We start from the raw sequence: 72,089 nt of genomic DNA on the forward strand, positions 1-72,089 counted from the left end.
GAGAAGAAAAGTGAAACCCAGTCTGACAGAGTTATATAATGTTACTGGTATGAGTGAGTCACCATCAGAGCTTCAGTGTGTTTGACTCTGTCTGGACGAGCTTCTGTAATATCAGCAGATACATGTGAGGAATGAGAGCAGAACAAGGGGAAGTCAAGGACGCTCTTTATGGTTTTTGTGTGACCAAATGAACTGGTAATATATATTATTAGTGCTGCAGCCTCTCTGCTCATTTGTTGGACCTGTGGATATATATATGGGAGACGTGGATACAGTGTCGGACATTAGGGCCCGCTTCATTCCTATGAAAGTTGCTCAGTTGCACGTGATGCCAAAAAACGATCGACTTCCTGGTCGGCTGTCAAAATATCAGATTTTTACATGATTATCGTGGCCAAACGAACTCACGATAACCGGATTATCGCTATATCTGTAGAAATAATAATAAAATAATAAAAAAATGTGTTTGCTGTGTGTTTTCTCTCTTCTTTGTGCTGTTAAATCACCCTCAACATATGAGTGTAAGGAGGTGAAGAGAGTCTGTAACCATCAAATACAAAGAGATGCACAAGGCCGAACATCTGCACTGAATTATTGCACAATATTATCATATATGTGTTATTAACACAATGACAATAGTTACATTTTTGATATCATGATTATGGTGACTTTTGCGATACGGTGACACCTTGACTTCCTGGGTAAGAAATTACCCGGATCCTCTACAGATTCAGCCTCTGCTCACTTGAATGTGAATAAAATGATGTGATCGTGCGGCTCTTTGCAGATGTTATCAGATCAAATGGATCAGAATCTCAGAATATAACAATCTTTGTAGTTTAACACACCGTGCTGAGAGCAGAAAACAACACATTAAAACACATTTGTAAAAACAAAGCTTTTGGAGTTTGAGGCAAATGAATTGTTTCTTTATGTGAGCGAAGCCACCAGATCGACACAGAGGTGCAATAAAAAAAGTGAGAGTGACTGACTCCTCCTGTGCAGGCAGGCACACGCTGTACTTCACCTGCAGGGCTGACTCAGGACTTCTTACAATGACAGAGGGATAAGTCTGAATATTTCATGTCCACTCAGATCACAAAATACAGTCATCAGAGGCACAATTACTTTAATCACCAGGTGTGATTAATGTGCAGGAATTTGTATCGGTGGGATCGGCGCAGACAGAGCTGAGCTTGTAAAGCAGAGCAGGAAGATGCAGTATAAATCAATAGGCGGTAAATATATAGTACACAGCTATATATAGACAGAGCGTACTACAGGTTAATGATTTAAAAACTGAACCTGTGGGAGCTCTGTATGGACGCACATTTTTAAATCAGGGATATACCTGTAATATTTTGCATTTCACATCCTTGGACAGAAGTCTTGTGGACGTCAGCTGGAGTAAACAGCAGCATCGTATCTGCCCTGCAGGACGTATCAGATCAGTGTGTAGACTTCAGCACGCCTCTTGTTTAGTCTTTGTTCTGCATTAGAGGCCCCGGCGATGTGAGATGGGACTTTATCTCCTGCTGCATTTTCTTAATCCTTCAAACATTCAGCTGCAGAAGATGAAAACAGGTTTTTTTTTTTTTTAGGTGGTACTCTTGCATGTCCACATCAGAAGTCAACATGTACAGGAGGCCTACACACACACTGTACTTCACACAGTACACAACTTTTTCCACTTCATCTACCTCATTGAGAGTTTGTCTTGATGTTGTGTGAGACTGACATTGTGTCCTCTTATGATTAAACAGGTACTTTAAAGTAAAGCCACACTGCAGGGATCAGAGGATAGAGATGTCCGTCAGTCTGTCAGACAGTTGGTCTACCACCTTGATCCAGGCAGATGTCTCAACAACTCTTTTACTTTATTCTGAACAAACATTTAGATGAATCCTAGTTAGTCAAGTTGAGCTGCAACAATTAGTCGACAAAGATGTAATAGAGTCCTACAATATATGTTTTTTTACAAGCATTCATGCTACACAGACAATAAATCCTAATGACTTTCCATCTAATCCCACCAAGGCAAAATGTCCAGTTATAAAACAGTGTAATGACAGGATACCTCAGAAAGTATTGTCAGAATTACTTTTACCCTCAGCTGTACAATGTAATACTAACATTACCATTTATCTACTTAGTTACACTGACATAGTAAAGCATACACCATCAGCTATACGTGAAGATGGACGACAGCTCCCCAAATTGATTACACAATACAGGTGTTGTCAGAGATGTATCGAATCTCGTAAGAAATAAGGAACAAACAAACGAAGAGAAAGGAAAGAAAGAAAGAGTGTTGGTATCGTTTTATGAGCTTTATCTTATGTTGAATGTAAAACATTAAGTCTGCAAAGTTGTGCAGGATGGTCTAACTGGACTTTTTAAATTGTACTGGGACCGTTGATCATCTGCTACAAGCAGTCCAGTAAGTTTTATGCAGCTAATTAACCTCATTACTTCCCTCAGTTTATCTGTCTGAAAGGTGTTTCCCATACTTCCTTATCGCCGCTGATAAGAGCCGTCATAAAGAGATGAACACAAGACGTTTGTGTCTGTGTGCAGGCATGTGAATGAGTCATGTGCACACAAGTATGTGCAATGACAAAATGTGTGTGTGTGTGTGTGTCAGCACCTGCTTCCCTGGGAGGAAACATCTGCTGCAGGGTGTCAGAGGCCACCTGTCTGACTCCGTCCTGCAGCCGCTGACCGACCGGCCGGCCTGCAGAACTGATCCACTGTCTGCTCGAGCAGCAGCAGGAAGATCAGTGTGGGGAGAAACAGCTGTCTTATTAGACCGTCCCATGGCCCGCCATCTGAGACAGTGTGGATGAAAGCCTGGTGTGTCGAATATGGAGGCAACAGGAAATCTTCTCTGCATGCTGGAAGTAACACATTGACAGCGTTTTCATGCGTGATGGAGGCTTGAAATTGACACTGAAACGGTCTGAAGCAGAAATATGGTCTCAATCACTTGTTTCAAGTCTTCTTCAATGCAGCATGAGGTTCATTTGTAAATGATGGTCCTGTTCAGAATAAAACAGACAATAAAGCAGGGTATACTTGGCATGGGGCGCCAGTCGAAGTTGGAATTACAACTTGCAAACTCGAGGCACATTTATGTAACCAGCAGTTGTGATTTCACACAACTGTGGCATCACCCACGGGAAGGAGGTAGGGTTGTAAAAGGCTAGTGAATGAAATGTATACCCATGTTTCTAAATATTAAAGTGCCGTAAAAATGAAATGTATAGTACGTCGTCATCGGCATATAATTTTGTTGTGGTTAGCCAAGATTTTTGTTCTCTTTTGGCTTTGTGCCTGGAACGCTTTGCAGTTGGGAGTTGTCAAACTGACCATTTAATGTTAATAACAGTCCAAAAGTCACAATAAATCTTTCTTTTGAAGGTCTCACCAGACGTTGTATATTAGGTATTATTTCAAAGACGTCGGTAGAGCCTCATACTTGAAGCTAAAGGCCGCTGACGGAGCTGTCGTACATGACGACTTGGGAGGGAGAACATGTTTTTTTGGCTCCATACATAAACGTTCTGCAGATACGTGTTAGATAAACATTGTTTGGGGATTGTGACATTGTTTCTCAGATGTAGCCGTTTCTTACCACATCGCCCCCAAACAGTGTAAATAAATGAGCAGCTCCAGGCCGTGGGCGGATAGAGCACCATTGTGCTGAGCAGCTCGCAGGTGTCTTCTCAAATCAATTTCCAAATGTCAGTTTTTTCAGAGAAGCTGCAATAATTCATAGTTCCCACTGTGGTGCCAACTCCAACAATATGTCTTTTATATAAAAGACAAAGGGCTGAGGCGGTTATCCTTGTGTAAACAGTGATTTAAAATTTTGGAGAAGGATATTAAAAACTTCAGCTCACCTGTCAAACCCACGGCCTCTGCAGTCTTTAACAGACACGTTCTGTTTCTAATAACTTTAATTAAAAAGATTGATTTGAGAGTATCTCATCAGTTTGAATCAGAGATACCTGCAGGGATCCTCCTCCACTGTTTCATGACCTGTACTGTTCATTACGTGCACGAGCAGCTGCAGAGACATTAAAACAAGCACGTACCTCGTTTATCCACTCAGATCGTTGATTTTGCATCATAGAAAAGTGATTATTGTGTACAAACACTTGTGTTTTAATAAGTTATGTTGGGATGTAAACACAGAGATGGTTAGATCTTCCTCACAAACGTTATTCATTTTAAGTTGTTTCAATATTTCACGTTGTTGAGCAAAGATGATAGACTGTCACTGCTGCATCGTTAGCTGCTTGCACCCGTTACAAACCTCTCTTATGACAAACGCTTCGAGATCAAACACACGTGTGATTATTAGTGTTAAAGGAACAGTTCACCCTGTCATAGTCGACAAAACATTTCTGGAGCTTCACAGCTAACCGGCGTTGCAGCGTTCTCCTAAACAACAAAAACAAAACACAGCATATATCTCCGTCCAGCCTAATCCAAGTCTCCTGAAGCCCTGAGATCCCACATTAGTTTGAAAAGACCACCAAATAACATCATCGTCACAATTAAATGAATTAAAATGTACTCAAGTATCAAAGTAAACAGTGAGAGATAGAGAGATTCTTTGGACAACGATACCATATTTGACGATATCACAAAGTCTGCCACAACACGATTTCGATTTGATTTGATACAGGGGCCTGCGATCGATATGAGACGCAACTAAAATATGATTTGACCATTTTATTACTGAACTCTTCAGTGGAAACATTATTTTATCAGCAGTTCCAGATATTTAAAACAACAATCTGTCCTTTTTAATAAAAACAAAGCACTGTTAGGAAAGGAGTTGGACAGACACGGTGACTCAGACGTGCTGTGAGAAGTTTAAATTGAATCGATGTTCTTACTTTGCATCGATGCTATTGGAAAGTTGATCATTGAATCATATATCAATCTGGATCGAGATGAGTGAGGAAGAAAGAAACACTACAAATGTATTGTGATAAAAAGTACAGAAAACACAAAATACCCTCTGTGAAATGCAGCAGAGTAAAAACATTCAAGTTTACCTTAAAAACTAGTTTCTGATTGGATGCAGTGTCTCTCCAGCTCTGATCACATCCTGTCTGCCTCCTCAGTGCATGCAGCGGTCAGTAGAGGGCGCTGACAGCCATGTTTCCTCTGCCTGCAGGTCAGTGAGGAGCAGCTCAGGTGTCCTTCACCAGACACATCATGTCCTCCACACTGCGTGCTTTGAGTCATTATTTATGGCTCAGATTTACAGCATCAACTGTTTGCTTTTGTTTTATTGCGTTAAAATGAATCTCCTGAATCACAGTTCTGCATGAAGCTTCAGATAGAAACATCCTGACGTCTGGAAAACTTTTATTTTAATGTAGAGAGAGACAGATATTTTCATTATAATGTCATTTTACAGTGTATGTAAAGTAAAAACACAAATACAAGCTCCTGTGTGAGAAAACTTCAGTAATAAATCCATCAGCCGTCCTCCTCTTACTCCTTCTCCCGCCCCTCTCCCTGATTGGCTCCCAGCTGACAAATGTTCCACCCAGGCGAGCTGTGGTTGGCCCAGGCAGCTGCCCATCATCAGGGGAGCGCCCGGCTCCAGCTTTGGGCAGCAGAGACGCACCGCTGCTCCCCTTCTCTGCTGTTTAGTGCGTCGAGCGGCGGAGGGAAGTGGAGTTCGCGCGTCTTGTTGTGCGTCCGTGGACCAAAGAGCAGCAGCAGCAGCAGCAGCAGCAGCAGCAGCAGCAGCGGAGCGCTTTTTCCTCCTCCAGAGCCGCGGGCATCCCGGGGAGCGAGCAGCCACGCCGTGCACGCCTCGGACACCAGGAGGAGGAGGATACCGCTTTCTTCTTCTTCATAATTATTTTGACTGATTGAGACATCCATATATTTCAGTTCCCTCATGGTAACCAACACTGAGCAGCCGGAGACATGTGGAATAATCCGGGGAAACTGCACCGCTTCTCTCTAGTGTGTCTTCTCCTGACGCTGCGGGCTGAGGTGAGAACTTTATTCTACTGATCTCAACGGAAAGTGAGATTTTTACTGATGGGTTCTCTCATCAATGGACTGGAAGTTTGTTCTTAGAGGGGGTTAAATTCCAGCCTTAATTGAATTGCCTGCTCGACTGTTGAATCATGTGATGTCGGAATTTCTAAATTTGCGCTTCCCTTCAGGGAGATAAATGAAGTTTACTGTCATTTTCTCAAACATCTGCTGTTATGAGCTGTGTGCTGGTGAGATAAAACATTAATGAGCTGCTTCCCAGAGATAAAACCCTCAAAGTTATGACAGAGCGTGGCTCAAGTTTTGTATTTATCCATAAAGTTTCCTCACCAAAGCTGCGGTGCTAAAATTGAGTGCGTAATTGGTCTTTTACGCAAAATAGCTTCACATGTTTGCAGCGCAGCTTCACCTGCATGGAGCATTCATATCCTGGGAGAAGTCACAGAGGTCAGATCGCTAACATACCCTCAATATCTCAGCTCTTTGGTCGATTTGTTTCGTATTTTCTGGCTTTGGAGAGAAAAATCTGACTGTGACTCGAGCTCAGGTCTTGTTGGGGTACTCGGCTGCAGCCTGATCTGCAGAGTGAGCTGAATTGGAGTACTAGGTCGCGTTATGTGCCAAAATGTACAGTAGTGTGGGCTGCAGAGCGACTGCACGCTGCAAATAACACGTTCAAGTGGTGATTTTTCCTGGAATCTGCTCACATTCTGAGATAATTTCACTTCTTCCCAGCAGAAATGTAGAGATTAGAGGCTTTTGATTAATGAAGTTGCTTTTCTGGAGCAGGCTGATATTGCCATCTGACACCTAACCCCTTAAAACTCTTCTGGTAGAAATAAATAACCTGTATTTGGCATAAAATTAGATTTGAATTGATTTTAAAGATAGAAAACTTGACTTTATTCGCCTGCAGACCTTTTCACCCTCTCATGTCCCCCTCAGGTGTCTCAGTCCACGGGTTACTTCGAGCTGCAGTTGATTTCGGTGGAAAACCCCAAAGGTCAGCTCCTGAACGGCGACTGCTGCGACGCGGAGAAGAGCGCGGCGGAGGGCCACTGCGGCGCGGACGAGTGCGACACCTACTTCAGAGTGTGTTTAAAGGAATACCAAACGGAGGTCACGACCAATGGACCGTGCACGTACGGCTGGGAAACTACTAAGGTTATCGGTGGGAATACTTTTCAGTTCAAGGGCGGCCAGAAGAGCGGACAGAGCCGGAACAACGACGCCGGGAAGATCATCATTCCCTTCCAGTTCGCGTGGCCGGTGAGTGGATCTTGGGGCCACTTTGGTGGGGGTGGAGATTCTGCAAATTTGATGGTGGATTACAGGGGAGAGTTTGCGTAAAAGTTTCAAAAATGTTCATTAGAACTCAATCTGTGGCCAAAGCTCAGCGTTTCATCACATAATAAACATCATTCCGTGTTGACAATCTCTGACGTTGTGCCCAAAAATGTAGAATTACAAAATGGACTGTTCAGTTCGTACAAAGTGAATTTTGGCACATGTTGGCGCAGTTTTCTGTTAAAAGTCTCTTTGCTGTCTCATTCTTCCCTCCGCGTGTCCATTTGGCAACTTTTGGCGTGTCTACATCATCAAACATCTCTCGAGGGACCTCACATTCCTCTCTTAGAGCTTCTGAGTGAATGTCTGTGTGTTTCTGATCGAGCTCAAGCCCCGTGCGCGCATGACGCATGACTTTTACGCACAGCGGCGGTACAGTTGTGTCTCGGTTTGATGAGTTACCAAACAGGCTGCTGTTTGTGGGGCTTCAGTTACAGTGTGTGTGTGTGTGTGTGTGTGTGTGTGTGTGTGTGTGTGTGGAGGGGATGTGGTGCCAGTGTTTGAAGGGTAGGAAAATAAGGATTTCCAAGCCAGTGATGATTAAGAAGTGGCAGGTAACTTATTATCTAATCTAAACAGAGCGGCTGAGCCAATCAAAACGCGCCGCCGCTCCTTATTTGGAGAGGCAGCGTGGGAAACAGGAACAGTGTTGGCAATTATGAAAGCTTCTGTTTGGCTTCAGGAGCTGCTGTTGCACTCAGATGTGTATCAGGGAAGTTTGATGGTGAGAGTGACGTCCTGTGGAGGAAACGTCACATGTTTGATTCCCACAACAGCTGATGAGCTGTCAAAATAAGAGCACTCAGCCACTGTGAGGCCTCAGGAGGTTAAAGTTGATCATGTGTACATAAAAAACAACATGAGTGGCTAATCGACTAATACTAAAATACAAAAAACATCCTGGTTGCAGCTTCTCCAGTTTGAGGATTTGTTCTTTCTTTGCTTCATAATATTACAAACTGAATATTCAGGGCTCTTTGTTGTTTTGCTCGATCAAATCAGCAGTTTTAAGGCTCGATTTGGCCTCTGGGAACGTGCGCTGAACATTCGTCTTCAAGTTTTGATATTTTACTGACTAAAAATGTGATCGATTAATAAAACAATCAGTCTTTTCGACCCTTCTTTTGCATGTTTACAGCAGCAAAACATTTACTCACTTTAGAAAAGCCAGCGTTTGAAATCAGTGAACATCAGGACACGAGATGCTTTCTGAAATAATTGAAAATCCTTCGATCCTTCGACTCATTCCAGACATTCTTACTGTGACAAAAGCAGAACCCTGTGTGTGTGTGTGTGTGTGTGTGTGTGTGTGTGTGTTCATGTCACATACATACATCTCGTACAGATCGGGTGCTTTGTGGCTACGTGACCTCTCCATTCATCACTCCCCATGGTCAGCTGTCAGCAGAGGGGAAGATGGAAGTAGTAAGTTGGGGCCCTGCGGGCGGATTCGGTTACCACTAAGTTGTGTGTGACACAGGCGGCTGGATATCAGTGTCACCAACTACTCAAACAAGTGAAGATCCCCGGTCAATCTGGGCCGGGGGATGCCTTTACCTCGCCGCCTCTCAGGTTCACGCTCTATCCGTTATTGGGTCATTGTCTCACTCGGCGTGTGTGGGGTCAGTATTTTCCACTATCCGCCTGGGAGGGGGTGGAGTGTGTGTGTGTGTGTGAGAGAGAGAGAGGGCACAAAGGAAGGAGGGTATCAGTGTTCAGCAGCTTCTTCTGATGAGGCTGTCAAGGTCGGAGCAGTTAAAGGCGTTTTAAAAATGTCCTCACACTTCAGGTTTTTTAATCAGCTCTGCAGACGTCTCAGGAAGTCTCACTGGTTGTTTCACATCTGTGATGTGAGCCCAACACAACCACACCTGCTGCGGGCTGTAACTGTAGATCCACTGATTGTTTTTCTGTTATGGGAATTGTTTGTTTTGTTTTGCTCGACCAACATCTTCAGATTAAAAGATGATCAGTTTATGATCATATAAAACAGAGAGAAGATGCAAATTCCCTCATTTGAGAAGCTGGAATCAGAGAAGATTTGGCATTTCTGCTCAAATAATCATCTCATCATATTGCAGCTATACTCTTGTTGTGTCTTCTGTGTAAATATGACGTCTAATTCATGAGGTTTTCCCTCCATAAATCAAAGGATGATGTGCAAACTTCATTTTTACCTCAGTGCAGCGATGTGGCACCACATGAACACAACATGACAGACTCATCCTCCACATTTCTGCGTATATCGATTAAAAATCTCAGCTTGAGAGCTTTTTAACCACGACTCATGTTTTTGTCCACCGAGGACACAGTCGGCTCTGTGAATGAGAAGTTGGACTTTGGATCGAGATTTTTATGTCAAACGTCTGTTTTCCAAGATCGAGAGTGAACCTTCACGTAGCGCTGCAACAACTAATCAATTAGTTGGAAACTTGTCAACTATTTTCATAATCGATTTGAGTCATATTTTAAGAAAAAAAGTCAAAATTCTCTGATTCCAGCTTCTTAAATGTGAATATTTTCTGGTTTCTTTCCTCCTCTAGCTGAAATTAATCATCTCAACATTGAATCATCCTTCAGTTGTTTTTGTTATAATTCATAATGAATCATCTTTGAGACGATCAGCTTCAGTTTTCCAGGACATCAAACGACAGACGTCTCGCTCTGCTCGCGCTGACAGACCGTGGTTTGCAGCGTGGCGTGCTGCCGGGCCGACAGACAGCGCCGGCGCTCGCTAACTGAGTGTGTTTGTGCGAGGCCGTGGCCTGTAGCCTCTGGTGCTGCTATAGTGGACTCCTTCGGTCGGCCCTGATATCTGGGCCACTGGTCCTGACATGAATGAGCCGCTGACAAAAATAAAAAAAAGAGGGACATTGTTCTGCTCGCTCCTCTGCCGATCGTTCCCCCTTCATGTTCACCCCTCCGGCTGTTTGGGTCTTTAGTGACATCTTTAATGAAAGGGACGGGGGGGAGGAGGGGGGAGGGATTGACCGATGGAGCGAGGGAAGGAGGGATGATGGGGGAGAGAGGAAGCAGGCCCCCCCTTCAGAATAAAAATCCCTCCACAGCTTCCTTGTGAGGTTTCTGTCACGAGGGAGGTGTATTTTTAGGATGCAGAAACTTAAGATTACAGTCGTGAGAGGAGCAAAAACAAGCATTTACTTCTTCTCATCTTCCTCCTCGACCGCCCCCCCGTCTCTCCATCTCCTCTCCCTCTCTCCTTATGGGGTATTTTTAGAGCCGCTGTCCTCCCCTCACCCCTCTTGGAGTAAATCAAGGATCAAGGGTGCGTACTCCTTCAGTTTCATAGCCCGTTTTCTTTTCCCCTCTGCCCCTGACTCCTGCCAGATTTCCCCCCTCAGCCTGGCAGATCTGAGAGGACAGAGGTGGAACAGCTGTTGTGGAGAGGCCTCCTCCTCCTCCTCCTCTTCATCCTCCTCCTCCTCGTCCTGGAATGAATGTTTTAGTGAAATAGCATTAGGAAAACAGGCTATGATTACAGCGCGCCAAGCGTAAGATCACCTCACTCGGAGGAGTATCAGTGAGCAATCACAAAGTGCAATGTTGGATGACGGCGAGTCGTCTTCTTCGCTCGTTTCCTCGCTGCCGTCACTGCCGGCGGCTGGCTCGGCTCGGCTGGCTCATTTGCCGAGTGCGTCTCTGGCACGCTCGCCCGCTCTTCCATCAGGAGCTCCTTCTCAGTTTGGTGATGCTTTCATGGTTGATTAGTTTTGGGAAAAGAGGAGATGGTGTGACCCTGAAGGCAGCGTAGGGTCGGTGTGGTCGGAGGTGCGTTCAGGAAGCTGAGTGACAGAGATGATCAGTGTCGGTGGAAGCTTCACAAGCTGCCAGTTACTTTACTGGAAGAAACATATATATATATTTATACATATATGTTTGCAGTGCATGTAGGGCTGTCAGTTATAGAACAACCGATTTGTTTCTTTGCCTCGGCAGCATCATGTTTACGTCACTTTGTGTGCAGCGTCTCTAGTTTGAACAAGCTTTATTGGCACTGAGTTGGCGTCGTGTTGTTGTGTCATGGCTGTATTTTGCTTTGCATTCTTCCACAGAGCACAAACAAACATGGAGGACAGTTAGCGTGACTCAGAACTGAGTTTTATAGAAACTCTTCAGTCCTTGATTGTACAGAAAACGTGCTCTGAGGTGATTTGTGTTGTTGTGAAGTTGTGCAGTTTCCTTCTCCTCAGGTCATGTCTGGTGGTTAACCTGAAACAAGTTTCTCTTTGTAAAATAACACATTTGGACCACAGAGCGTCCTCCTGCTCCCTCTCAGCTCCTCTCTGCTCTGCGTGTCTTTAATAAGTCTAAAAGCCTGCAGGACGGCCTCAGCAGGGCTCTGTTACGTGGTGTGTTCTGGCCTCGGCGCGGCTGGTTGAAAGCTCTCCGCTCGGTTAACTGCGGTCAGGACGGACCTGCTCATCTTTCCCACGCTGCCGCTGCTTCCATGTCAGCTGACCTGCGGAGGAGGAGGAGGAGGAGGAGGAGGCGTATAAATGTGTGATTAGCTGCTCAGTCTGTCCGGCTGATCGATTGTCGATGCTGCTGCTGGATGTGGTGTTGTGTGTGACGGATGTGTGTGTACAGGGGCAGCTTTGTGTACTTGTATCATCATAAATCTGTTCTCACAGTTGCGTCATGACGTAGCACAAACTGTGGAGTGAAAACTTTCAGACGTAGTTTGAAACTGAAGTGAGAAACTGGAGGTGACGGTGAGGTTTCACTCGTGAAAAGATGCAAAGATCGACACGGTGTGATGTGAGTTTCCGTCAGGACACCACGGACTCGACGACCTCCTCGCTCGTAATGTGCCGTCACTGTTGTTGCTATGGTTACCTGTAGTTTATTCTATACTGTGCACTGATTTAGATCTGCGGTTAAACCTCGTGTGAAGATGTTCTCATATACAGTTTCAATGGACCCGCGCCAGCCAATCAGAAACAAGGATGGTATAGTGTTGAACGGCCGCTGAGTTAAATGTCTGTGTGTGTGCGTGTGTGTGTGTGTACAGTATGTACAGTACAGTTTCATCCACACCTGTTTGTTTGCACATGAAAGTGTGTGACGCACGAGTGTGTGTGCATCAGTTCAGTTTGTTTAAGAAGGGACGATGCAAATCAATCAAACAGACGACAAAGCAACAAAAACAGAAGAAAACAGGACACAGAATAATATAAATAAAAAAATAATAGATTAATTACAGACTCTTTTTTTATAATCAATGAATCGTTTCAGTCATTTTTCAAGCAGAATCGTCAATTATCGTCTTAAATGTGAGGATTCGCTGCTTTTCTTTGTCACTTCTGACAGTAAATGACGAGTCTTTGGGTTTTGGACTGTTTTGCTGGACGGAAGAAGCAATTTGAAGACAGGAAGCGGTGGAGTCATGTGACAGAGATCTGATCAAAGTGTGAGACGGATCCAGCTCCAGATACGTCTTTCTTCTTTGTCAGATAGCTTTCCTATCAGGGCTGTCGATCAAAGCCCAACATGACGCCTTCAAATGTCTCGTTAGATATTCAGTTTAAGAAGCTGATTTTTTTTTTCCCGTAACAAATTCAATTTATCAATTAATCGTAGCAGCTTCACACCTCGTGTTGACGCACTCTTTTTCCTCATCCAGATAAGATATCCTCTCACAGATGACGTGCTTACTGGGTGCACATGTCTGTATAGTCATGGAGTTGTTGTGTGTGTGCCAGCGGTAATGAAATACATGCGTTGTGAGCACTGAGGTGATTAAAGCATCACACACACACAAACACACACACACACACACAGAGCTTAATTTCCCACTTGACTCACAGAAGTCGTTCACAGAGCTGATAGAGCTCAGCTGGACAGAGAGAGAGAAGAAGAAGAAGAAGAAGAAGAAGGAGGAGGAGGAGAAGAAGAAGAAGAAGAAGGGCAGGATGGGAAATAAAAGAGGGAGTTGGAGGTTCTGGATGACCGAACCCTTCATTGTTGCTGTTTGTTTATCTCCTGAATCCCGTGTTGATCTGGTCCGTCTCTCTCAGAGGATCCACCAGGAGAAAACTACATACTTCATGTGTTAGAAATCATTTTGGCTCCCGTGCTCCATTTTTGTTAGCTTGTTTTTGCTAGCTTTGAGGGTGTGATCACACCTACAGTTTGCTTTCTTTGGTCTGAGGCAGAGTGGGAAAAGATCATCGTGCTGTACTTTTTTGTGTTTGGCTCGTTGGGCGCTCACATCGTGAACCAAAGGGGAACATGAAGTCAGATCACGCTCCAGTTTAAAGGATTTGTAAATCCTCAATCTTCGTCTTTGAGGGGGATTTTTTGCAGCTAAGCGTGGCAGATTTCCTGGTAATTCTTCTTCTCTGGTGTTTATCCCAGTAGAGAGCACATGAAGTAGTAGCTGGAAATGAACGACTTCCTGACATGACCTCCATTCTTTTATTGGACTAATAAACCGAGTTAAAGGAGCTCCAGAGTTCAAGCAAACCGCTGCTGCAAACACGCTCGGTATGAACACGCCCTGACTCCTCATTCGACTTTCCACAAGTATGCTGCAGACACGGAGCTGAACAGACCTGATGGACTGTAGTGTTTCCTCTTCTGCGTCTGCTTCTGCTGTAACGTGGACGTGGTGCAGCCTGTTGTAAGCGTCCCTTCCAGAGGGAGGGTGTGAAGGTTCAGCAGGGTTTCTCAACACATCTGGGGCCAAAATCTCCGTCGGTAACCTCAGTTACCCAACGTCCCACTACATGGAGAAACCCCTGTGACACTCTCACACACTTCTACATCTACAGTGTGTCTACATGCACTGCAGAGAGGTTTCTGGGTTGATACGTGGAAGATTAGATTCAGGTTTATTATAATTTGGGTCAGTTGTGAGAACACTGTACTCACCAACACCGGTCCAGGAAAGTCTGACACGAGTGGTCGAAGTAAAATTATTACCATAACCATGAAAGCATCGACGTGTCATTTATGTTTCTAGACATAAAACTTGATATAAACTTGATTTTTATATATATTTTTAACTATGCCTAATGTCAGGTATTTCTGATTCTGGGTTGGAAGAAAGAAAGAAACTAAATGTTTTATGCTTTTTATCCAAAGTCGATGACTTCCTTGATAATCGATTCGTTGTTTGGTCTGTAAAAATGTCGATCATTGTTTCCCAAAGCTCACTGTGACGCCAACTGAATGTCTTTGGGTTGCAGACAAAAACAAGACATTTGAGGACATCAAATGTCTTGTTTTTGTCCGCAACTCAAAGATATTCAGTTTACTGTCATCGAGGAGGAGAAACCAGAAAATATTCACACTTAAGAAGCTGGAATCAAAAGAAAACACTACACAACACTGTGTAAACTTTTCCTGACTCTCCTTCTGCCCGTCTCGTTAAACACACTCTGAGCTGTAGCGTCCTGCAGTCGTTGACCTGATGAGTGTGTATCGTTGTGTTTACACTCACATGAAGCTCGACTACATGACAACCGTCCTCTCTCTCTCACACAACACTTGAAGTTTCTCCTCCTGCTGAAGAGTTTCAGGTAAAAACAGTTTGATTCGCCGTTCGTCACATCCGCGCTCAGGCGGATCGATGACGAAGGAGCCGCTCGGGGTTTTCCCACGGCGTGAATATCACCTTCCCGCCGGCGCTGCTGGAAAACGAGGGCCTGCCTTAACCTCTTTGTCACCGCAGCTTTCAGCGGGAACAATGAGTTTATACCTCGGCCTTTGTGACCAGATATTGAGTTATCGAGATGAGTGGAGGGGAGGAGGGGGGGAGAACAGAGAGGCAGGAGAGGGAGATGGAAACAGAGAGAAACGGAGATAGAGGAGGGCAGCTGTGCCGGGCAGAGTGTCAGCGGTGGATTGGAGAGCGTTTACATAAGGCCTCTCTTGTGCTGCTCTCCGGAGTGCAACATGCTGAATCTGGTATTCACGCCTGCTTCAGGTGTCGGCTGCTCGCTTCACACTGAGCTCTGAATTTAGAGCCGCAGTCGCTCGTTAGTTCGTAGACGAGGATGAATAATCAGATTCAGGATCGGCTCGTGTCCTCTGTCTTCATCTTTCATAAGTTTTCAGGGACGAGAGCAGTTTAAGTGAGTGAAACTTTGAGCATCGGGGATCGAATGTGACATTTCACTTCTTCTTCCCTGAACCCAATATGTCATCTTCCAATCATTTTGTGACCTTCAGTTAAAAATCCTGAAGGGATTTAAGTTAATTTGATATTTTATTAAATGAAGAAAAAAGCTCCGTGTCGTCACACTGGAGAGGCTTTTTTCCTCTAAGCTGATACTTCCTCAGTCTGTAGGACATCTGAACACAGACCGACTGACTGATCCTCAGAGCTGAACAACACACGGAGTCGTTTCTATCAGCGGAGTCCAGAAGGAACGACTCAACTGAGAGCTTTGCAGAGATTTCTGCTGTTTATGAATGGAGCTTAGTTGAGTTTTAGTCCCACTAACGATTATTTCCCTGATAAAAAATGTCAGAAAAGCCCGAGACGACGTCCTCAAATGTCTCGTTTTGAAGATATTCAGTTTACTGTCGTATTTAAGAAGCTGGAACCAGAAACACTCGACCTAAACTTTGCTTCATGTCAGCTGCGAGCTAATCACGTATTTCAGATGTTAAATAAAAGGTGACACCTCTGATGAATATTCAGAAGGCAGCTGTTGACTCGCGCTGTTGTTTTCTGGCGAGGACGCTCTCTGTTACACCTGTGATGCTTTCTGTTCAGAAGACCTGACATCCTGCTGCTGCTTTGTGTCTCTTTGTGTCTCTTGGTTGCTGCGTGTCTGAACACAGCCCCAGTGAAACCCTGCCGACACACGCCCAAATCATTTGGAGTTGTTAAGTTTTGAAATCCGTCTTTAACCAGGTTGTGAAAAACCTCCTCTGTGGAGTTTCTGTGGACTTTTACGGTCATGGTCGGTCCGGATCGCTCTCTGCTCTTTCCTTCCACTTCACTCTGTTTACAGCCTGTTATCGAATGAGCGTCTCCAGCCAAACATCTGAACGGGTCACAGACACGTCTCCAGTGCTACTCGAGCAGAAATCTGTCAGACGCTCACACACACACACACACATTTTGACAACTGTTGTATAAAAGCCTGCAGACATTTTTCACGGGGGATTACGTGGATCTCGGCGATGTTGACATGAATTAGCGCCCTAATAAGATGATGTTTTTGTTAGATTTTCCCTTTTTAATGATTTTGATGGCTCAGATTTAGCTCGGGCTCCATTTTCTGTTTGTGTTTTTCCCTCTCTGTAAACCTCGCAGCCTATGAAGGCACGTCCCCTCCTGCGATGACAATGCCTCGTTCACGAGTTGGCAGACGAGCGATAAGCGATTGTGGCTGTCGTACGAGGCAGAGCAGTAAAGATGACACAGTCCCTCTGCTCCTGCCTCGTGGTTGCAGTTTGCAGTATGCTCGTCGTACACTGCGGTTGGACGGGTGTAACAGTGGGAGTGCAGGTTGAGTCGGAGCAGCCAGATTCCCGGCGGCAGCATCTGATTACAGAGGATTTGACGAGGGGGTAATAAAGAGTCGGCAGAATGTTTTACTCTGATTTTTATCTGCGTACGTGCTGCGACTTACTGAGATCATTTGGTTTTGATGTCTTTGGCACCTTCGTTTGATAAAGAACAGATACAGATTTGTTAGAACAAGTCCGGTGTGCTGTGTAAATACTCCCTTCACCAGATAAAAAAACCTAGAAACATCATGTTCTGGAGAAGAAAAGTCAGATTTCTTTTCATGTGCGTGTAACGGATCCGCACCTTCTACATCGATTCACCACAGAAGAAGAATTCCTTCTCCGTCGCCGTAACCTGCAGCGACAGAAATAGCTTTTCACGCGTTTGGTGTGGGAAAAGTGAATTGGGTCATTTTTCCCATTCTGCCGCTCGGTATAAAGACCTGATTAGATTAGCTTTGATTAGATTTGCCGTCTGAACGAGGCCTCATGGGGGAGGGTTGGTGCGGTGAGGCCCTCCTTAGAGAGACGAGGTGGCGGTGGTGGCGAGGCGGAGGGGCGGAGGGGCGGTGGGCTCGTTCTGTTAATAATGTGCTAAATTAACCATCCCGGCTCGTCTCTGCCGGGAGCGACATGTTTTATTCATGTCAATAGACTAACAGGTGTGACGTGACAGGTGTTGCCGCTGCTTTTCTTTTTTTTTTATTTCTTCCTCTGATCACAACTCGAGAAAAGTTGTTAATTGGGTCTCAGGCTTTTTCTTTCTTGGTGAATTTTCAATTAAAGGAACATTCCTCGTGATTTTAGTCCACCTTAAAATGTAAAACTTTACAGTGCAACATGCTTTGTCTCGTGTCTGAACACTGGAGCGTCTTCTCGCAGCTGAAGTTTGAGTTGCTCATTTCTTTTTGTTCTCTTGTTGCTCGTGTTAGCAGCCAAATTCTTCCTCTGTTTATCACAAGCAAACCAAAACTATATTTTCCCATGAACGAGCCTCCAAAACTCTTGTGACTGAAAGCTTTAAGATCTTAATGTTGGCAGAACCTCTGTGTTTGATTTATCAGTGATAATTAGATTCCCATCACGGGTAAATAATACTAACATTGAACTGATAAAATAAATGATCCGATCTCTCTAAAGCGCCTCCAAGCTGAGACTTTGAAAGCAGGATTATCTTAGAAAGTTTAATTGTGTTTTTATTTATCAGATTGCTACATTCTCAGTGCTTTGCAGCTTTAATCTGTGTTTTTACTGTAAGTAACGTATCAAATGACAGAGTGAAGACAGCGTGACAGTGATTCAGCTGAAACATCAGCTCTCCTCGGCTTTATGCAGCTTTAAAGTGAGATTCAGTGGCCAATTTTGTATATATTTTGAGGCTATATGGCGATACACGATATATATCTTGATATTTTCAAATCACGTCGTGCTCACGTCGCTTACGTGCTGTGAGCGATGAACTTACGTAACAGTTATTTTAACCCAAAGTGTGATGTTTTCCTGAACCTAACCAAACCACGACCGTTTGGCAACGTTAATAACAGAAAGTCCAAAAGTCATTATCTTTTATAATGATTGATTCTGAAAGACTAACCAGACTTTGCATGTTACATATTGTTGCTAACTCGACCACAGCGCCCCTCAGGTAGACAGGCCTCGGACCAGGCCGTCGTATTCGACGAGCTGGGAGCGAAAACTTGAAAAGCAGCTTTACTCCACCAAACACCAGACAGACACAGTAGAGACGCTAGCTGGTGAACATAATGGAGAATTGAGCAGCTAAAGGGACAGATATTACCCTCGGTGTGCGAGTCAACCAAAAGTTAATTCATTTCGGACGGACGATATTCAGGGAGCTAACTTTGCTAGCATGGAAGATGTTCGTAATCTTTTAAGAAAATATTTCACAAGACTAGTTACACAGCTGGCAGCCGACCTCCTCTCTCATCTGTCGCCATGCATTGTTCTCGATAACGCTCCACGCACATATGAAAACAGAGAGGTGGTCTCATTCCTTGGAGATCGCGGCGTTACTGTCAGTCTCTTGCTCGCAGGACGTGTGTGCTGTTGTTCTTGCTCGGTGTGTGGTTTTATATCACAGTGACAGTTTGATACGTGTAGGATCACTTCCTCCTGACTTTCATTGTGGTCTGATTTGCCACATCAGTCTCAGTACTTCTCCAAATTGTGGGAAACAGATTTTATTCAAGATTCTGAGAATATTAATAACACACACACACCCACACACACCCGGTGGTGATATTACAGTCTGCAGCACGTTGTTGAGGAGAAACTCGTCTCCAAAGTCAAACATGGAGTCTGGAGCTGAGCTGAAGAATGAATCATCTTCATTATAAATAAATCTTATTAGCATGTATAAAAGACATAATGCTGTGTGTGTGTGTGTGTGTGTGTGTGTGTGTGTGTGTGTGTGCAGCAGCTCCAGACTGTACAGTGTATTCTCAGTAGGGTTGTGTGTGTGGCTGGCGGCTGTTTCCTGCCGTGCTGAGGCAGTAATTTATTCATTGAACAGGTGAAGGCGGCGAGGAGTGGGCTGCTTTCTCCTCGCCTAATGAAAACTCAAATCCCTCTGACTCCTGTAAATTGGTTAGGAGGTGTCAAGTGTCTCCCAACACGCCCCCACAGACCCCTCCCTCACACCATACCCTCACACACACACACACACACACACACACACACACACACACACACACACACACACACACACACACACTCAGAGTCGACTCATAAGGTCGTCTTGCTGCAGACTGCAGAGACGTGACACTTTGATCCTCCAGCTCCTGTCCTTCAAGGACACAAACACACACATCAGCTCAGTCACACACACACTTAGATATGTATACACACACACACACACACACACACACACACACTCATGATATGAACACACACACTCATGCCAGGCTCCACTGAGGCCGTGGGACAGCCCCATCTGTCTGGAGCCGGTGGCTGTGACATTTAAAATTGATTACAAAGGGAAAGATTAATTATGATAATGTCCACTTATTTTCACTCATTACAGAGTTACGGCGGCTCGCCGGGCTCATAAATCACCGCTGTGTCGTCTCCGACTGATGGAGACGAGTCTCGGTGTGATCAGGAGGCTGCTGGTGTCGACCTGCAGGCTCAGCTCAGGATTTGGGGCTTATTAGCGATGTGAGTGGTTGTCGGGAGGATACGCACATGTAACATCACCTTTAACCTTCTCAGCTGAGTCTGATCCAGTTCTCATGTAACGATGTCATTTTTCAAGCAAATATTTCAAATATTTGCTGCATTTCTGACAGCGAATTACGAGTCTTTGGGTTTTTTGGCCTGTTGGTTGGACGACAACGTCACTTTGGGAAATTGTGATGAACTTTTTTCAAAATTCTGTGACATTAATTGATTAATGGAGGCAGATCAATGGGCACTGACATCACTGATTATCTAAGTCTGGCTCGTACTCCATGATGCTGTCGACCGGAGATGTGGAAATTGTTTTTTCCCACCGAGCTTTTAACCAGAAGACTCTCAGTATGTGCAGAGTGCTGTGTTCATTCACTGCTGCAGCTTCACATTAAAATCATTAACTGGTGAAATGTGAGCTGAGTTTTATTTTGAAGTAGTCACAGGAAATGCAATGTGCTCAGTGGGTTTATGCACCTACAGAGCAAAACAATGGTCATTTTCAGCGTGTCAAGACTTGGGGACTTTCTTGAGCCTCGGACCAGATGACCTGAGTCACATGTCTGGTTGTGGATGGTAAAAACTAAGATTGTGAAAATGCTGCTGTGACTTATTCTGGAAGTTTCCTGACAAAAACACCTCCAGGCTCACAAAACTTTGACATATTTCACATTTGATTTCACTGTTAACTCTCCATGTGTGCCTGAGATATCACTTCAACCTCTTGCATTTGTGGGGTTGACGAGGAACTACAGGAAGACTTTCAAGTTTGCAAATGTCCGTATACTTCAGATCCACGTGGTTTCAGCGGCAGGGGGTCCTGATTGGCTCCATGTCCGGGTCTTTGTCGTGTCCTCAGCCTGCCTCTCTTCTGTAAATGATCTGCAGCTTTATCTCCTTTAGTTCCTCAGTTCTGCTTTTATAACGGTTGCATAAATATAATTCATCATTTTTTTATTCAACGGTTTATTACTTCTCTCATCTTCTCTTTCGTTTCTTGTAGCCAAACATTCAGTCAACTGTCAGCAGCTCTTTATCACTTTCAACGGAGATTTTAAGAGCGTGTTTGTCTGCTGCTCACTGAGGACCATCAACGCCAGTAAAGAATAGGATGGGTACACCGTCTGTTGTTGACTCAAGATCCACTTACTGTCTTTGTTTCAGCTCTTTCACTCACTTTTACGTCATTTTCAGATACAATTTCCTAGAATAATGAAATTTGGACACAGACTTTTGTAATGTGATTACACAACAGGATTACAATGCAAGTCATTGTCCCCCTTTTAATAAAAACGTTATTAGATTCTCACGGCACAGCGACTGAACATGAGCAGCTTCTAATACAAATGAACTGATTGATTAATGAAGTGATCGACAGAAACTTTGGAGGTTGTTCATCGTTCTCTCTCTTGATATAATTGTTACTTGTGTATCTTTGTTTTTTGGACTGTTGGACTGGGAAGTGATATTTTATAGATCAGTAATTAACAGTGAAAATAATCATTAGCTGCCCTCAGGACCCATCGTGTGGTTGTTTCTTGCTTTCCTGCAGATCAAATACTTCTTTTTCACGTGTCTGTTTCCAGATTAAAGAGGTGAATGTTGCCTCAGCAGAAACAGCTTCCAACCTGCTCGTTGTGAACTCAGCCTACAGCAACGGCCAAATACTTGTAACAACACGGCCTCATATCTGACTCACGATTTCGCCTCTCCTCCATCTTTTTCTGTGAACTCCCCCCCCCCAAAAAAAATCTGAGCGCCATAAAATGACCTTTAAAAGTGCCATAAAGCACTTGAGCTCTCTCTGCCTTCTTGTTTCTGTCTTCCCTCTGTCTCTAATCTCTCCCCAGCACCACTTTGTAACCTCCCCTATAATCTTCCCTGCAGCCCTCAGTCGCTCTGAGTCAGACTTGGGTCATGGGAACTCACAGCTGCTCGTCCGGCCCCATGCAGTTGACAGACAGCGAGCTCCATTTCGGTTTGTTTGCTGATGCCCGTGAAAAAAAAAGGAAAAAAATTAGCCCTGCACCTGAAACAATCCAGAGTTTGAGTTTGTTGCTGTGGGAAGAGACGAGTCGGTCTCATCTGGGAAAGTAGGGCATAGTGTGCAGGCGTGCTGGGCTTTTACACACAATATCCACAGAGTGCTGCATCGCGGCACTCAACAGTGGATCGTTTTAATATAATGTCGGTATTTTTTAACACAATACTCTGTGGTCAACTTTAAACTAACAATGCTTTATGTCAGGGCTGCAGCTGACTAACTGTAATTCATTCAGTCGAAGCCATTTATGTGCGAAAAAGTTAAATATGCTCTCATTCCTTAAAGTAATGCAAACTCAAATTTAGCAGAATTATCATTTAATTATTAAACGATACAACAAGGAAGCTGATAAGTAGCAAGGTTTAGAGAAAAAGCACTGCTGTGGCATCGATACTGGAAGTTGTTCATCGTATTGGGACCGATATCGTTTCAAACGTGACTCAGCTCCGCCCGTGTTCACACACTTCCACCAGACGGTGACTGATTTGGCAATTTGCTTTTCCAAACATGTAAACACAAGATTCTTATCTCTTGTCCAGACACTGCCGCACTGATCGATCAAACCCGCGTACTGTATGTTTGTGTTTTTAATTTCGTGCTGTGACAACGCTGGTTAGGTTTAGGCACAAAAACCACTCGGTTAGGTTTTGGAAAAGATCGTGTTTTGGCTCAGAATACCTGGTTCTGTTGCCACAAACAGCTGGAAAAGTCCCGACGTTGCTTCAAAAATACCTGATCTAACACGACTGGATAATTTCCAGACATCTTGTTAAAAACATCCAACAGTTTAATGCTCGCAAATGTCGTCTCTAACGGGGGTCTCTGGCCTGGCAGCTGTCTCACCCCCCTGACTCCTCAGTTAAAGTGCACAGAGAGTCTTTAGCAGCTCCCTGTGGAAAAGGCAGGAAAAAAATGAATTTCCCTATTGGAAATCAATACATTACCCCCACAAAGTGCCCTTGAGCAAGTCATCAAATCCCAGCTAGTTCCAGGGGTGCTGACCTCCCCGTGGAGCCGAGGAACAGACGAGAACCCTCTGGGATCAATAACACCGTGCCGCAGAAAAAAAGGCGATGGAGAGAATGAATTCCTGACGCCTGATCCAGAAACGGACTGGATTTAGTTTTTTTCTAGTTTTTTTGGCTCTGAGAACAGATGAACCAGCAAACCGGTCCGGTGAAATATGAAAAATGGGTTCTGTTGGTTCCCAGGTGAATGTTTTTCTTACAGAACAGTGGCTGCACTCGTTAACCAGCCCGGGGCACATGGAAGCTAATCAGTGACAGCAGTGTGGGAACGGGACTGATTTTCCCATCGTTACTCACCTTTTGTGCAAAAATGTGTGCGTGTTTGAACTCAGTCATGTGTGTCTGTTTATGAGTGACGGCAGCTCATATCTGAGTTTCCACATCGTGTGCACGTCCACGTTTTCAAGTGGGCATATCTGAGTTTCTGTGTGTGTGTGTGTGTGTGTGTGTGTGTGTGTGTGTGTGTGTGTGTGTGTGTTTCTGTATTAGCGTGCACTGTGATAACCTCTGCCCTCTTTCTCTTCTCTCTCTGTGTGTTTCAGCGAGCGTACACTGTGATAGTGGAGGCGTGGGACAGAGACAACGGCACACACAGCAATGGTGAGGATCAACCCGTGCGCTGTTTTACACACACACTGCTGCAGTTTAATCTTAAAGGTGCATTACGTAGTTTTGGGGAAGAAACTTTAATCAGAAGGCAAAAACCTTCACTGACTGATTTTTTTTATGCCCAAACAAACTAAACCGAATAAACAAACTGAGCTTAAAGGACGACACAGCTTCCTACGGCTATGCTGTGTTTATATGTGGCGGACCCTGCCACCTTTTCTAGCTTCAAACAGTGTTCTGGGGACCTTATTTTCCTTCTGAGAGCAGCTTGTTTATCCAGTTATGGAAAGAAATAAACATGTCTGAGTCTCATTAATATTGTAAATATTAAAATTCTGAGTTTGAATCTCTTCTCCAAAAACTACACAGTGTCTCTTTAACGCAGTAATAAGCTCCAGCTAACATTTCATTAAACAAAAAGCTGACAGGAAGAGTTGCAGACCTGCAAACACTCCCACTTCACCCGGGTTTGTTTTCAGGACTTAATACGTTTGTCTGCTGCTGCTTTTATTTGGATCAGACATTCATGACGTGCAAATACATATAACTTGATGTTTGTGGTTATAGCAAAGGCGTGTGTTTGTGAATCTTTAGTGTTGTTTCTGATGTTTATATGTGTTTGGTCTGTCTGATATCCTTGTTTAGGCCTGTTTTTGGATATGAGATCCTTTAGAATGGGTTATTTACATAATATCCTTAATCCAGGGTTTAAATATCTTAAAAGTTGGACAGTTTGTGGACCTAAAATATCAAATTATCAGCCACGCCCTGTTGATAAAGGCTTCAGTATTTGGAAACCTGTTATTTGTTGGCAGGTTTGTGTTTCGGGGGAAAAAAGGTGTGTTACATGTTTAGTGTTTGTTTCTCTGTGTGAGCACGTTCATCTGAAATGACATCACCTCTGAGATCAGACTTTCCCGTGCTAAGATCTGACTTTTGATTGACAGGTAGCTTATTTGTCCTCCTCCTCCTCCTCCTCCATCTCCCCTTTTCTCACCCTCATCAGGGTCACTCTGGCTGTTTTAGACTCTCATCTATATTAAGCCTGCGAGTGCATTGCATCGTTAAGCCATTAATTACGGACCGCGGCTCTCGTTCCTCTGATGTCTGTCTCCTAATTAGCATCCCGACAGCTGTCCGGCTACCGCACGCCACTTCATTATCCTGCAGCGCTGTGGCATCCACACATCCACGCTGCCACGGTGCCTCGGTGCCTCGGCCTGGTGGTGGGACGAGTCGTGCTCGACCACCTTTAGCGATGCTCGCTGGAAGATTTCTTTATCAGGCATCTCGTGTCCTGTCTTGTAGACTTGGACTGAGTATCTTCTCATTGCATGATCACAAGTTTGATCCTGGGTTCTGTCAGTGAGTCTGACAGCGGTGAAATCCGAGATGCTTAATTCCTTGATCGGCTAAAAATATGAGCAGAATTCCCCCGTGAACGTTCATCAGTATGTTTCTTTGTTTTTACCTGCGTCTGTTTACTTTCGCTCGCCTCGGTTTGGGATTTCCTACATGTCCTGGAATCAGTTTGACAGACGTCAGCGAGCAGGCACGTACCTGTTGCATCCAGCTGTGGGTGTTTCACACAGGTGGAGCGAGCGTTAGTGATGCTGATTAGAGAGAGACTTGTCATGTGCTACAGGCCCAGGTGGGAACAGGGATGTCCCCACAGATCTGGTTTTGCCCCGTAGCTCATCGTGACTCCTCTGATTGAAGTACAGTTGCACATTTAATCTAAAGTTGACTTACAGTAAATTAATGAGTTTGACAGCTATCTGGCTCCTCATTGTGGAAACACGGCCACTATCACACATTCCTGAGGTGGTTTCCAACAAAATGTTGTGTTGATTCATATAGTTCTCAGTATTGTGCCCACGGGGAGAAGATTGTTTCTGAGTATCTGCTGTCTGTTAATGCTAATTATCTGGTTTCACCTTCTCAGAGGTGAAGGTTTGCTGCAGTTCTCGGGTCCTATTTTTTGGTTATTCTGATTAATTTCCTCGATTTCTTGATTAATTGCGTCTGTAACTATGTATAAATTAATGTGAAATTGATTGATGGTCTGAGATGCTGCTTCTGTTTACTTGTTGATGTTGGTTAACTCGCTTTTTCTCTTTGTCATCCTCGATGAACCCAGTAACTATCGCAGCTCTAGTTGCCTCGATCATCTCAGGATGTCCTAATAAGGAATGTATTCTGCCAACAACAACAACATTATGGCGTCACGCTAATGATTATAATTATGATCGTGGGATCACAGAAAAGGTGGCAGAAGGTGCGGACATGGAGTGAGTTTCCTGCCCCGAGTTACCGTCGGCGCTGCTGGAGCCGTGTGCGAACAGGTCTGTGCGGCAGGTTGGAGAGGCCCCAGGAAAAAGAAAGGCTTTGTGAAGACTGTTTATGCTTCAGGAAGCCCCCGCCTGCTCCAAAACAAAACACAAATGGCAGCAGAGGAGAGGCCGGAGCTGTTGTTGACTCTGTGGGCTGGTGGATTGTTGGCTGCTGTGGAGGGTAGAGATATAAACTGATACAGGGTGTGTGTCAGGTAGCAGGGGAACATCGAGGAGGAGCCCCACATCAGACATCAGGGGTTAAAGGATGACCTGCTGCCCCAAATGCTCCGTAGAAATGTGGATTAATCCACCGCTTAAAATAGTCCCTAATAAAAGCACCATTTCCTCCAGCTGTTGTTTAGCCTCTGATCAAACTGGAATCAAAGCTGCAAAATGTCAGAATTTAACCTGAAAACATTCAAAACGTATCAACAGAATGTGAAGAAATAAGACTTTTGATGTTGCAGAGATATCTACTGCAGTTAGCATGCTAACCAGGTAGCCACGGCCCGTCACGGTGCAAAGGTTGGTTCTAGCTTTGCGCCTAGGCTGCTAGCTCCAATGCTTACGGCGCCAACTAGCAAACAGCAGCTAGTAAACGGTTAGGTGGGTAATACGCTGCCCCCTGTTTGTTTGGAGTGTGAACTGAAAGGCCATTTCTTACGTAATGCACCTTTAAATATATTTTGTGAGCTATTTTTAGAGCGTTGGCTCTCCAGTGGGCCCGTGGATGAGAGCCACAGACAGGGAGGAGAAGTCAGAACATACTGAGACACAAACTAACACAGATTTTTGCTGTTCTGTGGAAGAAAAACATAAAATAGTGTCACTCTTATCATGAAACACTGATAAGCTGACAGTTTGCTGCTGTTATCAGGCAAAGGTGTTGGAAAGAAACCTGCGGATTGCGTCAGACTCTGATTTATGTCTCGTCGCCACAAACTAACAACTTAAATCTGTGCAGTATTGCAAAAGTAAAGTGGCAGTCTGCCCGTATAATGATGAAGATTGATGTGAGCTATGAAAATGAGGTAATTTGCATCTTCACTGAGTGTGTGCCAAGCTCAATACAGCAGTGAAACGATTCACGATACAGTTCTGGCAATCACAGGACAGCAGTTGAAAGTTGATGAAGGGCAATTTCTGCTCTCATATAATTTCCATTATGCTGTCACAAGAGTCTCGATGCGTTTAACTCCACCCGGCTGGAGCGTCAAGCAGGTTAAAACAAGGGCGCAGCACCCGCTGGTCATTTCCAGCCTTTTTTTTATCCAAAGCATGATTTATTTAGAAAATGATCAATTACTCACAGTTGGCTTCAGAAGAAAGAGAGCATGACGAACCTTCGACCTGGAGGCCTGAACGCTTCCCAAAACAAAAAAAACCTCCCTGACAACCCGGTTATCGTCACTAAATCACTGTTAATGTGAGACTGATGGTCTGCTGCTGCTTCTCATTCCAGCTCTGCTTGTTTCTTTCCTCCTCGATGACAGTGAACTGGGTTATGGACAAAACAATTTTGGACAACATTTTGGGAAATTATCAGCGACACATTAGCTCATGTTCACACCGGGGCTGTCATGATATCAGATTTTTACTAGACGATTATTGTGCAACTTTTCCTCCTTCTTCTTCTCTTGTATGGCGGCTTATAACGAAGCGAGAACTGGATTATTTACATGATATTGTCATGTGTCTCTTAATAACAAGATTGTTTTAATATCACGGTTATTGTCAATACCACTGAGGCCATGAGCCCAAATGAAGGGTCATTAACTATAACTTGATTTCAAGGGGTCATAAGCAATAAAAGGTCTTGATTCACTGCTAAAGATTAACCAGATTATAAGGATTGACACACATTTGTATTTATATCAGTACTTTTAGGCAAAAATAGAAGAAAAAATACTCTTTAAACATGTAGGAGCCCTAATCATGATTTATTTTTCATTATCTGAACACGGGAGGTAAACAGAATGAATTAACGGATCAGAGGATTCTGGTAACAGTTTCACTTTTTGCCCTCCAAAAGAAAGAAATGAGGTACCGTTGACCTGGCTCCAGTTTTCTGTCCAGGACTTTCAGGTTCTTGCTTCATGTTTGAGGAGAGTTTAGCCTCACTCTTAATAGATCAGCAGATTATTTCATTTACTGAAAACAGATGGACTGAAGAAAGTTTCTTCATGCAGCGAGAGCTGGGACTTGCAGCTCAATATATTTTTTTTGGTGCTGGTTAAAATTTGGCAACAGGCGAACCAAAAGCTGCTTTGAATGTTTTACTGGATTTGGACTCTTGGTTACTTATTTTGTGATCAGATCATTGCTGATTTAAACCAAAATGATGCCAGATTTATATAATTTTGTTTGGCTACTTGTGTGCAGACACTCGCAACTTTTAAGAACTTTAATTTTGTAAGTAAGTGTGAGTCTTTCTTTAGCGAGGCACGTGTACTTCAAAGTTTTCGGGCATTTAAGTGAAGACCTTGATGTGACATCTTTCTGAAAACCGTCAGACGTCAGCTGAAGGGAAACAAAATGAACCGACACATTTTAACTGGCTGTGTGAACACGGCTCTGACTTCAGTTCAAAGATCACCGCTGTTACAAGCGACAAGCTGTAAGGAGGTCAAAGGTCAAAGCAAAAGTGCCTCAGCTCCTTTAAAAAACACACTCCGGTTTATTGCAGCTTGTTGCATGTAACTAAAAACTAGAAAGCAGTCACGCGTCGTGCATAAAATGAATGTTCACACGGACAGTCCTCGATCAGCTGCTCAGATCTGAAGCCCCTCGTTGTTTATATAAGCTGGTTTTTATATGGCCCACTCTCTGCTGCTCTCCCTGGTAACAACGGCCTCTCTTAGCGAGTCTCCTCCAGCACAGAGAGAAGCTCATGATTGGTCTATATTTTTATATCTAATTGCTGGAGATGAACAGCAGTGAGTGAGTGCCGGGGTGTTTCAGGTGGTGGGTGTGGGACTGGAATCTGTGGCAGTGTGTTAGCTCGCAGAGAGACTCAGTAAATCAGGACAGTGTGAAAATGGATTCTTACTGAGCTTTCTGCTCTTTTTTTCTGCAGTCTCAAACTTCAGGAGTTATGGTGATGATATCAAAATACACAAAGGGGTGTGTGCATTTATTATTCAATTATAAATGGCTTTAAAATCAACCCTCACCCTTCACAAGTGAATTAATCTGCTAAATCCTCTGAATTTCATACATCGCTCCTCAGGGGTTCTGCTGCTTCAGCCCAACTTGGTTTTGCTTTGGTCACTAGCTTATGGTGGCTAATGTGAGCTAATGTTAGATGAATGTGATAGATGGATTAAGACCAGTCTACATATTAACTAAAAGTTGGATGTGGATGGATCAATAATAATGCATCGTGTAGAGCTCACAGGCAGCTGTTGACACAACTCCAGTTTATTTCTTGCAGTTTTTGTCATTTGGGCACAGGACTGACGGTAAAGAGATGAGTTCACTGACACTTTAATGTGTAAAGTGAAAGCAAAAGAGATGAAGAGAGAAGACCTTGACTTACCGTATCTCCATTTCGGTCATTAAAACCCGTCTGACAAGTGTAAACCGTGTTCCTCCAATTTGTTAATGATAAATAATAAATAACTGTGTTCATGACGAGCTGACGTGGTTTTACAGGAGATGAACGATATGTGACATAAAGGTCATATCAGTCATGAAGCTGCATTCACAGTCAGATCTGGCTATCAGCTCTCTGGGCTCTGCAGTGGTCTTTGTGTTATTTTGGGGTGGATTGAAGCCGTTAACTCAGCGAGGATGAGTTCTTCCTTCCAGCTCCGTCTTGGTGGGGTTATAAGTGGCTCTGCAGCAGCAAAGCCTGCTGGGTCACGGTTCCTCAAGTTCCTTGAGAACAAGCTAAAGGGCCTTTCCTATGTCGCCCTTCCTCGTCTGTTCCCCGTCTCTTATTATTTCCGGCCTGGCTCCGATGGAGTTGGGGCTGGATATCCTGAGAGGGGGGTAGCTGGTAGGAGGACGAGGAGGAGTGGAGGATGGGGGGGGGGGGGGGGGGGGGGGGGGGGGGCAGAAAAGCATTTCACCGAGCAGGAAAACTGAAAAAGCCTCTCAGTTATCAAGCCCTCGCAGACCTCGCTCCTCCACGCTCTGTTTGTGCTCGCTTAATTTTCCTATTCTTTCCCCCGTTTTCCTCTTCTTCTTTTTTTTTTCTCCGTCCACATTCTTGGTGGAGCTGAGTGAAGTCTGAGCCGAGGTCACACCTTCCCTCTGATGTGTGTTAACAACAGGCATTCTTCGAAACCCTCATGCACCGTCTTATCTCGCTGAACACCGGGTTGTCGGGTCAAATCCCATAACTGGAAGTTGCCCCTTCTTCTTGGAATGTCATTCACAATTTTTTTTAGTTTAGGCTTTCCTATCTAAGTGACCCAAATACTTAACCTGTCGACTGTTCAGTGTTATATTTTCTTCTTGCCAGAGAAGCAGTCAGACCCCTCTCCTGCAAAGTTACTGTACCTTCACAGCTTAGCTATCGTAACGACACGTAGCTCCTCCACATGAGGCGATGGTGAGCCTGGGCTTGTAGTAAGAATGATGCTTGGTATCTTAAGTTAAGTTCAACTTTGCAAAAAACCAAAAAGACGACAGCAAAAATCCAAGGAACTGATTGCACACTGTGCTTTTCTGCCCTTATGTGAGCTGCAAACATTCGTACTTTAAATCTGCTTTCATTGACAATCAAAATAAATCGTTGACGTTCACACTGGAAGAGAGTAAATGAAAATATCACCCGCAGCTTTTTCCAGTAATCACCAAGTAAATAACTAAATATGATTCTTGTTTTCCGTCCAGACGACGAGCTGCTGATCGAGCGCAGCATCCACAAAGGGATGATCAACCCCGGAGAGGAGAAGCAGACGGAGGAGTACAAAAGCTCCGTCGCCAGCCTCGAGTACACCATCCGGGTGCGCTGCGACGAGCACTACTACGGCAGCAAGTGCAACAAAGTGTGCCGCCCCCGCGACGACTACTTCGGCCACTACGTGTGCGACCAGCTCGGGAACAGAGAGTGTATGGAGGGCTGGACGAACCTGTCGCTGAGCTGCAAGTCAGGTACGGGACAGACATGGATGACTCTCTTTACATGTATTCACAGAAAGTGACAAGAAATAACATCAGGACACTTTTTATTTATATATTTATATATATTTTACTCTTGTACAGCTTTGAATTTACCTTTCTTCTGCTTCTGAAACAAAAGGTGAAGTGAAAAATGAAAAAACACAACTCTATCAGTGCTCACATGGATGCAGCTCTCTCAGGATTTTCCTCTTTACTGCCCTTTTTTTGGAAAAAGTGTGCAGGTCCATTGAAGTTCATGTCAAGTGTCACTTCGCAAGAATTGCAAGAATGTTTGGAAACTTCACCTTCAATTTGTCCGACAATGACTTTGGCATCCATTGTTAGCACGCGCCAGATTTCTCTCACAAACACAGGAAATGAGACTTTAATGATTTTATCACCTGAAAAACAAGATGCCAGACGAGAACTGAGAAAACAGCCTGATGGTTCTGATGAAATGAACAAGAACTAACAAAAAACTTGTGTGTGTCTTTTTTTCCAAAAAGCGATCTGCAAACAGGGATGCAGCGTGGAGCACGGGACCTGCAGCGTGCCGGGGGAATGCAAGTGAGTGCCTCTTGTTTTTTCATTTGCTCGTTCCACTTTGTTTACCGCTCAGCTCGGCTGTCAGCTGACGTAAAATATGCTCCTGTTTGGATGGAAAACCCCCCCCGTAAGAGTTTAATGAGGAAAACAGAGGTGACACACAGACAACAGAGTGATGAGGCGGAGAGGGGGGAGGCAGGGTAAGGCAGGGTGAGGCAGGGTGAGGGAGGGTGAGGCAGGGTGAGGGAGGGAGGGTTGTTGATAACATACCAAGCAGCCTCCCCCCCATCGCCGTTCTGTGAAGTGCCCCCCACCCCAACCCTCCACCTCCATCCCTCAGCTCCAGCTCTGATCCAGAAGCCATTGTTCTGCTTCCTGTTCTAAAGCTGGCCTGCACACACACACACACACACACACACACACACACACACACACACACACACACTGATACAGAGGCATGTTTTTTTTGTTGCTATATGTTTCCTCCCTCGTCCTCCTCCAGCAGCAGCAGAGAGGCACCGTGCCCTCGTCGCTCTCTCTAATGTCTGCAGCCCACATCACCTCTTCCGATCCCGAGCCTTGTTATGGCTGCCGCTCGCCCTGTTGGGAAGTGAGGGATCCACCCAGCGGGCTGCAGACAACAGGCAGAGAGGGAGGGGCGGGGGCGAATCAAGCTAAACGTAGACCTGTAAATACTCAAGAAAAGGAAAACTTGTGCTTTAAAAAACATAGAATAATAATTTTACACCTGTAGGTCTGAAACACTGACAGGTAGCTCCCACACTGGACAGTTTTGGTGACTGTCATCATGAGGAAATAACCAATTATGAGCATTATTAGTTGAGACTGCAGCTGACAAACAGACAGAGATAACTGACAGTATGAAACATGGATCTTAAACCTGCCGTCCATGCCATGGTGGAGCTTAATTATCAGCCTCTAATAAACATTTCCGAGCTCGTGGCGTGAACTTATGCGATCGCCACGAAGGGTTTGAAGTCTGCAGTTGATAATCGTTAATTGATGTTATTTCCTGACGCCGCGAACACGTCAGGACGCTACCGTGTGTCTGCACAGCCGGCTGTGAGCGTTACAGAAAAAGGCTGAGCAGACGTTTGTTATGTGAACAGCGGAGAGACATTTAGATTTGATTACATGTGAAGCTGAACTGTACATTTAGACACAGTGGAGCACGAGAGCTTTAAAAAGCCAAACACACACACGCACACACACACACATGCAGTGGCAAGTATTTGGAAACAGGAGGAGAGGTGGTAGAGGAGGAGGAGGGGAGGGGGGGGGAGATGAGGGTTTGATACTGACGCAGGTTTGATTTAGTAAAGATCTCGTAAAAAAAAAAAGAAATCCGAGCTGATATTTCTCATTGGAAATGGCCGCAGGATTGGAAGAGAGAGGAACACCCTGGAATGTGCCTCAACATGTGATCTGGAGCTTCATCACAATCAGGGCACACACACACACACACACACGCACACACACACACACACACACACACACACACACACACACACACACACACACACACACACTGCTGTGAAAAGAGAAAGATGCTGGATAACATTCATCCAACACAAACATGGTTACACGGAGAATAAAAGCGTTTTTGTTGTTGATTTAAAGGGACATGAATCAAGACGGACACATTAAAACGCTACATTAAAACAAGATATATGAAGACAACATAATAACAACATATCACACAAGAGGGCAAGTTTATCCCGGTACTGAGGTCGGGGTGGACAGCCCCCCCATGGCGCTGCACAGGATAAATAGTTCTGGATAATCGATGGGTGGATGGATGTGTTTCCCATCAGCCTCAGCCTTTCACACTGAGCATTTTAGCATGGAATTGGTAGCATTTAGCTCAAATACCTGAGCAAATACTGTGCATTTCACCACGTGACATGAAACCTACTTTTATTTCATGTTTTTTAATCAACTGAAGAAGCCAAATTTCTCAAATGCTGAACTTTTAAACTCTAAAACTGGTAAAATCTTGACTAAAAGGTGCAATATGTAACAGTTTTAGTTTAAAACGTTCAAAAATCCGCTAAAATGATCAGCAGAATTTGAAGAAATCAGTTTTGAAGTTATGTCAAAGACATCTAATGAAGTTAGCACGCTAACTAGCGAGCCACCAAGTCTGGGTCGACTCACGTCAGCTAATTGGTCTACCTGCTACGCTAAGGCTAACTGAGCTATTATTACGCCCGCTGTCGGTTGTAGACATCCAGCGACTTTGACCTACTGTATTCATGTTGAGTGTGGGATTATTATATTTCAGGTGCTCACTTTCTTTTGTTTTTTATCTCCAAATATTTGGCTGAATTTTCTTTTGAGGACGGCAAATGGATATAACTCTTATTATAACTGTTGCAACTGGTTCACATCAGTCTCTGAATCCATTTCCGTCTTCTTAATCCCAATGTTTGATTGATTGATTGATTGAGGTCGTTAAAAATGAGGCCACGGTTTTAACACCTTAGCCTCGTCTGTGATGTTGCTGTGAAAAGGCGAGAAAGTGGTTTATAAAAAGCGCCAGAGCTCAGAGAAATGATGGACAAAACTTTAAACATAAGACAAAAGCAATACAGCCAAACAGTTAATAACAAATCAGGGTGAATCTGATGTCAGAAATAAACTGGAGGACACAATGGGAGAGTGAAGGGTTAACCACAGAGAGAAGCAGCGAGAAGAAGAAAGAGAGAAACAGGAAAAGGCTGGCAGAGGAAAACTAAAAATGTGTGTTTGGTATCTTGTTTCTTACACACAGCGCATTCACAACCTACGCTCCCTCATGTGACACTACTACACATGTAGCTAGGCAACAGCGGGCTAAGTCCGTCCACTGGATTTGGGCGCGAGGCTTGCCTGTAAATAATTCAGCTGTCCCACACACACACACACACACACACACACACACACACACACACACACACACACACACACACACACACACACACACACACACACAGCCCCCTCTACCTCTACCCCTGCCCACCGTCCCGTCCTCTGGGTGTGGTTTGTCTGAGGGGGCAGCAGCAGCAGCGGGAGCAGGCGGGGGTTGCGGGCAGGCTGGATATTTTCGGCTCCGGCTGGCCCCTGCGGCCCCTTCCATTGATGGGACGGCAGCAGCTCGGCGACGGGGCTTGTGGGTAATGCCACCCTTGGCCTGTGGCTGCCCAAAACCATTTCCCTGCTCTCCCACACTGCAGCCAGACAGACTGTCCACGCTGCCACCGCTGCTGCACGGCTGACAGTGTGCAGGGCACCGCCGCCTGACCGCAGTGCCGGACAGCACCACACACTGTAGTAAACAATACGCAGCACTGTCACACACACACATGCACATAACTGAGCTGCAGTCACAGGGCAGGATCAGATTAAAGTTACGGTGGTGCCTGCAGCTGAAGGCATTTTAGCTCCCAAATTGTGCATGAATCGAGACTTGTGCATGTTTTAACACAACCAGAATCTGGTCCTGGTATCTTTGATGATCAATCATGATTCAAGGCGTTCAAAAGGTGCAGAATCATATAAATCTGAACCACAAACTCATTCCTCACATTTGCCCACATGATTAAAACTGTTGACAGAGTGTCCTGAGGATATCACAACTGTGATCCAGGCAGAAAGCTTGGTGAAAGATATGTAAAAACTTCTACCGATCTATCAATCTGTACTTTGGCTGTACAACTAAGGATATTTCCCTCGTACCTCGTGGGCAAAATACATTGTGCCAGGCTTCAAGTTATGCACTTGTGGCTAAACATGCAGGTGTTGAACCAATCGGCACCCTTTGACGAACTACTGGCGGCTACAGGCAGAGATCACACTGTTTGTCTGGAAACAATAAATGGCAGCTCCTCAAGAGGTTAGCAAATTAGCAAATGTTGGAAAGGCTAAGATGGTGAACATGTTAAGTATATAATGCTAAATATGAGGAGCGCCCTCACTGTGATCGTGTTAGCATTTAGCTCAATGCATAGCTCAACACCTGGCTTTCTGCACAGGTTACAAAACTTTTAAAACTTCTTTCTCGTCTAAAACTGGTAAAATCTTGAATAAAACCAGGAACTGATCAAAGATTAATTTAACAAGATGACAAATCGTATCAGACACTTCATGCCAACCTTTGGTATCTGACAGCTTTCAGTGCCACAGACTCACACAGGCTGATTCCTAAAAACTCAGCCCCACCAGCATGAAGCCTCCAGTCTGTCACTGTCCTCAGCTACACAGTTACTACAGCACGTTACAGCTGACTACACAGCAGTATATCACTGCTGGTAGGAGAAGCGTGTGGTCGGCATCCATTTTGAAGTGTTTGTGAGCCGGAGTGGAGGGAGGGTGGAGGTGGTGCTGGTGGGTTTGCTCCCTAAAAATAGCACAGGCGGGGAGAAGTGACAGGACAGGTGGGGCAAGGTTACCACTGGCCTTGGAATAACAGAGTGCTGCCATAAACCAACAGATTAGCTAACCCTCCGCCGGCCTCCCCTTCGAGACGACTAACCCTCGTTCCACAAACCCGCCGCTCATTCCAAGTTTGACCTCGACCGGGCTCACGACACGGCAAGAGGCTGAGAGGAGACACGCAACACATGCAACTGCAAAAAGTCATTTTTCTCTGTGACTGAGTGCTTAACATCTCTTCACTCTCTACTAATCATGCTGGGAGCATTAGGAGATTATAATAAATCTTCTCCAGTGTGAGGATTTGCTGCTTTATGTCTTTTTAATCAATGCAATTTAAAGGTCTCAACTTTTGATTGACTTTTGGCTTTTTTTAGAAGAAAAGATGAATGAAAATTAGGGATCCACTGACTATCGAGGCAGATATTCAGCATTTTTCTTTTTGCAAAGCATGTTTAGCATGCTAACCAGCTAGCCCTGGCCCGTCTCAAGCTCCTGTGCTAGCAGTGTAAACACTAAGAATTCCCCAGTGCCACTAGCTGCACGGCTAACTGAACTAACTAGCTGACTGCAGCTAGTTTGGCAGCAGTTTGCAGTTATTCTGGTGATGTGCCGCCTTATTTGTTTGTCTGAGTATGAATTCAACAGGCAGCCAATTCCTACATATTGCACCTTTAATAATCAGTATTGGTATTTGCCCTGAAAAAAACCCCATTTTGGTCGAAAATAGTCGTTAACTGCAGCTGTATTTCAAGTAAAAATGGAAAAAATGTCCTTTCTAAATGTTTCCATCACGAACATGTTGATATACTCTCACTGGATTGGTAGATTTGATTTAAAAAAACAACCTTTTGAAAGAGTGTTTGCGGTAATAAAAGATAAATGAACATGAATATTTGTACATGTCGTATGCAGCATGATAGGAAACATGCACACACATGCACACATTCATCGCTGAGGAATGTCCTCCGCCGCTGTGTGTCCTCAGATTAGGAGTCATTCACCTTGACGAAGACGTTCAGCTGCTGCTCTCCTGATCATTTCTACTCAACACGAGCTGAAACGGTTAAAAAGCCTTTTCCCTTTTTCTTGGCTCCTCCAGCGTTCTTCATGTTTACCAGGGGACGTTAAGCTGGCACGCTGCCCGACATCAAGTGCTCCTCTGTGTTTTCACACATTGTAAAAGTATTACATTTCTTGTTTGTTATCACTACGTAACTATCGCTGTGTTTCATGGCCGACTCCCCCAGCTTTAATAAGTGCATCTGTGCGCCTGATATTCCCTCAGGCCGGAGCTGTAAATAAGAACACGCTCGCAAGTGCGCTTGTGAAATAAGAGGCACTTATTTCACCGAAAAATCTGCTCAGCCACCGTTAAACCCGATGAACCCTCTGTTCAGTCTGTGTGTTTCATTATCAGCGGTGCCACAAGCATTCATGTTTAATTACTTGTAATGACTCCATTACAAGTGACAGATCATGTTTTGGTAAAAAAAAAAAAAGACTTGAAAGCAGCAAACAATGAAGAAGATTATAGTTTAGTTTTGCCTTCGGGGGGAAAATACTTGTTTCTATCTTTAGTCGGGGATTTCAGATCACATCAAGAAGGAAGAGAAGAAAGGAAGGAAGTGGAGAAGGGCAAAAGATAAGAGGGAGAAGATAGGAGAGAAGGAATCAAGGAAAGTTTCAAAGAAATGTGGGGAAAAAAAGACAAAGAGTGGCAAGGAATAAGGAAGTAAGTATAAAAACTAACACTCCCCTGCGCTGTGTGTTGCAGGTGTAACTATGGCTGGCAGGGTCCGCTCTGTGACGAGTGCCTGCCGTATCCCGGCTGTGTTCACGGTACCTGCAGCGAGCCCTGGCAGTGCACCTGTGAGAAGAACTGGGGAGGTCTGCTGTGTGACAAAGGTCAGAGGAACTAAATCATGTTTTTATGTCTTATTCTGCTGCACATGACAAAGTAAAGCAACATCTAAGACCTCCAAAATTGGACTTTTGGACATCTAGAAATGGAAAGTCAAAGGCTACCGGACTCTAAAGTTGAATTAAAAGCCAGATTAGAAAGTGATGTCTTCGGTTTATTTTTCCGGATTCCTAAAGTCTCTCCTACAAAACATTCAACAGTTATTGTGAAGTATTTTTGATTCCCACTCTCTGGGCTGAAATCACACGGTATAGTCCTTTAAAGCTTGACTGTCTTGCACCACACAAGTCCCATGAGGACACAGTATGATTGGTCAAGATGCAGGAAACTGAAGTAGAAATTACATTTTCCGTAAATTTGTTCTTACATTGTGCTCCTGCTAACCCACAATCAAAAATAAAGCCTGTAACAACCAGTTATTGTGTATGTCTGTTGTATTTTAGACAACATTTGTTAACTGTGTTTCACATGGACCCACTCAGAGTACTGTAGGTCACATCAGTGTACTTTGCTGTGCAGATCTCAACTACTGTGGCACCAACAAGCCCTGCAAGAACGGAGGGACGTGCATGAACACGGAGCCGGACGAGTACAACTGCGCCTGTCCAGACGGCTACTCCGGCAAGAACTGTGAGATCGGTGAGTGTCTGAATGCACCACAGACAAGAGTCCAGAGCAACTGCTCAAAGGATTTAGATAAAACTGAAGGAACATTTATCTTTAATCCGACTTTTTGCCTTGTTTTTCTCTCTAGCTGAGCACGCCTGTGTGTCCAACCCCTGTGCCAACGGAGGGACGTGCCACGAAGTCCCATCAGGCTTCGAGTGTCACTGTCCGGCGGGCTGGTCCGGGCCGACCTGTGCTAAAGGTGACAGTTCACTTTATATGTTCATACCATACAGGCTAATGTAGCAGCATTCACAGCTTAACAATCGGGCTTAAGGAGGACCAGCTGGTTACCTTCCGAAGTAGCTGAATGGACACCGAACTCGATGTCACCAGTCGTAGCTAATGTCAAGAGGTTTCTCTCGTTTTCATTTCAGACACAGATGAATGTGCGTCCAGCCCGTGTGCTCAGGGTGGAACCTGCATCGACATGGAGAACGGCTTCGAATGCCTCTGTCCTCCACAGTGGACGGGCAAGACCTGCCAGATAGGTACATCTCACTGAATGATGCCTTCAGACTTTGAATAGGCTCAGTTGTGTATCTGATGTTCAATATTACTGATTTTTGGAGGGAAAATGTGTCGCCCAATTCTAAATGTCTGTATGTTTTAAACCCTCGGTGCATGTTGGATGATATTTTGCTGTGATGAAGCCGGTGTGTTTCTGTGTGTGTCGCCCGGCGTACGAATTCATTCCAGGAATCTCATTTGCCTGCAGAGTTACAGCTTACGTGGCCGTCTGTTTATCCCGTCGTTTAACTCGTAGTGTTACTGCGGGAGGGCCACTAATTTCTACTGAGTGTGTGTTTGTGTGTGTTTGTGTATAACGGAGAACACTCGCTGGATATCATCTGCAACTCGAGCCAGGTGACTTGAGTAAAGCTAAAAATAACCTCCCGCCTGGCAACTGCTAGCCTTGGGACCACATATACTCTGCCGGGGGGTTATCTTTGGCTCCAGACTGGGCGTAACAGGCGAGTATGTACGCTACGGTGAGGCGGCGCCCCGGCATAGCAGAGCCCTCACCACCTTCGCCTTCAGCCAGGAAACACTTTATAACCTGTAAACATGCCCGGGGAGGGTTATGGATTCTGTTATTCTCAGATCGCTTCCCCTTTCTGGGAGCGGGGTGGTACCTGGAGAGAGCGACATGAAGAGGAGGGGCAGTCAGGGAGGTTGGGTTTTTGGGAAGGGGTTGGCAGTGTTTGGTTTCAGCAGGCCAACAGGTGCCGCTTACCTCCTGGGAGTAGTATTAATGCACTGTGTCGGTTTATAGTGAGCGAGGCGGCGCGACAGGGGCGGCGTTAGCTGCCTCTGAAACTGACCACTTGGAATGCCGCAGGTTGGCCTTCGGGGAATGCAATAGAGAGACATTAACCCTGAGAGGAGGGGGGGCGAGGATCAAGCAGAGCGGCGATGGAAAGCTGTGGAAGAAATAAAACCCTGTCAGACATAAACTTCAGCCTGTAAATGTTCTGGCAATTTAACATGTTTGAAAAAGACCCGAGTCGTTTACACATAAAAGTCATTAAAGTTTTTACTACGTGGTACCGAGTAACCAAACTGAATCGCATTACCAAAAACGCTGCACCTCACGCTGCAGTTAAACTCACAATGAGCAAGTTTTTTGTTTTAACTTGATGATTATGAAGTAAATATTGATTGCACAGTGTTATTGAGTCGATTATTTAGATTTAGTCAACTTTAAGTTATCAGTCTACTTTACTTGGGAATTTTGAGGAAGTCGGTTTCATCGATTTTTGTCTGTCGGCCACTGGGCTCGAAATCTCCCAGGACAATGAAGGCTGACGGGGATCCATTCAGCTGGCACCCTGATGCCTTCACTTTCTGCTTTCATGTCTCCATTACACTGTAAAATCTGACAAACCGACTACCTGTGGACATAAACATGTGGATAAACACAGCAACATTACAGACGTCTGAAAGGAGATTCAGTCAGGAAACAGCTGGAGGACCTCCAGTCTTTGTTGTTATCTTATTGTGTTGTACGTCATGAAGCTACGCTTGGTGATGGGGCTTTGGAGCAGCTTCTCGACTCTCTCATTCATCCTCTCTGTGTCTCTCGTCTCCATTTTTGCAGACGTTAATGAGTGTGCGGAGAAGCCTTGCAACAATGCTTATTCTTGCAAAAACTTGATTGGTGGATATCACTGTGCCTGCTTTCGTGGATGGGTGGGCCAGAACTGTGACATCAGTTAGTATCAATCCAGCTAATCATTAGCCTTTAGCCTCTTTCCACCTACCTGTAGCACTGTCAGACCCTCAGGTCCTCTTCGCTAGCCAGCTTCTGTTCCACTGGCCTATTTCTCAGTCGTTCTGAAAGGTTAAAACATGTTCCTGGGGAAAGTTATATCTGAATACTACAATTGTTACGACAGTTTTACTATGAAGCACAGTCGTAAACTCTCGTTTATCGACAATATGAGCAGAAAACAACAGCAACATGTTTTGGCTTTACAAAAAGAACGATGACAGATGAAGTTAAAGATGCTCGTGGTTCAGAGGCTGGCTCGCTGAGGGGTCTGGACTTCGGCTCTCTATTCACTCTGCTTTCTCTTGACTCTCATATGGTTGTTTGTACCTGCCACACCTTGGCCTAATTCTCCTAAACTATAACACTAAAACTGACTTTCCCCGACTTGTCTTAAGTAGCAGTAGTGGTTTCATTGCATCCTCTTACTGCACGTCCGAATCTGCACCTAACATTTCATCTAGGCATGAGTCACTTCCCTTTGGTTGTATCTTCCACTTCTCTGTAGCAGCTGCATGTTCCACTTCCTGATTTGTCAGGCTCAGAGCTGATGTTTTCTGTTTGTTTTCTTCTCAGATGTGAACAGTTGCCATGGTCAGTGTCAGAACGGAGGCACCTGCAAGGTAAATGTGACATAATTATAGCTTTGAGAAACACAGACGTCTTTGTTGAACTTATTTTTAATACAATATGACGTAGTGATGGAGTTGGAACAGTTTTATTGGTGATCAAAGTACCTGTCAGAACATAAAAGGATTTGCTCAAGGGTAATATGGTTTTGAAACATTGGTTACCAACTTGTAATGCTGGGAAAACCCTTCCCATCCCTAATTTTAGTGAGTGATTACAAAATAAAAGTACTGTCAGTAAGATTTTAAGAAAGCGTTAAAAAAACATTAAAACAATTGTTGTGTTGTATGAGAGTGAACCTTCTCGGCCTGTTGGTTGAACTTCAGTTACGACTACATGATGTTGCTGTGGCTCCTGATATCCCTGAATATCTGCCCAGCTCAGTGTTGATGTTCTGAAACTCAACATTGTCGATAAAGAGCCTTTGAAAAATGTCACTGCACTGAACTGGGAGCATGTTTGGTGATTTGCGTGTGCTGCTGAGTGCTCGAACAAAACCAGGAAGTTTTATCTTATTTTCTCTGAAAAATAAACAGGAAGCTCTGCCACTTTGATCATCATGAAATACGAGAGCAGAGTTTTTGATAACTTCTGGTTTTTGTTCCAGGAGGTGGCCAGAGGCTACCAGTGTGTTTGCCAGGCAGGATTCGTGGGTCGGCACTGTGAGGTTCAGAGAAACCGCTGTGCCAGCAGTCCGTGTCGGAACGGTGGCCGCTGCCACGCCCTGCTGGACGGCTTCATGTGTGAATGCCCGCAGGGCTTCGCTGGTACAACCTGTGAGGTGAGGACTGGATCCAGCTGGTAAAATAAACTGTAAAAACTGTTGTGTGAACACTTGTTGGTGAGAACACACCTCTACCTCCCTGCTTTCCATCCTTAGGTGCAGAATGACCCATGTAGCCCGAATCCATGTCATAATAAGGCCCAGTGCCACAGCCGGATGGGAGATTTTTACTGCAGCTGCCCAGATGATTATGAAGGCAAGACCTGTTCAGAGCTCAAGGACCACTGCAAGACCAACCAGTGTCAAGGTAACACAGCACCTGGAGAATCCTTGAATCTCTGATTTCAAGACATTTAAACTAATTCTGGTAGCCCCTTTGTAAACTTTGTTTTAGTGCTGTATCACCAGACAAAACATCAGCTTCTTTCCTCAGCCTGTAAAGTCCTTAATTCATTTTGAGCACTCCACCATTGCTTTTGTCGGTCATATAGAGGCATCAGTATCAAATCCAGACTGGATTGTATTTTCCATCCCAACTTTCTGCATTGCATTGCATCATCTCCTCTCTCTCACTTCTGTCACCCCCAAGTGATTGACAGCTGCACCGTTGCCGTGGCAACCAATGACACCCAAAAGCGGGTGTGGCACATCTCGTCCAATGTGTGCGGCCCCCACGGACGCTGCATCAGCCTGCCTGCCGGGAACTTCAGCTGCTCCTGCGAGCCGGGATTCACTGGCACCTACTGCCACGAGAGTGAGTCATTATTAGACACACAACACACAGACTATATTTATCATCACTTACCCTCACGGGGAACCACATGATTCTTACGGTAATTCAGACTCCAGTTTCACTAATCGTCAACCTTAGTTTAGATTACAGTGGAGGGAAAAAACAGGGCAAAAAGGAAATCCGGAGGAATAACATCCGCAGTGAAAGGTCTTCCTTCACATCCGATTAGTTTGTGGTTTTTTGGTTTTGTGCTCTCACAGGATGCTTCTAAAAATCAAACAAGCTCACTGATTTTCTTTCATTCTCAAAATTTGATAGGAGCAGGGAACAAAGTTGTCTGATTTCCTCTGAAATCTGGTTTTTATGTGCACCATTCGTATTTTAGACGCAAAGCTACAGCATATAAAGCAGAGTTAGAGCTCATCAGACAGTGTCACCATAACAAAAACTGAGCCACAACATATCAATCAAAACTTGGCAAACATTTGAAATTATTTGACATTTTTATGCTTTTTGAGAAGTGGATGACGAACAATAAAATGTAGTTAATAGCTAAACATGTGTAAAAATGTCTCCTCCCTCTTCCTGCAGACATTAATGACTGCGCGTCATCGCCCTGTAAGAACGGAGGCACTTGCATTGACGGCATCAATTCCTTCCAGTGTTTCTGCCCAAACGGCTGGGAGGGCAGTCTGTGTGATGTTGGTAAGTATGAGTGTGTAATTGTGTGGGTGTGAGTGTCTGAAAGAACTGGGTTTTTGGGATCGATGTGAGCAACAGCACAAGTTACAAGTTTAGGGAAGAGCCTTAATAAGTCATGCTGCCTGTGAGTCACGTATCTTACAGTAACAAAGGAATGATCATTAGTCTGAGAATCTCTAGAAGACAAAACAATGGAGGATTTGTTTTGGTGATCAAAGCAAGCAGAAAAATGTGGCAATTTAGCCAGCTGACTGGCTCTAAATCTGTTTTGTGAGCAGCATATGCCAGCAAATACGGTACAATATTCGTTGTCTGTGTGCACATTTGCAGATGACACGATTACTTATATTGCATAATTACTAAAAGTCATGCAAAAGCAGAACAGATTGGTTGAACGGTTGGATAAACATCAACCACTTTTTAATAGAATGTAAACTCCAAATATGTCTATACACTTGTGATGTATATGAAACATTTGATATGCTTGGTTTATAAAACTATTCCAAATACCAGGACAGAGCACTCTGACCAATGGAGAACAGTTTGAAGACAGGAAATAACACATTTTTCTTGCTTGGTTTGGCACCTAGCACCTGTGGGCTGAGTCAGTTACTAGGGCCACCAGCTCCATCGCTAAATTAACTTACATCAGCTAGCTGTAGTTAGCCGTTAGCTTACTTTATAAACAAGTTAAACTCCCTAAACCTTAATGACATCCTAATAACAAGTTGAAATTTTACCACTGTAGTTGAGGTCAAGAAAACTTTTCGATAACTCAAAAAACTGCACGGACTTATTGTTTGATTTTGTTCCAGATGTGAATGAGTGCAACAGAAACCCCTGTCAGAACGGAGGCCAATGTGTCGACCTGCTTAACGACTTCTATTGCAACTGTGTCGACAACTGGAAGGGAAAGACCTGCCACTCACGTAAGATAACATGTATCTGTGTCAGAGATTGTTACGAGAAAATCAGGAAATATCCATGTGTTCCAGCCCCATGACTGGTCATAAGATGAATTGCAATAGAAAATGCATTATTCAATTTAATGTTAATAGAAACGAAGGGATTATTTTGAGTTAGGTTAGTTAGAGTGAAAATTCAAGTAGAGCTCATGCAGCTGTTATGAATGGCACCATTGTCTTCAGTTTCCATGTTCTCCTACATGTCAGGTCTTATATTCTGTAACTACCTCAGCCTCTTAATCTTCCTTCTGAGGCACGATGCCTTCACTGGCTGCTGTGCAGGCTTGTTTCACCCTCTGACGGCGTCTCTGAACTGAGCTTTGGAGCTGAATTAATCGCTACTGAACCCTGGCATGGAGTCAAATGTTTGAGAAAGATCTGTTTTTTTCTCTGTTCAGGTGAGAGCCAGTGCGACTCCTCTACCTGCAGTAATGGAGGGACGTGTTACGACCACGGAGACTCCTTTCTGTGTAGCTGCCCCTCGGGCTGGGGTGGCAGCACCTGCAACACAGGTCAGGCACTCGCTGCACTCTAATTAAGCTGTTATGGCCCTGGATCAATTGTGTAACGATACAATTTGATGTTAAGTCGTTGCGGCTGTGATCACAGGCTGAGGAGCAGCTCTGACATTTAAAGGATTTTTTTGTTTTATAGCCAAGAACAGCACATGTGACTCGGGTCCGTGTGAGAATGGAGGGACGTGTGTCGGAGGAGGAGACGCCTTCACCTGCATCTGCAAGGACGGCTGGGAGGGACCCACCTGTGCACAGAGTACGTCATTGTTAGCGCTTATGTCATGTTCATGTTATGAAGGATGGATGATAGAGATGGGAAAGAGTCGTGTGAGCGTTACGAATTTGGCACAGTATCCATTAAAGTTGGGTTTGAATGAAGGACTTTGATCCGACACAGCGGGGATTGAAATTTGAAAGTTGCTGATTCTGTCCTTCATTTGTCTCTTGCAGATGTCGATGACTGCAATCCACATCCCTGGTAAGACTTCTTTTCATTATCATGCCGAACATTTTCAGCATAAATGCAAGTTTTCTTCTTTTTTGCTGCGACTGATTGATGGTTTTCATGGCTGTGTACAGAGTCCAGTGCTGGTTCAAAAGACGTCAGACGAACGGTTTTTGAAAGCTGTGATTGTCATAGTTTGGCAGGGCTTCACAACATTTTAAAGTTTTATTTTTTTGATTGTTTGTCTGTGATTGGATCATTTGAACTGTTTCTGGGATTTCACCTGTTTCTGGTGTCAAACCTCTTATTGCCCTGTTGATCTTCACCTCTTTTACTGCTTCTCCCTGCACTTGCACACAGCCGTTTTTATTGCCTGTTCTGCTGTCGAAGATGACTTAATTTTCTCTGACATCCAATTATTAGTTAAACTTGACTTCACTTGATCTAGGGAATTAATCCGACTAAGGTGGTCTGGACTGCAGCCCTAAATTCTAGCGACTCTTTTTCAGCGCCAAGCGCGGCAACTTTGATCCTCACCTTCACTGGAGAAACTCCAACCACCTCAGGTGCTTTGTTTCTATTTGAGAAAATGAAAGAGAGAGTTGGAGCAGCTACAGGGTTTCACAACGACTCTCACCTTTCTCTGATCACACAAATCTAATTTTATGCTCTGGATTTTCTGATTAAATTAGTGGAAGCTGAGGTGTGAGTGGGGTAGTCTGAAATTCTGACTATACTGTATGTGTGTTTGAGTGTCTGAATCTTGGTTTTTTTGGTTGCATACCTCTTTTCCATGTGTTTTTGATTTTTTGTCTGGGTTTTGGACTGTTCATCAGACAACACAAGACATTAACTTAAGTTTTAGGAAGTTACGATGCCTTTTTTTGCCTTTTTTTGGCATTTTATCGACAAAATTAGCAGAAAAACACACAAGTAAAGAGAAATCACAGACTCCTGACAGCTTCTCTGGATCAGAGACGCCACCGCGGACAAAAGCCTCCCTCTTCCTCCCCCCTTCTCTCCTCCTCACCTTCCCCTACAATGACTGACAGGTGGATTAGTGGTGGTTTTGGTCTTGGAAGGGAGAGGGGGGCAGGAGTGTGTGAAGAGACGCCCCCTCTCACCATTCACTGGCCTCGACCTGGGGGTAGCTGTGAGGAGTGGAGGTGTTGGGGGGGTCGGGGGGCTCAGTATGTGGTCAGCAGGGATTTACATATGAAGTCTGGACATTGATCAGGGATCAGCTTCAGCCTGCTGACACTCAGAGTCTCTGGAAACTCTGTGGGGGGAAAAAGTCTGAGAGTTTGTCTGAAGCTCTGCAGAAAATGAGACAAAGTTTTGGTTTGCTGTTGATTGGTGAAGAACACTTAAAGGCTTGAAAACACATTTTTAATGCACTGGTTCAATTGAGATTTTTAGTTATTTTGCTTCCATGACGTGTTTTCTGTCAGACTAGTGGAAAGAAAATGTTAGAAATACACATTTAGGTGTTTTACTTTAGATCAGGCAGTTTTTTAAAGGATGTTTTCTCAATTTTTTCTTCATAGTCTGAGCCGTAAATCTGTACTTCAGCAGCTTACGTACACCTCACTTTCCAGTTTTATCCCTGTCTATATTCTGAAGGGTTTTACAGAGGAGTTTGTTCATATCTCATTCACAGCCTGATTTACAGTATCGGACATTTTATTTCAATTTTTTAAAAACATGGCGAAATTTGACTTGTTTTATGGGTTTTGACACATTTTTTCTGATTTATATATTGTTAAAAAGAGATATCGCTCTGTAAAAAAACCTTTTGTTCTGGAAATGTATGTTTCAACATTTCAATTGTTTAATGCTTATTTTCATATTTAAACATACAAGTTCAGACACTTGTGATACAAAACATAATTGTCTTAATGTAAGTAATAAACCTTTGAAGTTTCATGTTGATAGATGGACTTGGTCAGGACCTGCTGTGGTCATGATACCAGTGAGATGAAGAAACACAGCTGGCATGAATGTTAAATACCTTCCTTTTTTTTTATCTCCTCATATATTTGAAATTCTCTGGAATTATTATGAAATAAGATCTCAGTCATTGAGAAAAAGGAAGTTCTGTTGATTCATTTGTGGTGTTTGATCCTCACGTGAAACTTTGGGGAAATAACCGATTGCACATGTTCTCCTTTTAAGGAGTTACTACAGTCGACTGTATGTCTTCATCATGCGGTTAAAGGTTTTAATTTCTACTGAATTTCTACAGGACATTGGCTTAAAGGAACAGTTCACTCAAAAAAGAAAAGTCAGTCATTATCTGCTCACAGTAACAGCTATGAGACTTCACCTGACTTTTCACCGGCGTGGTCAGTAGATAATGACTGGATTTTCATTTTAGGGTGAACTGATCCTTTAAGGAATCCAGTAAATGAGTGACTGACTTTAACTTTTTATCGGGAGAAGCCAGGTTGATGGTTTCAACTGACATGAACTGAAACCAAAATCAGCTGCCAGACTCAATTATATCAGCAAAGACAGATTTCCGATGTAAGGACTCAGCGTGCGGGCGTGTGTCCCAAGAATTCAGCTTCACATGCATCTTTCTGTTTTCCTTTCTGCAGCTACAACGGCGGCATCTGCGTCGACGGTGTGAACTGGTTTCGCTGCGAGTGCGCCCCTGGATTCGCTGGACCGGACTGCCGCATCAGTGAGTCCCTGGGAACCGGAGGGGGCGTGTGGAGGGGTCAGGTGGGCGGGGGGTCAGAGGTGAAAGGCCGCGGCGGGGGAGCGTGAGCCGATTGTTTCAGGGCGACAGATTAGGAAGCCTTTTAGGAAGACGGTCTTAACCTCTCCCCTCTGCGCTGAGCCGAGGTCAGCGCTGAGGTGCGTCAGACGGGTCAGTGCGCTCTCCCGCGGCCTTCTGGGAGAAATCTCTTCAGAAAAGCCTTTTCAGAAGCAGAGTGTTATCCAATTGAAGCGTTTCGAACCAAACTCCTATAGAACGATTGTCTGGATTCCATCAGTCATTGAAGATACTTGAATGTAACATTCAGATCTCTCAGAGCTCAGGGTTCTCTCAGCTGAAGTTAAGCTTCAGAAAGACTCGAAGGAGAAACCAAAACAATGCAAGTACGACTTAGACTGTGAAATGTATAAATTAAGATGGAAGAAACAGATTGTTCTGCCACTGAAAAGGTGCGGCAGCCCTCCTTTTCTTACTCAAGACTTTAGATAAGAGGCACAAGACGTAGTCCGGAGCACTTTATTTATAACGAGGGATATAAACACATTTTTCTGACGTTGCTGTTCATCTCTTTCGCTCAGTATTTTCTGAGATCATAATTATTACCTTGAATTTCCTGCACAGCTTGTTTCCTTCAGGACTCAGGAGTTAATTATTCTCTGTGTGTTTAAATTTTCTTCCAGACATCGATGAGTGTCAGTCGTCTCCTTGCGCCGAAGGTTCGACCTGCATGGACGAAATCAACGGCTACCGCTGCGTTTGTCCTCCGGGACACGCTGGACCTCGCTGTCAAGAGTGTGAGTGCAACTGTCCCTTTAAACATTTTAATTTTGTATCAATATTTAGGCAATTCAAATGAGAAGACAACAAAAAAAGCTGTTCATATGGGATCTTGATGACTCTTCTTGTGTGAGATTGACACCTGACCCACTTCTTTTTGTTCTCCACTCTCTTATTCTCTCCAGTCATCGGACTCGGGAAGTCGTGTCGTCACGCTGGCTTACAGTTTCCTCACGGCAGCCGGTGGGAGGAGGAGTGTAACGCCTGCCAGTGTGTCAACGGATACGTTCGCTGCTCCAAGGTCAGCCTCGCAGGAAACACTGTGACTTTACCAAAATGTTGTCCTCGTAAGTAAACCCAGTTACTCACCGACTCCGTCTTCCTCCAGGTGAGGTGCGGTCGTCGGCCCTGCCTCCTCCCCAAAGCGCTGCCTCCTCCTGGGGACGCGAACCCTCCGCCCTGCCCCGGAGGTCACGAGTGTGTGGAGCATCAGTTCCTCACCTGCTTCTCGCCGCCCTGCCACCAGTGGGGTGTGTGTTCGACGCCGGACCCCCCAACGCCCCTGCACACCCAGTGTGAGCCCAACAGTGGTTACCTTGACAACAGCTGCGCTCGCATCACGCTCATCTTCAAGAAAGACAAAGTGCCACAGGTGAGGGGCGTTAATCTGTCAACACTTTGGATAACGATCAGCAGTTACAGTTTAATTCATTTAGTGTTTATGAGTAGTGTTCTTGTTTCTTTTAACATATTTGAAATTAATCTATAGTATGCTGCTCTATAGTTTACAGTAACTAAGTTTAAAGTAATTTATTAAACAAAAATAACAAGTTTTCCTTCTGATTTTCTCTGTTTAACATCATGGTAACTTGAATATTTTTAGGTTTTTGACTGTTTTTCAGACGAAACAACAAATTTAAAGATAGATTTTGGACAACAGGTTTATTTCATTATATTATTTATTCATTTAATACACAAAAATATGAAAATATCTACAAAAACTGACCACAAACAACAGGTTCACTCATGCTTTCTTGCACGCTGAACCACTGCTGCCACTTTGCCTTTGAGCAAGGCACCTCTGAGATGTTTAGTGTAAACTTTGCAGTGCTCAAGTAAAACATGTGTGGTTCTAAGTTTTTAATTCAGTCTATAAACTTCCATGTAAAGTGGCGGACGTGTTCTGAAGCTCCGGTCTTCTCTCCGCCGGTCCAGATGGTATTATAGTTGTTTACTACCGTCTCATTAAACCTTAACTGGCCCCCTGCGGCAGCTCTGACTGAACTTTTGTGAATGGAAGTGAATCTATTCCTCTGACACAGATACAGATCTGAGATCTGAGCCACCGTGTCCCCCGCTGGGCCGGGCCGCTCTGATTGGCTGCACCTGCAACAGACTGAGGAGGAATTAGAAGCTGATTGTTCCTCGCCAGCAGTGCAGATACTAATCTGTCCTGTCTGTGTGTGTGTGTGTGTGTGTGTGTGTGTGTGTGTGTGTGTGTGTGTGTGTCACAGGGCACCACTGTAGAGAACATCTGCTCCGAGCTGAGGTACCTCCCCGTGACTCAGACGCTGGCCGAGGAGCGAGCGCTGCTCATCCTCTGTGACCTGTCCTACTCCAACAGTGACGCCGTGGAGGTCGCCATGGTGATTATTACACACAAACACACACACATACCTGTCCACGCACACACTCTGTATTATATTGGTGAGATAATGGTGCTGAGGTCACTGCAGATACGAGACACTAACACACCTTTTCTCCCTTTCTGTCTGTCTCCGTCTTCTTACGTCTTTCGTCTCGCTGCGTCTGCCGTGCGTGATGTGCACTGATACGTTGAAATCAGCCTGTTTTGGACGAGACATTTCAGATATTTGTGTTCAGATGTAGGGAGGGAAAGTCAAATAAATACAGTACAAAGTAAAGTACAGATACCTGAAACATGTACTGAAGTAGTTCCCTCGTACTCAACAGAAGCTAGCAGCTAACGGTTTTATCACATGCAGCAGCAGCAGAGAGCAGAAGAAGAGGTGCAGGTGTTTCAGGTGAACACAAACTAACACACACCTCCAGATTTAGACGCTGCTGCCTTCTCTCCCTCTCACCTCGCTCCCCCTCTTTTTAAAATCACACTTAATTTGTCACTGCAGATCGCTTCCAGAGGAATCCGGTTTAAAATCTGAACCGTTTCTCCCCATTGAGTTAAAAAAAAAAAAAAAGAAACAAGAAAGGGAAAAGAAAGGAAGAGGGAGAGGCGTTTGAAGCTTTTAACAACATCTGGATGAGATTTAGCTTTTCTGTCGGAGCACCTTGCTGATCTTTGCCTCTGCGCTCCCTCTTCTTCTTCTTCTTCTTCTTCTTCTTCTTATACTTTCTGTAATGTCTCTTTCTCTTTAACCTTTTCTTTACTGTCTTTTCCACCCCTCTTCCTCCTCTCTCTTACTTTCCGTCTCCTCTCTTCCCTCCTTCTTTCTCTCTCGGCCACCCATACTCGGGGGAATCAGTCACTTCGGGGCTCTAAGCTCTTAATGGAGGGGATTAGTTCCTGCTCCTCTGATGTTTTCAGGCCTGTTTAGAGCGACAGATACAGGAAAAGGAGTGGCGAACCTGACATCCACCCAAACCCCACAACAAGGCTTTCATAAGGAAAATGACAAAAAAAAAGGCCTCACTCCCACTCGCTGACGACTCGTGTTGCAGCGAAATGTCAGCGCTCGTTTCTGAGTGAGGGTGAAATCTTTATAATGTCAGCGAGGCCGGTCCTCCGTGTCGCCGGGTGTGTTTGTAAAACCCTGAGAGCGATCGGCAGGCCGCTCTGCTGCGAGGCCTCGAACCTGAGTTCGGTTTGTGTTCACTGGAGAGTGAGGCGTCCCGATACATCTGCGATATCGTGATTATTTTACAGTCCTGAGGGTGGATTTCTGAGCCTTGTGTCGCTGTGATGTGGTCTGTCAATCACCTCGGGGGCGGGGTTAGAGGTGTGTGAATGAGCTGCTGATTTCCTGAGGAGAAGAAAAGAGGAGTGTTTGTCCCCGGCCGAGCAGGGAGCACAGCTGGCCTGTTCTCTATTGTTTGTCCTAATTGAACTGCACAGCACACAGCTAATCCCCCTCCGTCCCCCCCGCTCTCACCCTCAGCACCTTATTAGGCAATTAACTCCACCCTCTGTGGTCTCAGCGGGGGGGTCCGCAGCCTGCCAGATGTTAGGCTGAGAATCTCTTTTATTCTGACGGATGAATGTGGGTTTTTTTTCTCTCTCTCTCTTTTTGTTGTCCTGCGTCGCCTCCAGCGAGACTCTGACCGTTTGGCAAATGGGACTTTTTTTTTCTTTTCTCTACTGTACCGACTGAATCTGTGCTGTCAGCTTCTTCACTCAAACATTAGCTTTTTTGCAGAGGTTTTAAGGGAGCATTCTGGTTCCCTTTAATGAAAATGAATCTTGTTTTAATTGTTGTTTAAACGTGAAGTAAAAAAATCTTCATTGCACTTTCCCAGACGTCCTCAAATTGCTTCTTTTGTCCAAAAACCCCCAAAACTCTTCATTTACTGTCATAAATGACAAAGAAAAGCAGCAAATTCTCACATTTAAGACGCAAATGTTTGACATATACCCTTAAAAATGTAATAAACAGTGAATCTATTGTCAAAATATTTGGCAACTAATTTTCTTCCGATCTACTAATCGATTAATTGACTAATTGTTGCAGCTCTATCGACGTAATTCTTGTCATGGCGGCTGTGTTTTGTTTGTCTTCTGGGTTTTTTGATAAATGGTCCTTTATGGCAGCTCCATTAATATAACCTAACAGTTCCTACAAAAAGAGATTTATGCACCATTAAGAAAAATAACTGCAACAATTGTCTCCCTGGATGTCAGAATCTTGTATAAAAATGGGAAAAAGGCTGTAATTTTTGTTTAAAAAGTATGATTATGTATATTTAATAAACAAGATTTGAAGGCCATGAAGTAATGAGGATGAACCAAATCAAACTGATTCCTCTCTGTCTCTCTCTCTCTCTCTCTCTCTCTCTCTCCATGTGTGCAGTCCTTTGAGCAGGACGGACGGTCGAAGGACAGCGATCGCGGACAGATCCAGAAGGCGGCCAGCGCCATCATCAGTGCACTGTCCAAACGCCACAACAGCACCGTCATGCTGGCTGTGGTGGAGGTTAAAGTGGAGACGCAGGTGGAGTCGCCGCCTGTTGGTAAGATACTTTAGTTTGATAGCTGTCAGAGACGATAGGTGACATGTTCCTACAGTTTTGTTAAATAAGCAAATGATTAACTCCTCCTCTTCCTCCTTCAGGTTACCTGGTCCCGGTGCTGTGCGTCGTCTTCAGCGTCCTCTGGATCTTCTGCATCGTCGTCTGCGTGTGGTGGACCCGCAAGAGGAAGAAAGAGCGCGAGAGAGCGACCCGATCCGAGGACACGACGGTCAACAACCAGCTGGAGCCGCTGCGGAGCAACGCCCTCAAGGACAACCGCGACAAAGACATTCAGTACGAATGCAAGAAACTGATGGGCCCCTCGGACAGGACGTGCGACGGGGCCGAGGGCGAGGAGGAAGGGGAGCAGGAGGCGGAGCAGGAGGACGACGAGGAGAGGGTGATGGGCATGGGGGAGAAGTGTCCGCCGCAGAAGTGCTCCATAGCGGGGGCGCAGGACAGGGGGATGATGGGTAAGGGAGGGGTCATCTGCACGTCGCGCAGCGGTCCGGTCAAGGCGCCGCACCGGACGGCGTACAGCCCCAAAGACAACCGGTGTAAAAACCTGAACCCCGCCAAGCTCAGCGAGGACGTTAAAGACCACTATGTATGAACACGAGAGGAGGAAGAAACAAACTGCGATGTCTTCAACGTCACTGACTTTAAAAAGCACCAAAAGTGAAGATTACAGATGCTTTAATTTTCTATTTTTTTTTGTTTGTCACACTTTATTTAACTTCTTCTTCGCCTGCAGCAGCACGGAGGCTTATTTTACCAAAAACCAACAAAAAAAAAATGCAGAAAAACAAAAAAAAAATGAATGGAAAATAAAACATCACAGCTTCTGGATTTTCTGGATTTAAACTTTTATCGTCACACTTTTCAAGAAGAATTTTTCTTTTCACCTCTCCTGATTTTTTTTTTCTGTTTACAGACTGTTGCTTTTCTCCACGTTGCCACGTCAGAACTAACGCTTACTTTTTTTTTTTTCTTTGGACCTCGGAGATCTAACTGAACGTCATCGGCTGGCAGCTGTTAACAATGTTTCTACTGTTTGGTGCATTCGGTTCCTGTCTGCCTTAGCCCAAACCCGCGGGCCTTTTCTACACTGTCTTCATATCATGTTTCTTTTTATAAAACAAGAAAAACATTTTGAAAAAAAAAAAAAGATTTTATATACATTTAAGTCCTTGAACGTTGGCACAGAGAATCCACTGTATGATACCTGGCATGAGCGTTTTTTTGTTTACATTCATAAACATAATTTTTTTTCCATTTTGTGTTGAGGCTTAAAGGTTCTTACGTATATCCCTTTCAAAATAATTGTCACTGCTTCCTGCGAATCTACACAATGATTTTTCAGTATTTTGCTTTGGTAGAAAAGTGCCTTCAGCCCTGATTCTTTCTCCTTTTCTCTCCTCCTATAGAGTTTATGCAGAATTTAAAATACATATAAAGGGAAAGATGTCCTGATAACAACTCTTCATACCACAGTAAAGGTTATTTTCTTTGTGCTGTACATATGTAAATATGACAAAAATGGCTGTGTATATTTGAATTTAGTAACTTAAGTGATGCTTTGTATCATAGTTATTCTAAAGAATAAGTTTTTGTGGTTGTTGTTTTTTTTTTTGTTTTTTTTTAATGATGTCATTCCGTTTATTAGTGTCTGTTGACACTCTGACAGATGTTTTATACAGATGTTTCGGACTGTGTCCAGGGTCCCACTGAATCGTGAGCATCGGTTTAAACAGAAAACAGATCATGATTGTTCGTCTTCATGTGTTCTGATTGTTTGTTTCGGCCTGTCAGTCGTTGTGAGAGGCTGTCAGGATCCGAGCGGTGCCGACTGAGAGCTCATACAGCTCGGTAATCACTGCTACAACTACAGGAACCTCCTGTGTTGCGGTCCTGTTCATTTCAATGGAGGCTTGAAGAGTGACATTTTGTTTCTGAGGGCCGCCTGCGAGATTCACCTTTTTAATAACAAGTCCTGCAGTAGTCACCCTTCTGAAACCATTTCATGTTTATTCATTTCAGTCCCTGTGTGCTCTTTATGTTTTGAAGAGCTCTTCTACACTAATTCAAATAATGTGGGACAAGCCTTTAAAAAGCAGTCGAAATGTCATCGCTTTCAATGTTTGTTTTTAGTAAGCCTGGTTCTGAACCATGATTTAACTCAGTCCACTGAAAAATGTTCTGCTTTCTCCAAATTTCACGCTGCTGTTTCAAATCCTCCTGGCTGTGTACTGGGGGTGTCACGATTCTCCAAATCAGCGAGTCATTTTTACTTTTGACTTTCAATCTAAACATTATTTTCCAGCATTGACGGCCATGCCAAAGATCAACAGTTCATTGGTTTTATACCCTAACAGATGTTACATTGTCCTTTATCCTGGCTGATTTTTGCAGGTTAGTGTTCGGTTCATCAAATCTGTCCCGAGTAAACCCTCTTCCCAAACAAATCAATAAAGGATCTCTGAAAAACAAAATACACCCAACATCTCCGCTATCAGTCAGTTAATCGTCTTTACGCACCCGGGATCAGTGTCTGGAGGTGCAGCTGCAGGCTACCAGTAAGCTAGCTGTGCCTTTGGAGGGTTGTGCACAAGTAGGCTCAGGTGGAGATAAAAAAAATCCTGTGTTTGATTTCGATGGACAAGAGAAACATTTTGGATCAGACCTTCTTATGTGTCCTTGATTAGGGACTCCAAATGGCACAAAATAAAATACTCCCATGCTGCATCTTGAACAATCGCAGGTTCATCTGATTTATTTTCACTACACACTTCTGGGTCACAGGGGTCCAAACTCAAAAGCCCTGTTGCCAGCCTCTCTTTAGCCTGCTCGTACTTCGGTGATAAATCCATCATTTTACTGTCTGCTGACAGTGGAGATGCCGCGCAGGGCAGCAGAATGAAAACCCTTCTTGTGCTGCGGGAGCCGCTTTCATGACGGCACTCGAACCCCTTAGCACACACGTGCACACACACACACACACACACACCAACACACACCTCTGCTCAAGTGCCGTGATGCAAAACACTGATCTCCCCGTCACAGTCGAATCAAAAGGTGTGTGTTTGAATGGGAACGGACTCGCAGTGGATGAGTGTGTATCCTGAATTGTTTTCCCTGTTCAGCCCCGCCTCTCCTCGTGTGTCTATTCTGGTCTAATGAAGGGAACAAGTTGTAATGTTGTTGATGTTGTTGTGGTTGTCGTCCAGTGTTTGTAAAGAGTCTGTTTCTGCACTAAGAACACACAGGAGAAGAGAAACATTGAGCATTGACCTCCACAGCGGTAGTGAAAGAAAAAAAAAAAGAGTCAGATATTGTCACTATTTGTGGATGAACATTATGTTTTCAATATTTTATGTTATTGTTTAAAAAAAATGCTGATGCAAATCATGTAAAACCCAAATTCATATTCTGTCAGTAAACTTTACATGGTGTGAGTCCCACAGGAGGGGCTGAATGTGCAGAACATTGTAATTATTTTGTACAAAATTTGGTAAAAGTCTTGGTTTGTTAGTGGAATTTTTTTTTTTGTTTGTTCTTAGAACAATCCTATTATTTATTAAAGTATTTTATACCAAAGTTTTCTTTGTATTGTCTTTTTTATGTTTGTGCTGTTTATGATATTGGATGTTTTTATTGGTTGTTGCTAATGGCCCCGCCCTCCTTCGTTAACGATACGAAGCCTCAAGCTTTAAGTAGAACGTCATCAGCGTAACATTTGACCAACAGCAGAGCCGAAAAACAAACGCTGAACATACTTTTTCCTGAATTTCTTTATTCAGATTCAGATTTCTTTAATTTTAAAACTTCATGAATATTATCTATTGAAAAAATATTTTTAACGTGCTATATTTGAGTGCACTTAAGACCTTTCAGCCCCAAACAGTCCAGAGTGTTCAGTGGTATGTCTTTTGGTTTTTGATTAATGAGACTCTGGATTGGTTCAGAATTCACGAGCCCTTTTGACAATGAAAAAACTGCACAAAAACCACTGTGTTAGGGTTCGGAAAACATCATTGGTTTGGCTTTAAGTACCTGTGTTTGTCGCCACACTCACGGATGGAGTTGGTCCGACTTTGCAGCTCTTGTTTTATTGGCTTTGGAAGGGCAACAGAAAAGATCGTGATCGAACGAGTAGCCTATCAAACTTAAAAAGATGAACTTTTCTACCCATTTGCTAAGCTACAATTTAACAACTGCTGTTTTTGACAAAGAGGTCTGATAAAGAGTCAGATGCTTCCATAACAAGTGTTTGAATAAAACAAATATATAACTTTTAGTCTTTCAAAATTATAAAAAGATTTTTTCTTTCTAAGACAGAAATTCATCAATTTGGAAATTAAGTCTTAATACTCTGTAAATCCTCCTGGTAGCCAATCAGCCACCTTCCTGCCTCCCGCCTCATTTAGCGCCGTGCCAATGAGGTGAGTCCTCCCGCGTGCCTCCATCTGCCCCTTTAATGACACTGTGGGAAATGATTAACATTAGCCGGCTCTGCATGAAAGCCTTCCCAGCAGCTGTGCTGGATATCCATAATGCTTGGTGGGACGTTATGTGCCGTGCTGTGTGTTCATTAACCCGGCAGTTGTTTTGGGAAGAATGGGAAACGTGTCTGGAATCCTGGATGGCGGGGCCGCGGTGGCTCGGGTCACATGCGTGTTCGGCGTACGATCGCTGACCTACTTGGAGAGAAGTACAATGAAGGAGAAGGAGAGATGATGGTGTTGTAGAAGGAGGACGGGCTGGTGGTGGCGTTGGGATCGCGTGTCATCGTACAATGCAGCGTGTAAGATGATCCCAGATTCCTACAGGAGCTGGTTATAGTGAAGGCTGCGGGTCCACAGGTTCACTTTTTCCATTGTCCAAGGTCCATTCAGAAGCTGTTCAATGATATCTGCTGATCTTCATCATCAGACAAAGTTTACATTTACATTTTTTTTTCCTGATCATAGGATGTAACTGAAGTCCAGAGCAGCTTCTGGATGGACTTTGTGATGAGATTTTTGTGTTTTTGAGGTCAAAAATGAACTTTCAAACTCAAGTTTTAATCCAGCATGAATGAGAAGTCCTTCCACTGTGTTATTCCAATAGAGGAGATGTGCTTCATAATCCTCATCATAGACAGAAATCACAGGGGGGAGTAACATGTGCAGTAGGCTGCAGTTTCAGGATTGTAGTCTTTCACCATCTGACCCGAGGAAATATTTCCTCATTTCCTCAAGTGCATACTGCTATAGTTTTAAAGATTAACCTTACAAAACAAGTGTATGTGTTTACAATATAAATGCTATGTTTGTCATCCAATTATGTAGGTGGTGCAGTCCTGAACCTGCAGCCTCCTCTACTGCAGGAACATAATATTGGGTCTGGAAAGTTTAACATCTTTATCATTTGTTGTCACAAATCAAATCAATTTTATTAATACAGCCCACAATCACAATCACATCGCCTCTGTGGGCTGTAAATCTGTACAGGGAACGACATCCTCTGTCCTCAGGCCCTCATCTTGAGTGAGTAAAAAAAGATGTAAGAAACCTGAAGACGAGTCCAGGACGGACACACATGCAATATCACATGTACAGAACAGAGCGACAAAACCACAGATTACAAATTTCATTGACAGAATATCTGACACAAGTGAATTATATAAAATATATGTGAGGAGTGTGGATCCAGGAGGACGACTGAGCAGGCCGAGGCATTGCCAAGTAGTGTCACACGGCCTCCACTCCACCGAGGTGACCTGGAAGAGGACAGGCCACACAAGATAACGTCAGCCGTCAGAAATACAACCACATCAGTTACATTTGAAGGCAGCATTTTTTAAAATTCTGCTTATTGTTATTCATTGGCCATCTTAGATGTCGCTCACTCATGGGTGGTCACTTATTGGCCACCTCAGGCCACATGACATCAGGTCGGCCAATGGGCAGCAGCACTCAACAACCAGGTGATGAGCATGAGAAGATTTCAGGAAGTAGCTTGTTTAGTGATATTTTAGCAAAAATAGATGTGTGAGGAACATCCCAGTGAATATCAGAATGAAGAGGAGGCTGAATGAGAACGTTGGTGAGTTTTCAGTGGAGTTTCATCATCACATCCTTGATGTTTAATGGCTGCTGAATTTGAAAACTTCTCTGTCTGTGAAGAATTTAAGTCACATTTGTTTTTTCTGATATTTTCATCTATGGATGATGATGTAGTCATAATTTAAGGGCTGTAGAGTGAATGTAGAACTGTAATGCACTTATCAACTCTTGTTTAATCAATTTGCAGACAGTAATTGGTGATCAGGTTTCACTAAACAACAGCCATGCAATACTACTATAATACTCACTAATCTAAAGACAGAAAACAGAAAACTAAAGACAGATTGAAGTTCCCACAACTACAGCAGCTGATTTTATTGATGATTTACTGCTGTAATCTTTCTCTAGTCTTCAATGGTTTTCAGAATTAGAAGTAATCAGATGTTACTTGAAGTTTTCTGGTCATTTCCCTCATGCAAAATTGCTCTACGGAGGTAAATCTATCAGTTTACATGATACTGTAGAAAGAACAACAGACAAATGTTCAGGATTAGGATCCGTCCACATACACCTGGACAGCAGCAACGCATGTTTAAATCCTAAATCCACTAACTTATGTGTAAAGCTTTGTGACATCGCGGTGTCACGCTCCATTTGACGCTCGTCCTCGTGGATCATTTAAACGATCAACACAACACGGTCTCCACGGTGACGTGATGAAGGCTCAGTTTGATGTTTAACCGAAGGTCTCTCATCTTCTGCATCCAGACAGACAATCAGTGTGGAAAGCTAATCTGCTGAGGAGATGGACGGCTGCCATACCACAATCACCAGGCGTGTGGAGGAGCAGTGGAGCCGCCTCGTCTCAGGTGAGTTGTCTGGTTCACCAGAGCAGAGATGCTTCAATGGATGGATGGATCGAACGGGTCCACTCCCAGAGACAAATGTTTGTTTTAAGGTCAACATTGTGGTTGCTGTGTGTGAAATCTGAAAATGTCATCTCGTGTTTCATAGATAAAAGTTCAAAGTGAAAATGTTTTTATCAGCTTCTCAATCTCAACAGAAACACAAGACTTGAACCATATTTATAGCGCAGAGCACAGTAGGAACATCTTCTCACAGGTCCAAGTAGACCAGCCTGTCCAGCTTTAATCGTCTTATTGATTTGTGAAATTATAGCAAGACGTTTCAACATCTGTAAGCAGGAAACCACTGGAAATGTTAACGAGACGTTTGGACAATTTCAGCCGTGTTTGTGGTAACAGAAGCAGGTATTTTGAGCTGTAACATGATCTTTTCCAAACCCAAATCAAGTGGTTTTTGTGCGTAAACAAAATAAGATCATAAGCACAGCGTTGTCACAGCATTAAATCAGTAATTGTGACACTATGGTAGAGTGTATACCTCCTCCAAGGCCCAACACTTCCCTTTTGTATTCACTCACATGCATCACTCACTTAGAAATTAACAACAATGTGGAAAAACACCCGTTAACATAAAGTTAAAGAAAGTGGAAAAAAAAATCCTGATATCCTGATCTGCACCAAAAGTTAATGGGGTCTATTCTGGACCAAGACCCATCATCCTGACAAGTTCAGTGGAAATCTGTTCAGTAGTTTTTGTGTAATCCTGCTGACAAACCAACCAGCCAACCAAAATTTTACTGTCAGCTGCAAAGTAAATATAAATCCCAAGCTATGTTCAGAATTACACCTCAAACATACACTGGATTGGCTGAAGTGACTGTAGTGACTGAGGTATCCGAGCAGTGCCGGTCTTGTCGCAGTATCACAGTAAAATCCGAGGTATTCCCCGACCTGCTGCTCTGGCGCCACTGAGCTTCTAAACACAATGACCCAGATATAATGAAGCCGGGAGGCTCAATGACTTTCCCCAGCCTCCTCCTGCTTCTCACACACACCCTGTTTCCACACACACACACACATACGCACAAACCTCAGTCCACACACACCTGTTTTCACTGGATCACCAGCAGCGTGCTTTATACTCACACACCCCAGTGATGATGAAATGCTGCCACAACCGCAGGTGCTGGACCAGGTCCCTGTGAGTGTCAGTATCCAGCTCACGTCCAACAGCTGCTCAGAACACATCATGTAAACACAGGCTGGTGCTCTTATTATGGATCCACTGACAGTGGTGCAAGTTTTAAAGTAGTTTCTAAAATTTTGGGCAAAATAAAATGTGAATCTGTGCTTCGAATACCTTTTAGGTAATCAGTGAAAGAGGCTGTGACGCAACTCTGATACATCATGAGATTTTAGTGCTCCTTTCCGGCTAAAATGCTCTTTGCGTTATTCAAATTAATGATATCTAATGAATGTGTCACTTCTGATGTTCATGGAGTTTTAATCAGCTGTGATGGCGGAAGGTGAGGTGCAACAAGGACCCTCGTTTGGAGCTGAACTCGGATGTTACAGTTATTTATTCCCAACAACCTTCACTGTCTTTGTCTTTCAGGTGGAGTGGAGGTCTGTCACAGCGAGTGGCAGATGGACATGAATGCTTTCTCAGCAACAGAAGAAGCAGAAGCAGGTATGCAACACCGATTTATCTGCAGCCCGTTCTCACTTCGATGCATCAAATACTGCAGGTTGGACAGTGTCCAGATAGCAAAATTGTTGTGGCCCACATCCCGTGTAGAACGATGACACTACAGTCCACTTCTGGTGCCAGATATGAGCCCCAAGCAGGCTATACCACAGCTAGCCACAGAACTGGCGCAAATCTGGGCAACAGAAAACATCTGCTAATTCTCAACTAAATACATTCCTATCATCAAGATCAATCAAACAACAACCAGTGTTCTGGCTGTGCAAACATGAGCCCACAATATGCATCAACAATGCACCTGCATTAACGTCAACCAAACGAGCCAGAGACATGATCTGTTTGATGAAGTCCGGTGGACTACAGAGTGGTACCGGTGGTGATACTTCTGTATCTCTGGCCAGACGGCAGCAGGGTGATCAGACCTGGGGCTGATTGAATTGATCTCAAATCAATATTGTGATCACATTCTTTCTCCTCGTCGTCCCGTCACTCTCTTTCTCGGGCAGTTTCAGAAGCTCTGACACGTTTCAACTCCTCCTTGTTTACTCTGTTAGCTTTGGTTTCCGAGCTACATCTCTGTGTCTGTAATATGGTGCCAGATAAACAGCTTGCAGCCTCGATTAGCCGCTTTAGAGTAACACAGTTCTGAGTTTGGTGTGAGAAACGTGACTTGAGAATTTGGTATTTTACAGAGTAACTGAGTCTGTTCTCTTTATATGTACATACAAGATTTCAGGAGCACAAATGACTCAATTTACACCTGATTACCTGCTGGGCTCCTCCTAGCTCGACACATTTATTAATTCTGCAGTCAAACAGTCGTTTCAAGGAGCTGCGACCCCCAAAAAGGATGTCATCTCTTTAGATTTCTATCGCTGGAAGATGATTTGTGATCCTAACATGAATAACATTTTGGTGAACCTCTTTAAAACCAAAAAATGGGATGTGTTGGAAGCAGATAGAGGCTCAGGGACTGACAGCATGTAAGGAGGAGGTGAGGGAGACTTGCACATGAATAGAGGAGACAGGGAGGGAAAGCAGGAATGCTCGGTGGAGCTCCTGAGGACAGCAGGAGAGCCGGATTCCTCCTCTGAGCGACCACGCCTCAGCCTCTCAGCTGGCGGCGAGCCCTCCGACTCCTCCCAGGGTTAGGGCCGAGTCCACATGTTCAAACGGAGATGAAAGGCCCCCGGTAGGAAGGTTGTCGGTGCCAATACCAACCGCCTGCCAAGTAAGCCCTGCTTAGCGGCGTTCTCCCAGATGTTCCTGACACTGAATATTCTGGTGTTCGCCTCTCCCCGGGGACGAGGAGGGGAGCCTCCGCTTGACCCCTTCACATCAAAGTGTGGAGGAGGACTCAAAACAATGAGCACTTCCAGAGAGAAGGAGTGAAAGTTTGGTGTGTGTGTGTGTGTGTGTGTGTGTGTGCAGAGAGAAGGAATCAATGATTTAGGAGGGTAAGAAGTGGGTTGGGCACTTCATCAGAATAGCTGACGTTAATGCCTGTGTCCTGTGGGTATGTATTCAGAGAGCACAGAATAGCCCACGCCTGCATTCTTCTGCTGAAAACCTGAATCCATACTGTATATACATCCATAGGGGAGTCACACCAACATCTGCTTCACAGTACGACGGTGGTGCTCGAAGTAAAAGTATTATTACCACGTCATTAAAACAAACAGTTACCAGTCCTGCATGAAAAATGTAACTCGGGATTGTCTTTAAACTAGCAGCGTTTAGGATTTAAAGAAATCTATTGGCAGCGTATGATCACCTGAAACTAAGATCTGTGCTTTCATTACCTGAGAATGAGCCTTTTGTATCTGTATCTCGTATCATGCTAACCAAAGTCAGCCATGTTGCTACAGTTCTTCTTCCCCTCTCCTCTCCTCTCTGTAATGTTACATTAATGAAGTGCATTTCCGCGGATCACTGCTGCAGTCAGATTGATAAACAGGAGTGAAGATAAATCCACTTTTTAATCCCAAAATGTTAAAAAGTAATCTCTGAGCTCTCCTCCCGTTGGGTCAGAGCAGAACCTGATGTGACTCTGGGTGTTTATTCCTCCAGAAGGTCTGGATCTGCACCCGACTCTCTTCTCCGGAGCTGGTCGACTTGAATAGCGGCTGAAATTACATATTGTGCATTGAAGAATAACTTTAATAACGATACAGAAACATCCAATCTTCTCGCTGATGGTCTTTATTGTGTATGAAGGTCATACAGAGGCATCAGTATTAAATCAACACTGTTTCATACCAAGTTTAAAGTTTGTTTAACCAACAACAATGCATCATATTTTATAATCTCCAACAAATGGAAACGACTTCTCCTCTTGTCTGATTAAAAGGATGATAAAGTTCTCCAACAGGAACGATTATTGTATTTAATCAAACATTAAAACAGTAGGCTCGACACATGAGGCTGAATAAGAAATCCTAATAAATGAAGACACACAAGGTGTTCAGTCAGAAGACAGAGAAACAGACTAACCGAGTGATTTCATCGCCTTTTGAAATCTGAAGAGTTTGACGCGGCACGCCTGGCTTACATGGACACCACCCAAGGCTACACATTTTATAGACAAGCCTGAACTAAGAGAGGAACGCCGTAACTCCCAATATCATCCACCTATTCATCAAAGCAAATGGACTGGATCTGTTTGAGTTTTACTGCTCGCACATAATGAAAGCTAAGGAGACACTGTTCACAGAAGGGGAAAGTGGTTCTTATTGTGTTACTGTAAAACAAATTATCTTGATATGCTTACATAGTTGTGCGTGCTGCACACTATTAATTTGTCAAATGACGTGAGTTTCATAAAGACACAAAAACAGCCTGAAGGTGAAAGGAAAAGTTCATAAAAAGTTCTGCACTCGCACGTAAACACAGCAATATTCATAACATGTCATTTAAGTAAATGATACTATTTAAACAGAACTACTTGAAACCTACATTTAAAAAGAAATGTTAAATACTTAAATAGAATTATTTGAAACTAGTTAAAATAAAAATATAGTTTAAAATACTCCTTACGTAAGATTTATCCGTGTATTTACCATATGAAGATTATACCAAACAAATTATAGAAAATAAACACAAATACTAACAACAGGAATTATGAAGTACAAAATATTTAAAGTATTATATTATTTTGTATTTATAAAGTATATTTCATATATGTTTTATGTTATTTTTTAACATTAAAAACATTTATTAATTTTACTGTTGTAGGCATAAATGACCTTTTTTGAACTATTTTACAGCATATTTTTATTATTTTATATTTTCAGGGGTCTCATTCATATTTGAGACATTATATGCACATATATACTTATTTTTAGTGTATGAAGAATTGTGAGGAAATACTACATAAATGTACATTTACATGCAAATATTATTATTTCAATCATTAAGTATGTATTTTGAATGAATCCTATTTTTTAAATATAGCTTTACTTTGTGAAATGAAATAAATATTATTGAAGTGATATGTATGTACACCAATAAATATCCTAGTTATGAATTAAAGATGATGGGCGCATTCAAATAAATACGATAAGCGATAATGATGACATTTGTTTACGTATATAATTGTAGGTGTTGTCTGAAAACATACGGGCGGGATTGGTCGCCTCACAGCACGAACGTGCTGGGTTCAAACCTGCCGGCTTTTGCGTGGAGTTTTCATGCTGGTGTCATGTTGGTGTCATCCTGGCTTCCTCCTACAACCCAAAGACATGCAGGTTAAGCGATGACTCATAATTTCCTGTAGGTGTGAATATGAGCGTGAATGGTTGTTAAACTGTGATAAACCGCTGACCTCTCCCCCCTCATGACAGCTGGGATTCATTCCAACCCCCCAAAACCTTGCAAAGGATTGACAGTTATGGATTGTTGGATATTTACAATTTTAATAATTTTACAGCTGGGATTTTATCTAATGAATGTTTACACTATAAAATAAATTAAAGAAGATACAGAACAAGTCAGCGTATCTAATATTATCTAATATTGACTGTGTAACTTTCCTGCAGCAGTGTGAAGCAGATCTACAGATCAGACTTTCTGACCTTTCTCTCCCCTCTTTAAGCCTGTGTACACACACACACACACACACACACACACACACACACACACACACACACACACACACACACACACACACACACAGACATGACACGGGGCAGCCGGACCTTACGTCATGCCATTTGCACGCTGTGAGGTCGAGCCCCGGGGCCTTTGGGTTGAGACAGCGCGATGGACGGATCACTGTGTCATCAGTTGGCCGGAGGTGCAACAATAAGGCTTAATGCGTGATAAAGTCCCAAATCAGCTCTCATTATGAGTGAGCACGTCAACCGTGAGCGCAGCGTGGCTCCCTTTCAGAACACTGAACCCTGCGTCCAAATCTGGCCCGTATAGCCCCCCCCCCACACACACACACACACACATGAACTAGTCTAGTTATCCCTTATTTAAAGCCGTAACACGCGACCTTTCAACGTGAGTCAGCACATTGTTGGTGCCGCCTTTAAGTTCTCGCTCCAGCTCTTGTCACTCAGCTGTCTAAAACATGTAGCCTGAGGCTGACGTGACCTCCATCCTACAATCCTCCACAGATACTGAAGATACAGAGTACAGTAAATCTGCCAGTTTGACGTTTAAAAAAAATCAACCCTGAGGTTAAGATTTTTAATGAGTAGGATCTGCTGCTTGTTCAGTTTTGCTCTTATGTCTGCTTTTTTAACACTTTGATTTGTGAATATACGATTTCCCTTTGCTTTGATGACCTCTGACTTCACTGTGACACACACAGCTAATTGTGTGGGGCCTCAACTCAAGTCAAACATAGTCCAAAATCACAAATCAAGCAGGCTAAGCCATCACAAAGTGGTGGCCGAGTCACACGACCCCCCTCTGCACTGTGGTGTCGTGAAAGAGGACAGGTCACACAAGATAGTGAGGAGAAATTAGCATCTTGAGATGGTATATACTCATGCAATAACCCCTCAGATCTGACCACTTCCATGAGTGGAAACAGTCGGCTTCCCCTGCAGCATTTCCAAGTTTTATAACTGTTGACGCCGCTTTTGCAAAGAAAGCTGGATCGCTTTTCACTTTCTCTTTTACGACCAGACAGAGCTGCAGTTTGGTTTCATTTCACTCATTCAACCGTACATCATTTTTATGTCGGCTGGTTTATTCTGTTTCTCCCTGTCAGTCTTGCAACATTTTTTGACATGAAAGACGTGGTAGTGGTACCTCTGAGCAATTAATTTAATTTAACACCATTTCTGCAAGTTGGTTTACAGAAAAGTGTTTTGAGATCATTTTTTTCTGTTTTTATGTATGTAGCTAGCTAGATATCAGGGAAGATGTTCACATCCTTAACCCCTCCTGAGCTTTGGTTGGCCAATTGTTTCAATATTGCTTAAAAAATAAAATATAATAATAAGGGCCAACTCCACCTATTGGTCTCACTCTGGAGAGCTGTGCCAACAGTAGAGTTCGTCAAAGTGTAGCTTACCTGACGAGAGCAACTCTTGATGTTCTGCCATCTTTATAATCTAAGATTAATCTCAGTTACCGCAGCTTTGAGTGTTGAGGTGAAGGTGTTCAGGTCTGCAGGCACATTTTGTTCCAGTCAGGGGTTTATTCTATCTGCACTCCTCGCTCCGATGTCACCGTCTCAATCTCTCTTTGATCAGAAACACGTTAATTGCCAAAGGCCAAATGCACAGCAATTCATCTTCATGACATGTGCACAAATGCATTTTTTTTGAGCTTATAGAATCAGTTTATTTCAGTTCATACATCCATACGTAGAGAAGAAATATGAGACCAGTCACACAGAGCGAGATAAATAGACAGCAAAAGGCCTGACCAATACAGATATTTCATACATTTAATCATTGATGTTTTTTGACATGTGGAGAGTTTGGTTTTAATACATTATCAGGGATGGATAATTGAACAGGCCTACTGGGGACAGGGCCAGCAGGGTCAACGAAGAGATGCAAAACAACAAAGAGATACGAAACAACTACAAAGACATACAAAATGTGGCACAAAATGACTACAAAGAGATACCAAATGACTACAAGGAGACACAAAATGACCACAAAGACAAAACAATTACACAGAGAAACAGCTATAGAGACACCAAGCAACTACAAGAAGGTGCAAAATGACTACAGAGACACAAAACAACAAAGAGCCACAAAACAAATACAAGGAGACACCAAACGACAACAAAGACACAATTAAAAAGGGAAACAACTACAAAGAGACACCGAGCGACTACAAGAAGATGCAAAAGGTCTACAAAGAGACAGTAAACTAACAACAAAGAGACAAATCAATCAAAAAAAATTACAAAATGACAAAAATAACAACACAGAGATGCGGAACAAGCTACAAAGAGATGCTAATGGACTACAAAGACACAGAAAATGCTAAAAAGACATGTAAATTTGGCTACAGATGCAAAAAGAGATCCAAAATGACTCAAATAGATGTAAACACTAAAATTAAATGCATCTCTTAACCTGGATCTCTTGTGCTCCTATGGATGATGAGTTTGCGGCCTTTTACATGTAATTTATAGCTTGATAATGCTTTCAACCAGTACCCAGCCTTATATCCAACATTCAGTAACGGATCCGAATCAACGCATCATCAGTCAAATCCCCACTATGAAATTTGTACAATCGGATCTGCCAGTAACATGATGTACCGACGTGTTTGAGATGAGTTTCCTCGAATGAGACATTTTTAAAGACATCCTATCCCATCGTATCTTCTCCCCATCAAACGATTTTCTTATTCTCTGACATCCATCACATCACAATGTCCCCTGAAGTCAAACTTCACACCTGCATTTGCCTCTTCGGGGCACATATTACTCACACAGCACCCGTTTTTCTAAGATGTGTCCATCACTTTCTCGTCTCCCTCCTCTCCACACTCTCGGCTCTCGCCTTGCTCGCTCTTTCATCAGACTCCAACCTTTTCCATTTCTCTCTGCGAAAACTGCCAGATTTGGTTTGTGCCAGGCTGCACCTCTGTAACATAAAATCTGCAGCCTTCTTTCTCTTGTTGGATCCAGTTCTCCGTGAAAGGAAAGCATTGTCTTGGACTATCTATCTCTGCCCTCACCTCCCTGGGCACATTTTGTTCATACCACTCTATGGTACCTGTCTGTCAAGGCTACACCTCAGGCGCTACTTGCAGTGGCATTGTATGATACGATCAAAGACTGATGGAATGATAAATCAAGCTTTTTTTTTATCATTAGAAACCTCCTCCAGTCCCCTCAGGATTTTGGAGGAGCTGAATTGGCATTTTCAGATCAAACATGTTGAGATCTGCCTGTTTCAGTGCAGAGAAAAGCATTTTGAAGTTAGCTTTTTAGCTGCTGTCAGATGCTGTCAAACTGCAGATTTGATGATTTTGTTGCGTGCTTCTGTCTGAATTGAAGATTAATTGTTCATTAGGACCCTTGGGCTGATGCTTTGAACGTTGCTGCTGTGCTAAATTTCATAGATTTACAGCTTTTAATCAACGTCTGGTGTCTGCAGTGACATAAAGTGGGCTTTCACCCAACAACAAGGCGACACTCGTCCTGAATTTATACTGCAGAACATGAGGTTGCAGATATACGTTGTACGACGTTACACGACAGACTCGGGGATCTTCAGATTACTGTCAGAGTCCTCGTCTGATCCCCAGCACATGTTTGGGTTTCTTCTCTGATCCTTTTGGACTCGAGCCTTCACAGCGTCATGACAAAGTCCAAATCCATACTCATGCATGACGTGACTTTTCTGCACGCGTACAACACACATACATAAACACTTAGGATAAACATGACGGTTCTGATGATAAACATCTGTCATCTGTATCCCTCTGGTGCCCATCTGTCACACACTGCAAACACACAGATCTGCCAAAGAGAAAGTACAAACTGTGCTACACAAGTACATGCAGTGCAGTATAACTACAAAATGTACAGCACGGGGTCAGGAATGATGCCCACAGTGAGAGCGCCCACCATCCAAATATCATAGTTTTGTTCTTGTTTTATGTTTTTTCATGTGAATGTCCCTCGTGGGCCACCATAGACTTTGGAGGGCCCAGGGACCAAAGCATTTTTGCCATTTCTTGAGTTAAATGCAGCATTTTTCACTCAACTAATGTCACCCCAAGATGATTGTTATCCTCTTTTTCAAAGGGTTAATTACAAGAAGATGCAGAATGTCTACAAATAGACACAACAAAGTGACAAAAAGTAAATAAAAAAAAGAGCAAAATAACCCCAAAGGGATTTAAAGTGACTACAAATAGACACAAATACAACAAAGTGACAAAAAGCAACTTTTTTTATTTATATGTGAATGTCCCATGTGGGCCACCATAGACGTGGGAGCGGCCAGGGTCAACTTTTTTTGTTACTGCTCTGTAGGCGAGTCGAATGCAGCATTTTTACGCTGAAAACAATATTTATTTGTTTGTTATTGTAAATTCCAACTCCAACACAGTCGATGTGGAGTAGTATGAGTAGTGGTATGAGTAGTAGTATGAGTAGTAGTATGAGTAGTAGTATGAGTAGAGTATAGTAGAGTATAGTAGAGTATAGAGTACTGCTAGTAGTAGTAGAGTAACGTGCAGATGTAAAGCTGCCAGCAGCCTCTGGGTCTGTTCCAGGACTGACATTTGTTTAAGTTTCAAACCAGCAGGCCTGATGTGTATCTGTGGTAAACCTGAAACCAAAAGTGAAAAACATACTGCAACAAGCTGCTGTCATGAGGTTCACCTGGCCCTGGATCAAAACACAATGTTTAAGTTCATTTAAGATAAGAAGTACCCTAAAGCCGTATCAGTAAAAGCTTCTTTTCGCTAATGACAACAATAGCTTTAAACTGTTTTCCCTCGTGTAATATCTGTCAGGTTACCAGTTAGTTTTGCTTTTAATCTGACAAACTTTTGAGCATTTTACAAAGAAATTCCCTAAATTCTGCATTTTCCCGCTAAACTTTTTATTGCTGTTTTGTACTTGTATGAATATACATGTTCACAAGTTGTTCACTCTGTAGGCAATAGTTTGCTTCACTTCTTTGCTTTTACATGTCTGTTCTGGTCCAATCCTCTCACTCTTCTACAGTATTTCCCTGCAATGTTTGCATCCAAATCACAGAAGTCGATGTTTAGAAAATACGACGGTTAATACACCGATTCATTCTGTAGCTGGTTTGGGATCATTTAAGATCTTAAATTGAGAGATTCAGCTTGTGAAGGGAAACCTTTGAGGCTGTGTTGTGCAGCACAGTGAATACTTACAGATCATTAACGTGTTCACTTTGTGAGTCTGTGTGTGTGTCATCATGGCAAAGTGTGGTCTTGAAGACATCTAATGCAGGGAGAGCTAACAGGTGTTTATACGTCTGTCTGTGTGACTCATGGGATTCTTTGGTACCGGCTCTGAATGGTTACCATTAAGATGGGCTTTGACTGTTTATTGTTTTCTGACTAACACGGCATCCGCACTGCTACAGTAGCGTTGCCAAGCAATTGTATAATCTATAACTCTGACCACAGCAGCTGTCAAAGTACGGAGAAAGTCATGTATAAACACGGATCAGCCTGACAGGGGAACACGACCAGCACGTAAATCTTCTCCTCTCAGGGCCGCGGCTTTGATGTCCCACAACAAGAACGGACCTGTGTTTTTCCTACCTGCCGGTGAAACCGAAGAGCTCAGTGGATTTTGGGGAGGTGGTCCAGGACTCTTTCTGCTGACCTCGACTTAGAGAAGCCTTTTGAAGTGGACACCTCTTGTCCTCTGCACCGCGGCTGCTGCTGGATGGATGGAGGGACGGGTGGATGCATGACTTCTCTTGAAAAGGAGAGGTTCACTGCTCTTCAGAGGGAGCTGAGCTGAGACGACAGCAGCGATGCTAAGTGGCTCCTGTGAAGAGGCCTACAGACGTCCAGACGGAGGTTAATGGGCCACTT

General features: G+C 43.8%; 1 protein-coding gene across 1 annotated transcript; it reads left to right on the top strand.

Moving 5' to 3' along the window:
* The first annotated feature begins 5,756 nt into the window (after window positions 1–5,756).
* LOC141011047 (protein jagged-2-like) lies at window positions 5,757–57,048 on the top strand. The gene is made up of 26 exons (XM_073484253.1): window positions 5,757–6,027; window positions 6,979–7,302; window positions 23,673–23,730; window positions 30,918–31,178; window positions 31,694–31,754; window positions 37,945–38,075; window positions 38,611–38,730; window positions 38,846–38,959; window positions 39,135–39,248; window positions 40,859–40,972; window positions 41,606–41,652; window positions 42,267–42,440; window positions 42,540–42,690; window positions 42,973–43,137; window positions 43,708–43,821; window positions 44,634–44,747; window positions 45,182–45,295; window positions 45,438–45,554; window positions 45,749–45,776; window positions 48,344–48,429; window positions 49,149–49,262; window positions 49,431–49,546; window positions 49,634–49,897; window positions 50,760–50,891; window positions 53,292–53,451; window positions 53,553–57,048. Exons 1-26 carry the CDS (start codon window positions 5,959–5,961, stop codon window positions 54,062–54,064), a joined length of 3,774 nt encoding a protein of 1,257 aa, XP_073340354.1. The 5' UTR covers window positions 5,757–5,958; the 3' UTR covers window positions 54,065–57,048.
* The last annotated feature ends 15,041 nt before the right edge of the window (window positions 57,049–72,089 follow it).

Source organism: Pagrus major, chromosome 16 (assembly GCF_040436345.1).
Source record: "Pagrus major chromosome 16, Pma_NU_1.0".
In the NCBI taxonomy this organism is placed as follows: domain Eukaryota; kingdom Metazoa; phylum Chordata; class Actinopteri; order Spariformes; family Sparidae; genus Pagrus; species Pagrus major.

Bases quoted from the DNA above. Each gene is read 5' to 3' on its own strand.
- LOC141011047 (XM_073484253.1), top strand. From the start codon at position 5,959: ATGTGGAATAATCCGGGGAAACTGCACCGCTTCTCTCTAGTGTGTCTT. The intron at 42,441-42,539 runs GTGAGGACTGGA...TTCCATCCTTAG, and splicing joins TCGCTGGTACAACCTGTGAG to GTGCAGAATGACCCATGTAG. The intron at 45,296-45,437 runs GTCAGGCACTCG...TTTGTTTTATAG, and splicing joins TGGCAGCACCTGCAACACAG to CCAAGAACAGCACATGTGAC.